This window comes from Cupressus sempervirens, chromosome 5 (assembly GCF_028749045.1).
Source record: "Cupressus sempervirens isolate cs-2001-9-10 chromosome 5, ASM2874904v1, whole genome shotgun sequence".
NCBI classification, from domain to species: Eukaryota; Viridiplantae; Streptophyta; class Pinopsida; order Cupressales; family Cupressaceae; genus Cupressus; species Cupressus sempervirens.
In genome coordinates this window covers 115,947,471-116,019,559 of record NC_143122.1, presented here as the reverse complement: position 1 = coordinate 116,019,559, position 72,089 = coordinate 115,947,471, and the positions used below count along the sequence as shown (strand labels likewise).

Below are 72,089 nucleotides of genomic sequence, written 5' to 3'. Positions count from 1 at the left end.
AACCATTCAAAATGAAGAGACGAGGGTCTCTTAAATAGACTTTCCTAGAATTCATCAACGGTTGAGATCAATTTTAATCAACGGTCAGGATTAAAGGTTAAGTTCAGTCATAAAGGGAGATTTCCAAATTAAAGGGAGTTAACAGATTTAATTTGAGTAAAATAAGGACTTAACTAATTCAGTTTGAGTAGAAAAAAGGAGTTAACTGATTTAACTGATTTTTTATCAATATTGAACTAGAAATTTCCCTTTTTGAACTGAAGAGAGATTTTGTTGAGATATTTAATTTAATAAAATGAGATATGCTCTCAGAATTACTTTTTCTATTTAATTAAGTAATCTTTAATTAATTATAGGCACTTTTCCTTATTTAATTAAATAACTTCATTTAATTAATTAGGAATGGCTTCTGATTTAAATAAATAACTTTGTTTAATTAATTAGAAGTAAGTACTCTATTTAATTAAATAATTTCATTTAATTATTTCAAAATTCTTCTCGAAACTAGTCAACTTAGGTCAACCGTGGTTAAATCTGGTCAACTCTTGGTCAAACTTGATTTTTGCATATGTGAATATGAAAAAATGTGAGTATGAATTCTAGCAACAATTCGATACAAATTCTCATTCAACCTTTCAAAATGAAGAGATGAGGGTCTCTTAAATAGACTTTCCTAGAATTCATCAACGGTTGAGATCGATTTCAATCAACGGTCAGGATTAAAGGTGAAGTTCAGTCATAAAGGGAGATTTCTAAATTAAAGGGAGTTTACAGATTTAATTTGAGTAAAATAAGGAGTTAACTGATTCAATTCGAGTAGAAAAAGGAGTTAACTGATTTAACTTATTTTTGATCAATTGTGAACTGAAAATTTCGCTTTTTGAACTGAAGAGAGATTTTGTTGAAAAATTTAATTTAATAAAATGAGATATGCTCTCATAATTACTTTTTCTATTTGATTAAATAATCTTTAATTAATTAGAGACACTTTTCTTATTTAATTAAATAACTTCATTTAATTAATTAGGAATGGCTTCTCATTTAAATAAATAACTTTGTTTAATTAATTAGAATTAAGTACTCCATTTAATTAAATAATTTCGTTTAATTATTTCAAAATTCTTTTCGAAACTAGTCAACTCAAGTCAACCGTGGTTAAATCTAGTCAACTTTTGGTCAAACTTGATCTTCGCGTATGTGAATATGAGCAAATTTGAGTATGAATTCGAGAAACAATTCAATGCAAATTTTCATTCAACCTTTCAAAATGAACAGATGAGGGTCTCTTAAATAGACATTCCTAGAATTTATCAATGGTTGAGATCAATTTCAATCAACGGTCAGGATTAAAGGTGAAGTTCAGTCATAAAGTGAGATTTCCAAATTAAAGGGAGTTAACAGATTTAATTTGAGTAAAATAAAGAGTTAACTGATTCAATTTGAGTAGAAAAAGGAGTTAACTCATTTAACTCATTTTTGATCAATAGTGAACTGGAAATTTACCTTTTTGAACTGAAGAGAGATTTTGTTGACATATTTAATTTAATAAAAAGAGATATGCTCTCATAATTACTTTTTCTATTTAATTAAACAATCTTTAATTAATTAGAGACACTTTTCTTACTTAATTAAATAACTTCATTTAATTAATTAGGAATGGCTTCTCATTTAATTAAATAACTTTTTTTAATTAGTTAGAAGTAAGTACTTCATTTAATTGAATAATTTCGTTTAATTATTTCAAAATTCTTTTCGAAGCTAGTCAAGTCAAGTCAACTGTGGTTAAATTTGGTCAACTATTGGTCAAACTTGATCTTTGCATATGTCAATATGAGAAAATATGAGTATGAATTCTAGCAACAATTCGATGCAAATTCTCATTCAACCATTCAAAATGAAGAGACGAGGGTCTCTTAAATAGACTTTGTTGGAATTCATCAACGGTTGAGATCAATTTCAATCAACGGTCAGGATTAAAGCTGAAGTTCAGTCATAAAGGTAGATTTCCAAATTAAAGGGAGTTAACAGATTTAATTTTAGTAAAATAAGTAGTTAACTGATTCAATTTGAGTAGAAAAGGAGTTAACTGATTTAAGTCATTTTTTATCAATAAAGAACTGGAAATGTTCTTTTTTGAACTGAAGAGAGATTTTGTTAAGATATTTAATTGAATAAAATGAGATATGCTCTTGTAATTAATTTTTCTATTTAATTAAATAATCTTTAATTAATTAGAGACACTTTTCTTATTTAATTAATTAACTTTATTTAATTAATTAGGAATGGCTTCTCATTTAATTAAATAACTTTCTTTATATAATTAAAAATAAGTACTCCATTTAATTAAATAATTTTATTTAATTATTTCAAAATTCTTTTAGAAACTAGTGAACTCAAGTCAACTGTGGTTAAATCTGGTCAACTTTTGGTCTAACTCTGAAATTTGCGTATGTGAATATGAGCAAATGTCAGTATGAATTCCAGCAACAATTTGATGCAAATTCTCATTCAACCTTTCAAAATGAAGAGATGAGGGTCTCTTAAATAGACTTTCCTGGAATTCATCAACGGTCGAGATCGATTTCAATCAACGGTCAGGATTAAAGGTGAAGTTCAGTTATAAAGGGAGATTTCCAAATTAAAGGGTGTTAACAGATTTAATTTGAGTAAAATAAAGAGATAACTAATTAAATTTGAGTAGAAAAAGGAGTTAACTGATTTAACTCATTTTTGATCAATAGTGAACTGGAAATTTCCCTTTTTGAACTGAAGAGGGATTTTGTTGAGATATTTAATTTAATAAAATGAGATATGCTCTAATAATTACTTTTTCTATTTAATTAAATAATCTTTAATTAATTAGAGACACCTTTCTTATTTAATTAAATAACATCATTTACTTAGTTAGGAATGCCTTCTCATTTAATTAAATAACTTTATTTAATTAATTAGAAGTAAGTACTCCGTTTAATTAAATAATTTCGTTTAATTATTTCAAAATTCTTTTCGAAACTAGTCAACTCAAGTCAACCGTGGTTAAATTTGGTCAACTTTTTGTCAAATTTGATCTTTGCGTATGTGAATATGAGTGAATGTGAGTATGAATTCTAGAAACAATTCGATGCAAATTCTCATTCAACCTTTCAAAATGAAGAGATGAAGGTCTCTTAAATAGACTTTCTTGAAATTCATCAATGGTTGAGATCGATTTCAATCAACGGTCAGGATTAAAGGTGAAGTTCAGTTATAAAGGGAGATTTTCAAATTAAAGGGTGTTAATAGATTTAATTTGAGTAAAATAAAGAGTTAACTTAATAAATTTGAGTAGAAAAAGGAGTTAACTGATTTAACTCATTTTTTATCAATAGTGAACTGAAAATTTCCCTTTTTGAACTGAAGAGGGATTTTGTTGAGATATTTAATTTAATAAAATGAGATATGCTCTAATAATTACTTTTTCTATTTAATTAAATAATCTTTAATTAATTAGAGACACCTTTCTTATTTAATTAAATAATTTCATTTAATTAGTTAGGAATGGCTTCTCATTTAATTAAATAACTTTGTTTAATTAATTAGAAGTAAGTACTCCATTTAATTAAATAATTTCTTCTAATTATTTGAAAATTCTCTTCGAACCTAGTCAACTCAAGTCAACCGTGGTTAAATCTGGTCAGCTTTTGGTCAAACTTGATCTTTGCATATGTGAATATAAGAAAATCTAAGTATGAATACCAGCAACAATTCGATGCAAATTCTCATTCAACCTTTCAAAATGAAGAGATGAGGGTCTCTTAAATAGACGTTCCTAGAATTCATCAACGGTCGAGATCGATTTCAATCAATGGTCAGGATTAAAGGTGAAGTTCAGTTATAAAGGGAGATTTCCAAATTAAAGGGAGTTAACAGATTTAATTTGAGTAAAATAAAGAGTTAACTGATTAAATTTGAGTAGAAAAAGGAGTTAACTGATTTAACTCATTTTTGATCAATAGTGAACTGAAAATTTTCCTTTTTGAACTGAAGAGAGATTTTGTTGAGATATTTAATTTAATAAAATGAGATATGCTCTCATAATTACTTTTTCTATTAAATTAAATAATCTTTAATTAATTAGAGACATTTTTCTTATTTAATTAAATAACTTCATTTAATTAGTTAGCAATTGCTTCTCATTTAACTAAATAAATTTGTTTAATTAATTAGAAGTAAGTTCTCCATTTAATTAAATAATTTTGTTTAATTATTTAAAAATTCTTTTCGAAACTAGTCATCTCAAGTCAACCGTGGTTAAATCTGATCAACTTTTGGTCAAACTTGATCTTTGCGTATGTGAATATGAGCAAATGCGAGTATGAATTCCAGCAACAATTCCATGCAAATTCTTATTCAATCTTTCAAAATGAAGAGATGAGGGTCTCTTGAATAGTCTTTCTTAGAATTCATCAACGGTTGAGATCGATTTCAATCAACGGTCAGGATTAAAGGTGAAGTTTAGTCATAAAAGGAGATTTCCAAATTAAAGGGAGTTAACAGATTTAATTTGAGTAAAATAAGGAGTTAACTGATTCTATTTGAGTAGAAAAAGGTGTTAACTGATTTAACTCATTTTTTATCAATAATGAACTAGAAATTTCCCTTTTTGAATTGAAGAATGATTTTGTTGAGATATTTAATATAATAAAATGAGATATGCTCTCATAATTACTTTTTCTATTTAATTAAATAATCCTTAATTAAATTAGAGACACTTTTCTTATTTAATTAAATAACTTCATTTAATTAGTTAGGAATGGCTTCTCGTTTAATTGAATAATTTTGTTTAATTAATTAGAAGTAAGTATTTCATTTAATTAAATAATTTTGTTTAATTATTTCAAACTTCTCTTCGAAATTAGTCAACTCAAGTCAACCGTGGTTAAATCTCGTCAACTTTTAGTCAAACTTGATCTTTGCGTATGTGAATATGAGCAAATGTGAGTATGAATTCCAGCAACAATTCGATGAAAATTCTCATTCAACCTTTCAAAATGAAGAGATGAGGGTCTCTTCAATAGACTTTCCTCGAATTCATCGACGGTTGAGATCGATTTCAAGTAACGGTCAGGATTAAAGGTGAAGTTCATTCATAACGGGAGATTTTCAAATTAAAGGGAGTTAATAGATTTAATTTGAGTAAAATAAGGAGTTAACTGATTCAATTTGAGTAGAAAAAGGAGTTAACTGATTTCATTCATTTTTTCATGAATAGAGAACTAAAAATTTCTCTTTTTGAACTGAAGAGAGATTTTGTTGAGATATTTCATTTAGTAAAATGAGATATGCTCTCATAATTACTTTTTCTATTTAATTAAATAATGTTTAATTAATTAGAGACACTTTTCTTATTTAATTAAATAACTTCATTTAATTAGTTAGGAATGGCTTCTCATTTAATTAAATAACTTTGATTAATTAATTAGAAGTAAATTCTTCAATTAATTAAATAATTTTGGCTAATTATTTCAAATTTTTTTTCGAAACTAGTCAACTCAAGTCAACCGTGGTTAAATCTCGTCAACTTTTGGTCAAACTTGATCTTTGTGTATGTGAATATCAGCAAATCTGAGAATGAATTCCAGCAACAATTCGATGCAAATTCTCATTCAACCTTTCAAAATGAAGAGATGAGGGTCTCTTGTATAGACTTTCCTAGAATTCATCAACGATTGAGATCGATTTAAATCAACGGTCAAGATTAAAGGTGAAGTTTAGTCATAAAAGGAGACTTCCAAATTAAAGGGAGTTAACAGAATTAATTTGAGTAAAATAAAGAGTTAACTGATTCAATTTGAGTAGAAAAAAGAGTTAACTGATTTAACTCATTTTTGATCAATAGTAAACTAGAAATTTCAATTTTTGAAGTAAAGAGAGATTTTGTTGAGATATTTAATTTAATAAAATTAGATATGCTCTCATAATTACTTTTTCTATTTAATTAAATAATCTTTAATTAATTAGAGACACTTTTTTTATTTGGTTAAATAACTTCATTTAATTAGTTAGGAATGGCTTCTTGTTTAATTAAATAACTTAGTTTAATTATTTAGAAGTAAGTACTGCATTTAATTAAATAATTTCATTTAATTATTTCAAAATTCTTTTAGAAACTAGTCAACTCAAGTAAATCGTGGTTAAATCTGTTCAAATTTTGATCAAACTTGATCTTTGCGTATGTAAATATGAGCTAATGTGAGTATGAAATCCAGCAACAATTTGATGCAAATTGTCATTCAAACTTTCAAAATGAATAGATGAGGGTCTCTTAAATAAATTTTTGCTAGTATTCATCAACGGTTGAGATTGATTTGAATCAACGGTCAGGATTAAAGGTGAAGTTCAGTCATAAAGGGAGATTTCTGAATTAAAGGGAGTTAACAGATTTAATTTGAGTAAAATAAGGAGTTAACTGATTCAATTCGAGTGGAAAAAGGAGTTAGCTGATTTAACTCATTTTTGATCAATAGTGAAATGGAAATTTCCCTTTTTGAACTGAAGAGAGATTTTGTGGAGATATTTAATTTAATAAAATGAGATATGCTCTCATAATTACTTTTTCTATTTAATTAAATAATCTTTAATTAATTAGAGACACTTTTCTTATTTAATTAAATAAATTCATTTAATAAATAAGGAATGGCTTCTCATTTAATTAAATAACATTGTTTAATTCATTAGAAGTAAGTATTTCATTTAATTAATTAATTTAGTTTAATTATTTCAAAATTCTTTTCAAAATTAGTGAATTCAAATCATCTATGGTTAAATTTGGTCAACTTTTGGTCAAATTTGATCTTTGCGTATGTGAATATGAGCAAATGTGAGCGTGAGATCCAGCAACAATTCGATGCGAATTCTCATTCAACCTTTCAAAATGAAGAGATGAGGGTCTCTTAAATAGACTTTCCTTTAATTTATCAACGGTTGAGATCAATTTCAATCAACGGTCAGGATTAAATGTGAAATTTAGTCATAAAGGGAGTTAACAGATTTAATTTGAGTAAAATAAGGAGTTAACTAATTCAATTCGAGTAGAAAAAGGAGTTAACTGATTTAACTCATTTTTTATCAATAGTGGACTAGAAATTTTCCTTTTTGAACTGCAGAGAGATTTTGTTGAGATATTTAATTTTATAAAATGAGATATGCTCTCATAATTACATTTTCTATTTAATTAAATAATCTTTAGTTAATTAGAGACATTTTTCTTATTTAATTAAATAACTTTTTTTAATTAGTTAGGAATGGCTTCTCATTTAATTAAATAATTTCATTTAATTATTTCAAAATTCTTTTTGAAACTAGTCAACTCAAGTGAACCGTGGTTAAATCTGGTCAACTTTTGGTCAAACTTGTTCTTTGCGTATGTGAATACAAGCAAATGTGAGTATGAATTCCAGCAACAATTCGACGCAAATTCTCACTCAACCTTTCAAAATGAAGACATGAGGGTCTCTTAAACAAAGTTTCCTGGAATTCATCAATGGTTGAGATCAATTTCAATCAACGAAGTTTAGTCATAAAGGGAGATTTCAAAATTAAAGGGAGTTAACAGATTTAATTTCAGTAAAATAAGGAGTTAACTTATTCAATTCGAGTAGAAAAAGGAGTTAACTGATTTAACTCAATTTCAATCAATAGTTAACTAGAAAATTTTTTCTTTTTGAAATGAAGAGAGATTTTGTTGAGATATTTAATTTAATAAAATGAGATATGCTCTCATAATTAATTTTTCTATTTAACTAAATAATCTTTAATTAATTAGAGACACTTTTCTTATTTAATTAATTAGGAATGGCTTCTCATTTAATTAAATAACTTTGTTTAATTAGTTAGAAGTAAGTACTCCTTTTTATTAAATAATTTTGTTTATTTTTTCAAAAAAAAATTTGAAACTAGTCAACTCAAGTCAACCGTGGTTAAATTTGGTCAAATTTAGGTCAAACTTGATCTTTGCGTATGTGAATATCAGCAAATGTGAGTATGAATTCCAGCAACAATTTGATGCAAATTCTCATTCAAACTTTCAAAATGAAGAGATGAGGGTCTCTTAAATAGACTTTCTTAGGATTCATCAACGGTTGAGATTGATTTCAATCAATGGTCAGGATTAAAGGTGAAGTTCAGTCATAAAAGGAGATTTTCAAATTAAAGCGAGTTAACAGATTTAATTTGAGTAAAATAAGGAGTTAACTGATTCAATTTGAGAAGAAAGAGGAGTTAACTGATTTAACTCATTTTTTTATCAATAGTGAACTGAAAATTTCTCTTTTTGAACTGAAGAGAGATTTTTTTGAGATATTTAATTTAATAAAATGATATATGCTCTCATAATTACTTTTTCTATTTAATTAATTAATTAGAGACAATTTTCTTATTTAAGTAAATAGCTTCATTTAATTAATTAGGAATGGCTTCTCATTTAACTAAATAACTTTGTTTAATTAATTAGAAGTACTCCATTTAATTAAATAATTTCATTTAATTATTTTAAAATTCTTTTTGAAACTAGTCAACTCGAGTCAACCGTGCTTAAATCTGGTTAACTTTTGGTCAAATTTGATTTTTGCGTACGTGAATATGGCCAAATGTGAGTATGAATTTCGAGAACGATTCGATGCAAATTCTCATTCAACCTTTCAAAATGAAGATATGAGGTTCTCTTAAATAGACTTTCTTGGAATTCATCAATGGTTGAGATCTATTTCAATCAACGGTCAGGATTAAAGGTGAAGTTAAGTTATAAAGGGAGATTTCCAAATTAAAGGAAGTTAACAGATTTAATTTGAGTAAAATAAGGAGTTAACTGATTCAATTTGAGAAGAAAGAGGAGTTAACTGATTTAACTCATTTTTGATCAATAGTGAACTGGAAATTTCCCTTTTTGAACTGAAGAGAGATTTTATTTAGATATTTAATTTAATAAAATGAGATATAGTCTCATAGTTACTTTTTCTATTTAATTAAATAATCTTTAATTAATTAGAAACACTTTTCTTATTTAATTAAATAACATCATTTAATTAATTAGGAATGGCTTCTCATTTAATTAAATAACTTTGTTTAATTAATTAGAAGTAAGTACTCCATTTAATTAAATAATTTCGTTTAATTATTTCAAATTCTTTTCCAAACTAGTCAACTCAAGTCAACCGTGGTTAAATTTGGTCAACTTTTGGTCAAACTTGATATTTGTGTATGTGAATATGAGCAAATGTGAGTATGAATTCTCGCAACAATTCGATGCAAATTCTCATTCAACCTTTCAAAATGAAGAGATGAGGGTCTCTTAAATGGACTTTCTTTGAATTCATCAACGGTTGAGATCAATTTCAATTAACGGTCATGATTAAAGGTGAAGTTCAGTCATAAAGGGAGGTTTCCAAATTAAGGGTCGTTAACAGATTTAATTTGAGTAAAATAAGAAGTTAACGGATTCAATTCGAGTAGAAAAAAGAGTTAGCTGATTTAACTCATTTTTGATCAATAGTGAACTGGAAATTTCCCTTTTTGAACTGAAGAGAGATTTTGTTGAGAAATTTAATTTAATAAAATGAGATATGCTTTCATAATTACTTTTTCTATTTAATTAAATAATCTTTAATTAATTAATGACACTTCTCTTATTTAATTAAATAACTTCATTTAATTAATTAGGAATATCTTCTCATTTAATTAAATAACTTGGTTTAATTAATTAGAAGTAAGTAATCCATTTAATTAAATAATTTCATTTAATTATTTCAAAATTCTTTTCGAAACAAGTAAACTCAAGTCAACCATGGTTAAATCTGGTCAACTTTTGGTCAAACTTGATCTTTGCGTATGTGAATACAAGCAAATGTGAGTATGAATTCCAGCAACAATTCGATGCAAATTGTCATTCAACCTTTCAAAATGAAGAGATGAGGGTCTCCTAAATAGACTTTCCTGGAATTCATCAACGGTTGACATCGATTTCAATCGAGGGTCATGATTAAAGGTGAAGTTCAGTCATAAAGGGAGGTTTCCAAATTAAGGGGAGTTAACATATTTAATTTGAGTAAAATAAGGAGTTAACAGATTCAATTCGAGTAGAAAAAGGAGTTAGCTGATTTAACTCATTTTTGATCAATTGTGAACTAGAAATTTCTCTTTTTGAACTGAAGAGAGATTTTGTTGAGATATTTAATTTAATAAAATGAGATATGTTCTCATAATTACTTTTTCTATTTAATTAAATAATTTTTAATTAATTAGAGACACTTTTCTTATTTAATTAAATAACTTCATTTAATTAATTAAGAATGGCTTCTCATTTAATTAAATAACTTTGTTTAATTAATTAGAAGTAAGTACTACATTTAATTAAATAATTTCGTTTAATTATTTCAAATTTTTTTTCAAAACTAGTCAACTCAAGTCAATCGTGGTTAAATCTGGACAACTTTTCATCAAACTTGATCTTTGCGTATGTGAATATGAGAAAATGTGAGTATGAAACCCAGCAACAATTCGAAGCAAATTCTTAGTCAACCTTTCAAAATGAAGAGATGAGAGTCTCTTAAATAGAGTTTCCTAGAATTCATCAATGGTTGAGATCGATTTCAATCAACGGTCAGGATTAAAGGTGAAGTTCAATCTTAAAGTTAGATTTCCAAATTAAAGGGAGTTAATAGATTTAATTTGGTTAAAATAAAGAGTTAACTGATTCAATTCGAGTAGAAAAAGGAGTTAGCTGATTTAACTCATTTTTGAAAAATAGTGAACTGAAAATTTTCCTTTTTGAACTAAAGAGAGATTCTGTTGAGATATTTAATTTAATAAAATAAGATATGCTCTCATAATTACTTTTTATATTTAATTAAATAATCTTTCATTAATTAGAGACACTTTTCTTATTTAACTAAATAACTTTATTTAATTAGTTAGGAATGACTTCTCATTTAATTAAATAACTTTCTTTAATTAATTAGAAGTAAGTACTCCATTTAATTAAATAATTTTGTTTAATTATTTCAAAACTCTTTTCCAAACTAGTCAACTCAAGTCAACTGTGGTTAAATCTGGTCAACTTTTTGTAAAACTTGATCTTTGCGTATGTGAATATGAGCAAATGTGAGTATGAATTCTAGCAACAATTCAATGCAAGTTCTCATTCAACCTTTCAAAATGAAGAGATGATGGTCTCTTAAATAGGCTTTTCTGGAATTCATCAACGTTTGAGAACGATTTCAATCAACGGTCAGGATTAAAGGTAAAGTTTAGTCATAAAGGGAGATTTATAAATTAAAGGGAGTTAACAGATTTAATTTGAGTAAAATAAGGAGTTAACTGATTTAATTCGAGTAGAAAAAAGAGTTAACTCATTTAACTCATTTTTTATCTATAGTGAACTAGAAATTTCCCTTTTTGAACTGAAGAGAGATTTTGTTGAGATATTTAATTTAATAAAATGAGATATTCTCTCATAATTACTTTTTCTATTTAATTAAATAATCTTTGATTAATTAGAGACATTTTTTTTATTTAATTAAATAACTTCATTTAATTAATTAGGAATGGCTTCTCATTTAATTAAAAAACTTTGTTTAATTAATTAAAAGTAAGTACTCCATTTAATTAAATAATTTCATTTAATTATTTCAAAATTCCTTTCGAAACTATTCAAATCAAGTCAACTGTGATTAAATTTAGTCAACTTCTAGTCAAACTTGATCTTTGTGTATGTGAATATGAGCAAATGTGAGTATGAATTCCAGCAACAATTCGATGCAAATTCTCATTCAACCTTTCAAAATGAAGAGATGAGGGTCTCTTAAATAGACTTTCCTGAAATTCATCAACGATTGAGATCGATTTCAATCAACGAAGTTCAATCATAAAGGGAAATTTCCAAATTAAAGGGAGTTAACAGATTTAATTTGAGTAAAATAATGAGTTAACTGATTCAATTCGAGTAGAAAAAGGAGTTAACTGATTTAACTCATTTTTGATCAATAGTGAACTAGAAATTTTTTTTTTTGAATAGAAGAGAGATTTTGTTGAGATATTTAATTTAATAAAATGTGATACGCTCTCATAATTACTTTTTCTATTTAATTAAATAATTTTTAATTAATCAGAGACACTTTTCTTATTTAATTAAATAAGTTCATTTAATTAATTAAGAATGACTTCTCATTTAATTAAATAACTTTGTTTAATTAATTAGAAGTAAGTACTCCATGTAATTAAATAATTTTGTTTAATTATTTCAAAATTCTTTTCGAAACTAGTCAACCGTGGTTAAATCTGGACAACTTTTGGTCAAACTTGATCTTTGCGTATGTGAATATCAACAAATGTTAGTATGAATTCCAGCTACAATTCGATGCAAATTCTCATTCAACATTTCAAAATGAAGAGATGAGGGTCTGTTAAATAGACTTTCCTTGAAATCATTAATAGTTGAGATCTATTTCAATCAACGGTCAGGATTAAAGGTGTAGTTCAGTCATAAAGGGAGATTTCCAAATGAAAGGGAGTTAACAGATTTAATTTGAGTAAAATAAGGAGTTAACTAATTCAATTGGAGTAGAACAAGGAGTTAACTGATTTAACTCATTTTTTATCAATAGTGAACTGAAAATTTCCCTTTTTGCATTGAAGAGAGATTTTGTTGAGATATTTAATTTAATAAAATGAGATATGCTCTCATAATTAGTTTTTCTATTTAATTAAATAATCTTTAATTAATTAGAGACACTTTTCTTATTTAATTAAATAACTTCATTTAATTAATTAGGAATGGCTTCTCATTTAATTAAATAACTTTGTTTAATTAATTAGAAGTCGGTACTCCATTTAATTAAATATTTTTGTTTAATTATTTAAAAATTATTTTCAAAACTAGTCAACTCAAGTCAACCATGCTTAAATCTGGTCAACTTTTGGTCAAACTTGATCTTTGCGTATGTGAATATGAGCAAATGTGGGTATGAATTTCAGCAACAATTCGATGCAATTTCTCATTCAACCTTTAAAAATGAAGAGATGAGGTTCTCTTAAATAGACTTTCCTAGAATTCATCAACGGTTGAGATCGATTTCAATCAACAGTCAGGATTAAAGGTGAAGTTCAGTCGTAAAGGGAGATTTCCTAATTAAAGGGAATTACCTGATTTAATTTGAGTAAAATAAGGAGTGAACTGATTCAATTTGAGTAGAAAAAAGAGTTAACTGATTTAACTCATTTTTTATCAATAGTGAATTAGAAATTTCCCTTATTGAACTGAAGAGAGATTTTGTTGAGATATTTAATTTAATAAAATAAGATATGCTCTCATAATTACTTTTTCTATTTAATTAATTAATTAGAGACAATTTTCTTATTTAAGTAAATAGCTTCATTTAATTAATTAGGAATGGCTTCTCATTTAATTAAATAACTTTGTTTAATTAATTAGAAGTACTCCATTTAATTAAATAATTTCGTTTAATTATTTCAAAATTCTTTTCGAAATTAGTCAACTCGAGTCAACCGTGCTTAAATCTGGTTAACTTTTGGTCAAATTCAATTTTTGCGTATGTGAATATGAGCAAATGTGAGTATGAATTCCGGGAATGATTCGATGCAAATTCTCATTCAACCTTTCAAAATGAAGAGATGAGGTTCTCTTAAATAGACTTTCCTGGAATTCATCAATGGTTGAGATCAATTTCAATCAACGGTCAGGATTAAAGGTGAAGTTAAGTTATAAAGGGAGATTTCCAAATTAAAGGGAGTTAACAGATTTAATTTGAGTAAAATAAGGAGTTAACTGATTCAATTTGAAAAGAAAGAGGAGTTAACTGATTTAACTCATTTTTGATCAATAGTGAACTAGAAATTTCTCTTTTTGAACTGAAGAGAGATTTTATTTAGATATTTAATTTGGAAATGTCCCTTTAATTTGGAAATGTCCCTTTACCACTGAACTCCACCTTTAATCCTGACCGTTGATTGAAATCGATCTCAACCGTTCATAAATTCTAGGAAAATCTATTTAAGAGACCCTCATCTCTTCATTTTGAAAGGTTGAATAAAAATTTGCATCGAATTGTTGCTGGAATTTATACTCACATTTTCTCATATTCACATACGCAAAGATCAAGTTTGACCAAAAGTTGACCAGATTTAACGACAGTTGACTTGAGTTGACTAGTTTCGAAAAGAGTTTTCAAATTATTAAACGAAATTACTTAATTAAATGAAGTACTTACTTCTAATTAATTAAACAAAGTTATTTAATTAAATGAGAAGCCATTCCTAACTAATTAAATAAAGTTATTTAATTAAATAAGAAAAGTATCTCTAATTAATTAAATATTATTTAATTAAATAGAAAAAGTAATTATTAGAGCATATCTCATTTTATTAAATTAAATATCTCAACAAAATCTCTCTTCAGTTCAAAAAGGGAAATTTCTAATTCACTATTGATAAAAAATGAGTTAAATCAGTTAACTCCTTTGTCTACTCAAATTGAATTAGTTAACTCCTTCTTTTACTCAAATTAAATTTTTTAACTCTCTTTAATTTGGAAATCTCTCTTTACGACTGAACATACCCTTTAATTCTGACCGTTGATTGAAATCGATCTCAACTGTTGATGAATTCTAGGAAAGTCTATTTAAGAGACCCTCATCTCTTCATTTTGAAAGGTTGAATGAGAATTTGCATTGAATTGTTGCTGGAGTACTTCTAATTAATTAAACAAAGTTATTTAATTAAATGAGAAGCTATTCTTAGCTAATTAAATGAAGTTATTTAATTAAATAAGAAAAGCGTCTCTAATTAGTTAAAGATTATTTAATTAAATAGAAAAAATAATTATGAGAGCATATCTCATTTTATTAAATTAAATATCTCAACAAAATCTCTCTTCAGTTCAAAAAGGGAAATTTCCAATTCACTATTGATAAAAAATGAGTTAAATTAGTTAACTCCTTTTTCTACTGAAATTTAATCAGTTAACTCTTTACTTTACTCAAATTAAATTTGTTAACTCCCTTTAATTTGGAAATCTCCCTTTATGATTGAACTTCACCTTTAATCCTGACCGTTGATTAAAATTAATCTCAACCGTTGATGAATTCCAAGAAAGTCTATTTAAAAGACCCTCATCTCTTCATTTTGAAAGGTTGAATGAAAATTTGCATTGAATTGTTGCTGAAATTCATACTCACATTTGTTCATATTCACATACGCAAAGATCAAGTTTGACAAAAAGTTGACTAGATTTAACCATAGTTGACTTGAGTTGACTAATTTCGAAAATTTTTTTGAAATTATTAAACGAAATTATTTAATTAAATGGAGTACTTACTTCTAATTAATTAAACAAAGTTATTTAATTAAATGAAAAGCCATTTCTAACTAATTAAATGAAGTTATTTAATTAAATAAGAAAAGTATCTCTAATTAATTAAAGATTATTTAATTAAATAGAAAAAGTAATTATGAGAGCATATCTCATTTTATTAAATTAAATATCTCAACAAAATCTCTCTTCAAATCAAAAAGGGAAATTTCAATGTTCACTATTGATCAAAAATGAGTTAAATAAGTTAACTCCTTTTTCTACTCAAATTGAATCAGTTAACTTCTTATTTTACTCAAATTAAATCTATTAACTCCCTTTAATTTGAAAATCTCTCTTTATGACTGAACTTCACCTTTAATCCTGACCGTTGATTGAAATCGATCTCAACCGTTGATGAATTCTAGGAAAGTCTATTTAAGAGACCCTCATCTCTTCATTTTGAAAGGTTGAATGAGAATTTGCATTGAATTGTTGCTAGAATTCATACTCACATTTGCTCATATTCACATATACAAGGATGAAGTTTGACCAAAAGTTGACCAAATTTAACCACGGTTGACTTGAGTTGACTAGTTTCTAAAAGAATTTTGAAATAATTAAACGAAATTATTTAATTAAATAGAGTACTTACTTCCAATTAATTAAACAAAGTTATTTAATTAAATGAGAAGCCATTCCTAACTAATTAAATGAAGTTATTTAATTAAATAAGAAAATTTTCTCTAATTAATTAAAGATTATTTAATTAAATAGAAAAAGTAATTATGAGAGCATATCTCATTTTATTATATTAAATATCTCGACAAAATCTCTCTTTAGTTCAAAAAGGGAATTTTCTAATTCACTATTGATAAAAAATGAGTTAAATGAGTTAACTCCTTTTTCTACTCAAATTGAATCAGTTAACTCCTTATTTTACTCAAATTAAATCTGTTAACTCCCTTTAATTTGGAAATCTCCCTTTATGACTGAACTTCACCTTTAATCCTGACCGTTGATTAAAATTGATCTCAACCATTGATGAATTCCAAGAAATTCTATTTAAGAGACCCTCATCTCTTCATTTTGAAAGGTTGAATGAGAATTTGCATCGAATTGTTGCTAGAATTCATACTCACATTTGCTCATATTCACCTACGCAAAGATCAACTTTGACAAAAAATTGACCAAATTTAACCACGGTTGACTTGAGTTGACCAGATTCAAAATAAAATTTGAAATAATTAAACAAAATTATTTAATTAAATGGAGTACTTCTAATTAATTAAACAAAGTTATTTAATTAAATGAGAAGCCATTCCTAACTAATTAAATGAAGTTATTTAATTAAATAAGAAAAGTGTCTCTAATTAATTAAAGATTATTTAATTAAATAGAAAAGGTAATTATGAGAGTATATCTCATTTTATTTAATTAAATATCTCAACAAAATCTCTCTTCAGTTCAAAAAGGGAAATTTCTAATTCACCATTGATCAAAAATGAGTTAAATCAATTAACTCCTTTTCTACTCAAATTTAATCAGTTAACTCCTTATTTTACTCAAATTAAATGTGTTAACTCTTTTTAATTTGAAAATCTCCCTTTATGACTGAACTTCACCTTTAATCCTGACCGTTGATTGAAATCGATCTGAACCATTAATGAATTCCAGGAAAGTCTATTTAAGAGACCCTCATCTCTTCATTTTGAAAGGTTGAATGAGAAGTTGCATCGAATTGTTGCTGGAATTCATACTCACATTTGCTCATATTCACATACACAAAGATCAAGTTTCACCAAAAGTTGACTAGATTTAACCACAGTTGACTTGAGTTGACTAGTTTCGAAAACAATTTTAAAATTATTAAACGAAATTATTTAATTAAATGGAGTACTTACTTCTAATTAGTTAAAAAAAGTTATTTAATTAAATGAGAAGCCATTCCTAACTAATTAAATGAAGTTATCTAATTAAATAAGAAAATTGTCTCTAATTAATTAAAGATTATTTAAATAAATAGAAAAAGTAATTATGAGAGCATATCTCATTTTATTAAATTAAATATCTCAACAAACTCTCTCTTCAGTTCAAAATTTGAATTTTCAGTTCTCTATTGATAAAAAATGTGTTAAATCAGTTAACTCCTTTTTCTACTTAAATTGAATCAGTTAACTCCTTATTTTACTAAAATTAAATCTTTTAAATCCGTTTAATTTGGAAATCTCCCTTTATGATTGAACTTGTAGTGCCTACCCTCATTCGCATCATTTCTAAACTTATTGTTGCTATTATTATTAGACTATGTACACTAGTTTTATGTTGATGGTTTAGTGGTGTTGTTTTGACTCTATTAGATATTATGATAGGGATTCAGTTGATATATGATGAGATCATTTAGACTTTACATTTCATGTATGTATGATGATCATTACATCATTTTCAGTTATTAATGATGATTAGTTAGATGATTTATTATCTCATGTGTTTTATTATGGTTACTTACGCCATACTTGCATTTTTATGGTGTGCTTGTTTTCTTATTGTATGGTGTTTCTGATGTGGTTAAGGAAGGGAGTCATAGTCACCTGCTTAGTCAGGTTCTACATGATGCACCGCTTCCTGCCATTGTCTGTTTAACTTAGCATTATATATTGTATGTACATGCATAGTTTTTCTGCAGGTTGCAGGTACCGAGTATCGACTTCCCTAAATTGCCAGGATGAGTGTACCCTATTATACTATCTCAATGATAAGAGAAGGGAGATAAATTCTCATGTCCAAATTCCAAACCTAAAAACCATTTGTCCTAGTGAGTTAGGACAAGTATCAAAGTTGAATACCCACCAAATGTGTCAGATGACATATTTCATGATTTTTAACCCTTTAGATTTATTTTGTATGATTTGTTCTATGATGCGTTTTCATATTTTATCTTGGAGGTCTATGGTGAATTTTTCATTAATTAAGTCTTAATAAATAGATTTAAATTATTTATTTGAGAAAATTAAAAAAATATCATGATCTTTGATATTTTGATTGTAATTAATTAAATGTGAATTATTGCGGAAAAAGAATTAAATAAAAGAAAACTAGAAATTAAAATTAATACTAATTATAAAATAATAATAAAGTAATAAATAAAATAATAATAAAAAAAGTTATAAAAATTAAAATGAAAGTTATAAAATTTAAATAGAAATTATTTAAAAAGTAAATTGGAGTTATAAGCTTGCATGGGAATTAACATGTGTCAACAACACGGGGTTTAGTGCATCAATTAAGCACAAGGTGTCTACAACTCTATGACTCATCAAAAAGGTCGAAAAAGACCCATGCTTAGTTGGTGATAGCTTTCAGCTGTTTCAAGAAGCATTCCAAAGGTTTCTTGAGAGCTCTTCATATTCAGACATTCATAGAAGCTTAAAAAAAAAAGGGGGTGGAGAGCAATTGGAGCATTGGAGGACTCAAGAACTTTGAAGAAGGGAGCTTGCTCTGCGTGTTTTCTGAGGAAGAGCGAATTAGCATCAGAATCCGGGTAGGTTTTTGTGATTTTTCTTATGCTATTTTCGCATCATGCATTCCTGTCTTCTTCATGTCTTCCATATGTCTTTTGAGGAATTTCATATTTTTATTGTATGCATTTTCAATTTGGGCAATTAAATTTATTTGAAAATTTTATATGCATGGATTTTTAAAAAAAAAGAAAACGAGGCTAGGGTTAATTCATAGCCAAACACATTAGATTATTTATTGGATAAATTTGAGATCAAAGTTTATAAGAAATTTTTGAAAAGTAGAATTTCTAAATAAACTGTGTATATACATGTTTATATATTTTTTAATCTGCATACACATATACATATACATACATACATACATACATATATATATATATATATATATATATATATATATATATGATTATGTGTTGTGATGTTTTTTTTAATATTGCAAGTATATATATATATACACATATATATATACATACATATGTATATATAATATATATATTTAATTAAAAAATATATATATATATATATCATTAATCGAAAACATTTTTTGAAAAACGTTGAACTCTATTTAAAAATCTAATCGCATACTCGCGAATGGAAATCGCATCAGTGATTCTTTTTTTTAAAAGAAATTTAATGCAAATTGAGGCGGGTGGGGAGGGCCGAGCCGATACCCCCAACCCACTATGTATATGTGGCAGAGGCCGGGGCACTGCTGTCGTAGGCTCTACGACACTGTCGCAGGCCTGCGACAGCAGGCCCACATGGTACCTCCTCTGTGCAGTGATATAGATATATATGAATTGACTTCCAAGGTTGTGACACAATTTTGCAATTTGTGATTTGCGGTTTGATTATTATATTTTGTTTTATAAAATGTTATTTTTTATATGTATAGATGTATATATATATATATATATATATATACAAGTATACAAGTATATATATATATATATATATATATATATATATATATATATATATATATATATATATATATATATATATATATATATATATATATATATATATATATATATATATATATATATATATATATATATATATATATATATATATATATATATATATATATATATATATATATAAGTATATATATATTATTAACTATAAATGATTATTATAAAGAATGGATCACTTTTTTTTATGAGTAAAATATTGCTATTAAGCTTGTCAATTATGAAGAGATATATTCAATTAATTTAATTAAACTTAGTTTTTAATTAAGATTAATTATTAGAATATATAATCAAAGTTTTTGATTCATTGAGAATGTCAATCTTCAAACAATGTCATATAAATCAATTAGAAAATTGAGTCTGATGGAGAAATTTTTATCTATCAAAGGAATACATGGGTTAAATAAAACGTGAAATTTTTCAACTTGATGTTAATTTGGGAATACGTAAACTGAGACTTTTGAAATCAAATTTGAAAACTTAGCATTTGAAACCAAAACATGTATTTACATTGTGTATTATTTATGCTATTGTTTTGGGTTTTAGGTTGACTAGTGTTGACCAATATAGGATGTCTACCAGAGGCTTAGGGGTTATGTGATTGTGATGCCATGATGATGATTTAATCTCGATATTTATAACCCAACCATGGTTATGTGATGGAATGCTCTGTGTATTAGTTGTGAATACTGATTGTTATAGTTGAGATTCTTATTTATGAGAATCTTGACTTAACCATTATTTTTGGTCATCGATCAGTTATCCTTGGTTATTTTCTAGTCACCATGATGGGACTAAAATGTGGATTTATTCTTGATGATGTCATGTTGTGACATGTTTGACTCAACCATTTTTGGAGTCTTTGATCAGTGTGTTTGAGATATATTTTGGTTATTGAGAACCATTGGATACTTTTGATTATCAGTGATGCTTCAGTTGCCAATAGAGAGTTGTTGTGGTCATGATTTTCTATGGATGTTTGCTCATGAAGATTTGATGCTTTTATGCATATTTGATGATTTTATTATGGATTATTTTTGTGATTTTGAGTTTTATGATTCCATGAGCATTAGGGTAGGATATCTGCATGTAGTGACGGGAAGTGGCTTGCAATGGGGGCCGGGGCCCTAAGAGGCTGCCGGGGTAACTCATTGTAAGTTGAATTAATAAGTGATAACATTCACACCTAATACTAACTGAATGAACCTAAAAAGATAAGAGTTTTGGTTCTTGCCCATGCTTTGAGTGCTTGTATAGGCTAGGATGGGAGTAGTGAGAATGCATAGTTGCGACCTTGCATTCCATAGTATGCCTTATCAGTATGAGAGGATACTAGTGGCCGCATGAGATCAGTATGGACCTGTGGAGTTTAGGTAACTACCAGGGTAACTTGTACATGATAAATGTGATGACACTTTTCCGCTTGCATAATAGGTTCTTACATGTCATTGTGTGCCCTTGGGAAGTAGATGTCAGTTTTGTGGTTGGAACCTTTGAGTTAGTATACTTTTAGGATTCCTGGATTATAGGGATTTATGCTATGTGATTTTAATAACCTGTTTGGGACTTGAGATTATCTCCTCAGCACGGTGGGAGTGGACCACTTAGGAGTGACATTCCTACTATGTTAATACCGATGATCTCTTCGATGATTTGGGATGTTACGCATGGTGGGATGGCTAGGGCCCACGATGGTCTAATGATGCTATTAATAGTTGGGAGGAACCGTGCACTTAATTAGTTATGTTTGATCTTATGATGAATGTATATGTAATCTATGAAGATGTATCATGTGTATCATGTGATTGTCTTTGATGTATCATGGATTAGAATAGGATGATGTACCTTATTTCACATATGTATATTCTTTAAAGCCTTCATACCCTGTGAAATGTACAGTGGATGATTGAGCATTTGGAAATGTAATGTTTAAACATTGGACTTATCATTATTATTTCATGTGGATGTTGTACTAGATGGATTCATGTATGTAATTCAACGTTAAGGGATCTTAAAGAATATAATCCGTTATGTATGTTATGTTTACTTTTCAGATGGACATTGCTATTGCTTCCGTTATTGTGAATAAGTTAGGTATGGTATTTACTTTCATGTAAAAAAAAAAATGTTACCAAACTTAGTGAAACTCTAGGATAATTCTTTGGATCCCTTGGCAGGGGCGTTACAGAACTTCACCTTTAATCCTGACCATTGATTGACAGTAATTATGAGAGCATATCTGATTTTATTAAATTAAATATCTCAACAAAATCTCTCTTCAGTTCAAAAAGCAAAATCTCCAGTTCACTATTGATAAAAAATGAGTTAAATCAGTTAACTCCTTTTTCTACTCAAATTGAATCAGTTAACTCCTTATTTTACTCAAATTAAATCTGTTAACTCCCTTTAATTTGAAAATCTCCCTTTATGACTGAACTTCACCTTTAATCTTGACCGTTGATTGAAATCGATCTCAACCATTGATGAATTCTAGGAAAGTCTATTCAAGAGACCCTCATCTCTTCCTTTTGAAAGGTTGAATGAGAATTTGCATCGAATTGTTGCTCGAATTCATACTCAGATTTGCTCATATTAACATATGCAAAGATCAATTTTGACCAAAAGTTGACTAGATTTAACCACAGTTGACCAGATTTAACCAGATTAAACAAAATTATTTAATTAAATGAGAAGTCATTCCTAACTAATTAAATGAAGTTATTTAATTAAATAAGAAAAGTGTCTCTAATTAATTAAAGATTATTTAATTAAATGGAAAAAGTAATTATGAGAGCATATCTCATTTTATTAAATTAAATATCTCAACAAAATCTCTCTTCAGTTCAAAAAGGGAAATTTCTAGTTCACTATTGCTAAAAAATGAGTTAAATCAGTTAACTACTTTTCCTACTCAAATTGAATCAGTTAACTCCTTATTTTACTCAAATTAAATCTATTAACTCCATTTAATTTGGAAATCTCCCTTTATGACTGAACTTCACCTTTAATCCTGATCGTTGATTAAAATCAATCTCAACCGTTGATGAATTCTAGAAAAGTCTATTTAAGAGACCCTCATCTCTTCATTTTGAAAGGTTGAATGAGAATTTGCATCGAATTGTTGCTGGAATTCATACTCACATTTGCTCATATTCACATACGCAAAGATCAAGTTTGACCAAAAGTTAACTTGAGTTGACTAGTTTCGAAAAGAATTTTGAAATAATTAAACGAAATTATTTAATTAAATGGAGTACTTACTTCTAATTAATTAAACAAAGTTATTTAATTAAATGAGAAGCCATTCCTAATTAATTAAATGAAGTTATTTAATTAAATAAGGAAAATGTCTCTAATTTATTAAATTAAATATCTCAACAAAATCTCTCTTCAGTTCAAAAAGGGAAATTTCGAGTTCACTATTGATCAAAAATGAGTTAAATGAGTTAACTCCTTTTTCTACTCAAATTGAATCAGTTAACTCCTTATTTTACTCAAATTAAATCTATTAGCTCCCTTTAATTTGGAAATCTCCCTTTACGACTGAACTTCACCTTTAATCCTGACCATTGATTGAAATCGATCTCAACCGTTGATGAATTCCAAGAAAGCCTATTTAAGAGACCCCAATCTCTTCATTTTGAAAGGTTGAATGAGAATTTGCATTGAATTGTTGTTGGAATTCATACTCACATTTGCTCATATTCACATACGCAAAGATCAAGTTTGACCAAAAGTTCATCATATTTAACCACGATTGACATGAGTTGACTAGTTTTAAAAAAAATTTGAAATAATTAAAAAAAATTATTTAATTAAATGGAGTACTTACTTCTAATTAATTAAACAAAGTTATTTAATTAAATGAGAAGCCATTCCTAACTAATTAAATGAAGTTATTTAATTAAATAAGAAAAAATGTCTCTAATTACTTATTAATTATTTAATTAAATAGAAAAAGTAATTGTGAGAGCATATCTTATTTTATTAAATTAAATATCTCAAAAAAATCTCTCTTCAGTTCAAAAAGGGAAATTTCCAATTCAATATTGATAAAAAATGAGTTAAATCAGTTGACTCGTTTTTCTACTCAAATTGAATCAGTTAACTCTTTATTTTACTCAAATCAAATATGTTAACTCCCTTTAATTTCAAAATTTCCCTTTATGACTGAACTTCACCTTTAGTCCTGACCGTTGATTGAAATCGATCTCAACCTTCGATGAATTCCAGGAAAGTTTATTTAAGAGACCCTCATCTCTTCATTTTGAAAGGTTAAATGAGAATTTGCATCGAATTGTTGTTGGAATTCATACTCACATTTTCTCATATTCACAGACGCAAAGATAAAGTTTGACCAAAAGTTGATCAGATTTAACCACGGTTGACTTGAGTTCACTAGTTTCGAAAAGAATTCTGAAATAATTAAACAAAATTATTTAATTAAATGGAGTACTTAATTCTTATTAATTAAACAAAATTATTTAATTAAATGAGAAGTCATTCCTAACTAATTAAATGAAGTTATTTAATTAAATAAGAAAAGTGTCTCTAATTAATTAAAGATTATTGATTAAATGGAAAAAGTAATTATGAGAGCATATCTCAATTTATTAAATTAAATATCTCAATAAAATCTCTCTTCAGTTTAAAAAGGGAAATTTTCATTTTACTATTGATCAAAAATGAGTTAAATCAGTTAACTCCTTTTTCTACTCAAATTGAATCAGTTAACTCCTTATTTTACTCAAATTAAATCTGTTAAGTCCCTTTAATTTGAAAACCTCGCTTTATGACTGAACTTCACATTTAATCATGAATATTGATTGAAATCGATCTCAACCGTTGATGAATTCCAGGAAAGTCTATTTAAGAGACCCTCAACTCTTCATTTTGAAAGATTCAATGAGAATTTACAACAAATTGTTGTTGGAATTCATACTCACATTTTCTCATATTCACATACGCAAAGATCAAGTTTGACCAAAAGTTGACCAGATTTAACCATGGTTGACTTGAGTTGACTAGTTTCGAAAAGAATTTTGAAATAATTAAACAAAATTATTTAATTAAATGGAGTACTTACTTCTAATAAATTAAACAAAGTTATTTAATTAAATGAGAAGCCATTCCTAATTAATTAAATGAAGTTATTTAATTAAATAAGAAAATTATCTCTCATTAATTAAAGATTATTTAATTAAATAGAAAAAGTAATTATGAGAGCATATCTCATTTTATTAAATTAGATATCTCAACAAAATCTCTCTTTAATTCAAAAAGAGAAATTTCCAGTTCACTATTGATCAAAAATGAGATAAATCAGTTAACTCCTTTTTCTACTCAAATTGAATTAGTTAACTCCTTATTTTACTCAAATTAAGTTTGTTAACTCTCTTAAATTTAGAAATCTCCTTTTATGACTGAACTTCACCTTTAATCCTAACCATTGATTGAAATCGATCTCAACCGTTGATGAATTCCAGGAAAGTCTATTTAAGAGACCGTCATCTCTTCATTTTCAAAGGTTGAATGAGAATTTGCATCGAATTGTTGATGGAATTCATACTCACATTTGCTCATATTCACATACGCAAAGATCAAGTTAGACCAAAAGTTGACCAGATTTAAGCATGGTTGACTTGAGTTGACTAGTTTCAAAAAAAAATTTGAAATAATTAAACGAAATTATTTAATTAAATGGAGTACTCCGAATTAATTAAAAAAAGTTATTTAATGAAATGAGAAGCCATTCCTAACTAATTAAATGAAGTTATTTAATTAAATAAGAAAATTGTCTCTAATTAACTAAAGATTATTTAATTAAATAGAAAAAGTAATTACAAGAGCATATCTCATTTTATTAAATTAAATATCTATACAAAATCTCTCTTTAGTTCAAAAAGAGAAATTTCCAATTCACTATTGATCAAAAATGAGTTAAATCAGTTAACTCCTTTTTCTACTCAAACTGAATCAGTTAACTCCTTATTTTACTCAAATTAAATCTATTAACTTCTTTTAATTTGGAAATCTCCCTTTTATGACTGAACTTCATCTTTAATACTGACTGTTGATTGAAATCGATCTCAACTGTTGATGAATTCCAAGAAAGTCTATTTAAGAGACCCTTATCTCTTCATTTTGAAAGGTTGAATGAGAATTTGCATCGAGTTGTTGCTGCAATTCATACTCACATTTGCTCATATTCACATACGCAAAAATCAAGTTTAACCAAAAATTGACAAGATTTAACTACGGTTGACTTGAGTTCTCTAGTTTCAAAAAAAAATTTGAAATAATTAAACAAAATTATTTAGTTAAATGGAGTAATTACTTCTAATTCATTAAACAAAGTTATTTAATTAAATGAGAAGCCATTCCTAACTAATTAAATGAAGTTATTTAATTAAATAAGAAAAGTGTCTCTAATTAATTAAAGATTATTTAATTAAATAGAAAAATTAATTATGAGAGCATATCTCATCTTATTAAATTAAATATCTCAACAAAATCTCTGCTCAGTTCAAAAGGGGAAATTTCCAGTTCACTATTGATCAAAAATGAGTTAAATCAGTTAACTTCTTTTTCTACTCAAATTGAATAAGTTAACTCCTTATTTTACTCAAATTAGATCTGTTAACTCCCTTTAATTTGGAAATCTCCCTTTACCACTGAACTTCACCTTTAATCTTGACCGTTGATTGAAATAGATCTCAACTGTTGATGAATTCCAGGAATGTCTATTGAAGAGACCCTCATCTCTTCACTTTGAAATGTTGAATTTGAATTTGCATCGAATTGTTACTGGAATTCATACTCACATTTGCTCATATTCACATACGGAAAGATCAAGTTTGACCAAAAGTTGACCAGATTTAACCACGGTTGACTTTAGTTGACTAGTTTCAATTTTTTTTTGAAATTATTTAATTAAATGGAGTACTTACTTCTAATTAATTAAACAAAGTTATTTAATTAAGTGAGAAGCCATTCCTAACTAATTAAATGAAGTTATTTAATTAAATAAGAAAAGTGTCGCTAATTAATTAAAGATTATTTAATTAAATAGAAAAAGTAATTATTAGAGCATATCTTATTTTATTAAATTAAATATCTCAAGAAAATCTCTCTTCAGTTCTAAAAGGGAAATTTCCCGTTCACTATTGTTAAAAAATGAGTTAAATCAGTTAACTCTTTTTTCTATTCAAATTGAATCAATTAACTTCTTATTTTACTCAAATTAAATCTGTTAAATCTCTTTAATTTGAAAATCTCCCTTTATGACTGAACTTCACCTTTAATCTTGACCGTTGATTGAAATCGATCTCAACCGTTGATGAATTTCAGGAAAGTCTATTGAAGAGACCCTCATCTTGTCATTTTGAAAGGTTGAATTTGAATTTGCATCGAATTGTTATTGGAATTCATACTCACGTTTGCTCATATTCACATACGCAAAGATCAAGTTTGACAAAAAGTTGACTAGATTTAACCACAGTTGACTAGAGTTGACTAGTTTCCAATTTTTTTTGAAATAATTAAACAAAATTATTTAATTAAATGGAGTACTTACTTCTAATTAATTAAACAAAGTTATTTAATTAAATGACAAGTCATTCCTAACTAATTAAATGAAGTTATTTAATTAAATAAGAAAAGTGTCTCTAATTAATTAAAGATTATTTAATTAAATAGAAAAAGTAATTATGAGAGCATATCTCATTTTATTAAATTAAATATCTCAACAAAATCTCTCTTCAGTTCAAAAAGGGAAATTTCCAGTTCACTATTGATCAAAAATGAGTTAAATCAGTTAACTCCTTTTTCTACTCAAATTGAAATAGTTAACTCCTTATTTTACTCAAATTAAATATGTTAACTCCCTTTAATTTGGAAATCTCCCTTTCTGACTGAACTTCACCTTTAACGCCTGACCATTGATTAAAATCGATCTCAACCGTTGATGAATTCGAGGAAAGTCTATTTAAGAAAGCCTCATCTCTTCATTTTGAAAGGTTGAATGAGAATTTGCATCGAGTTGTTGCTTCAATTCATACTCACATTTGCTCGTATTCACATATGCAAAAATCAAGTTTGACCAAAAGTTGACCAAATTTAACGACGGTTGACATGAGTTGTCTAGTTTCGAAAAGAATTTTGAAATAATTAAACAAAATTATTTAATTAAATGGAGTACTTCTAATTAATTAAACAAAGTTATTTAATTAAATAAGAAAAGTGTCTCTAATTAATTAAAGATTATTTAATTAAATAGAAAAAGTAATTATGAGAGCATATCTCATCTTATTAAATTAAATATCTCAAGAAAATCTCTCTTCAGTTCAAAATGGAAAATTTTCCGTTCACTATTGATCAAAAATGAGTTAAATTAGTTAACATCTTTTTCTACTCAAATTGAATCAGTTAACTCCTTATTTTACTCAAATTAAATCTGTTAACTCCCTTTAATTTGGAAATCTCCCTTTACGACTGAACTTCACCTTTAATCCTGACCGTTGATTGAAATCGATCTCAATTGTTAATGAATTTCAGGAAAGTCTATTGAAGAGACCGTCATCTCTTCATTTTGAAAGGTTGAATTTGAATTTGTATTGAATTGTTGCTTGAATTCATACTCACATTTGCTCATATTCACATATGCAAAGATGAAGTTTGACCAAAAGTTGACCAGATTTAATCACGGTTGACTTGAGTTGACTAATTTCGAAAAGAATTTTGAAATAATTAAACGAAATTATTTAATTAAATGGAGTACTTCTAATTAATTAAACAAAGTTATTTAATTAAATGAGAAGCCATTCCTAACTAATTAAATGAAGTTATTTAATTAAATAAGAAAATTGTCTCTAATTAATTATAGATTATTTAATTAAATAGAAAAAGTAATTATGAGAGCATATCTCATATTATTAAATTAAATATCTCAACAAAATCTCTCTTTAGTTCTAAAAGGGAAATTTCCTGTTCACTATTGATAAAAAATGAGTTAAATCAGTTAACTCCTTTTTCTACTGAAATTGAATCAGTTAACTCCTTATTTTACTCAAATTAAATCTGTTAACTCCCTTTAATTTGGAAATCTCCCTTTATGACTGAACTTCATGTTTAATCCTGACCGTTGATTGAAATCGATCTGGACCATTGATGAATTCTAGAAAAGTCTTTTTAAGAGACCCTCATCTCTTCATTTTGAAAGGTTGAATGAGAATTTGCATCGAATTGTTACTGGAATTCATACTCACATTTGCTCATATTCACATACTCAAAGATCAAGTTTGACCAAAAGTTGACTAGATTTAACCACGGTTGACTTGAGTTGTCTAGTTTCGAAAAGAATTTTGAAATAATTAAATAAAATTATTTAATTAAATGGAGTACTTACTTCTAATTAATTAAACAAATATTTTTAATTAAATGAAAAGCCATTCCTATTTAATTAAGAAAAATTATTTAAATAAATAAGAAAAGTGTCTCTAATTAATTAAAGATTATTTAATTAAATAGAAAAAGTAATTATGAGAGTGTAGTGCCTGCCCTTGGTTCACATTTTTTTATCATTGCTGAACTCTTTTAGAACTAGTTTTATGTTGTTAGTTAGCATCATTCTTTTGAGATTATCAGTTATTGTGCTATGGATTCAGTTTATTATGTGATGAGATTACTTAGACTTTACAATTCAAGTATGCATGATGATTATTTTCAGTGCTTTCAGTTATTAATGATGATTAATAAGATGATTTATTATCATATGTGTTTTCTTATGGATACTTACCCCATACTTGCTTGTGTATGGTGTACGTGTTTTCTTTGTGTATTTGCTTTTGTATGGTGTGTCTGATATGGTTAAGGAAGGGAGTCGTAGTCACTTGCTAGTCGGAATCTACATGATGCACCACTTCCTGCCATTGCCTATTTAGTTTAGTATATATTGTGCTTGTACATGCATGATTTTTATGCAAGTTGCAGGTATCGGGTATCGACTTCCCTGAATTGCTAGCATGAGGGTACCCTATCACATTATCTCAATGATAAGAGACGGGAGATAAATTCTCAAATCTAAATCCCAACTCTTTAAGCCATTTGTTCTAATTGAAAAATTAGGACAAGTATCTAAGTTGAGTACCCTCCGAATGCATGAGATGATGTAATTCGTGATATAAACCCCTTGGTTTGATTTGTATGTATTTTGACTATGATGAATTTTTCATATTTTTACCTTTGTGAGTCTTTGGAGTATTTTCTATTAATTAAGCCTAATTAAAAGATTTAATTAATGGTTTAATTTAATGAAAAAAATTAATATGGTATTTTAATATTTATTTTATTTATTTAATTGAAAAATTAATTAAATAAAATAATTAAATTTGAAAATAAAATAATTAAATTGGAAGATAAAAGTTATAATATTAAATTTGGAATGTGACAATATTTATAATATATTTGGAGCTCATTTTTAAATAAATGACTAAATAATATTATTATTAAAGCTAATAAATATTTTAGCAATAAAGTTTTCGAAAATAAAATTTAAAAATGGAAAATATATTTTAAATTATTAAAAGATTCTAAATCTTATATGGTTAAAATATAAATATATTAAGATTGAAAAGTGGAGATATTAAAGTTAATGCATGAGACTTAATAAATAAATAAATTAAATTTGGAAAGAGTAAAGTTAATTGGAGTTACAAGCTTGCATGAGAATTCATATGTGTCAACAACACGGGGGTTAGTGCATCAATTAAGCACAAGGTGTCTACAATTCTATGACTCATCAAAAAGAATTGGAAAAGACCCATGCTTAGTTGGTGACACCTTTCAGCAGTTTCAATAAGCATTCCAAAAGTTTCTTGAGAGCTCTTGATATTCAGGCATTCATAGAAGCTTAAATGAAAAACTTAATGGAAGCTACAAGCTTAAGGGAAGCCACGAGCTACAAGCTAAAAAAAAAAAGAAGCTTCAAAGCTTACATGCATGGGAGAAGATTCGTATGTTCATATATTTTCTACTTGCTTCTATGCTCCTTTTAGCACTTCTAATCACTTGGAGGATTCGATCGGCTTGGATTTTTGAAAGAATTACGAATGATGGAGAAGTAAGGGATTTTCTATGGACTTCTAAGGCATAAAAAATTAGCATTAGTGTCCAGGTGCACTCGTGATATTTTCATATTCCCTTTGCACTCTTTCTTTTCCTGTCTTCATCATATCTATTTTATATGTCTGAATACTCTCTGTATTTGAAATTGGAATCTAGATATTTTATTTGGATAAGAAGAAAATAATAGAAAAATGCTATATCCAATTAAGGAGAAATAATTAGATCTTAATCGGGTTTGGGTTCGAATTTATATTGTGAAATTAGATAGACAAAATTTGAAATTAAAATAGAAATTTTAAGTTGAAAATTTGAACGATTAGATGTAATCTTTCTATAAAATTATATCTTCAGATGTGAATGGACAAACCTATTAGATGGATGAATGGGTAAATTTAGAGAACAATTATTTTATGAGAAAATTCTTAATTCATCACAAATTGTCCTGTCGCTACCCCTTGGATAGACCTGAACTCAGACATTCATAACTTTTTATCGAGATCAAATTTATTCGATTGCTCCAGTCAGAATTGGCGCAACTTGGCCCTCTCCAGCATATTTAAATTTCAGCCCGATCCAACTGTTCATTAGGAAGATATGACCATCGTACTAGGACTATTTTATTCAAGAACAGATATTTCTTCATTTTTCATAACCAAGAATTCTTTATGCTTAAACTTCACAAAATAATATATCAAAGCATAGAATGAATTAAAGATATTATTGAAATATTTCTTTATTAGAATCTTATTAAAATGCATTAGTTTTATATGATTTATTATCTAATCTAATTAAATCAAATTTAATTAAGATTAGTTAATAGTAGAAGAAGTGTAATTAATTATTAGTCAATCTAAGTAAATAGATTTTTAAATGAGAGAAAATTAAAAGAAAAGAGATTTAATATAGTTTATATAGTGGACTTTTTTATAATGTATATTGAATACTATTTAATATATATTAAACAATTTTAGAGTTGTTTAATGAAGATGATAATGTTAAAAATTTGGAGATTATTTATGTTAAAATCTACAATGAGTCTTATTTGAAATAATTAAATGAAATAATTAAATTAAATGGAGTACTTACTTCTAATTAATTAAATAAAGTTATTTAATTAAATGAGAAGCCTTTCCTAACTAATTAAATGAAGTTATTTAATTAAATAAGAAAAGTGTCTCTAATTAATTAAAGATTATTTAATTAAATAAATAAAGTAATTATGAGATAATATCTAATTTTATTAAATTAAATATTTCAACAAAATCTCTCCTCAGTTCAAAAAGGGAAATTTTCAGTTCACCATTGATCAAAAATGAGTTAAATCAGTTAACTCCATTTTCTACTCAAATTGAATCTGTTCACTCTTTATTTTACTCAAATTAAATCTGTTAACTCTCTTTAATTTGAAAATCTCCCTTTATGACTGAACTTCACCTTTAATCCTGATCGTTGATTGAAATCGATCTCAACCGTTGATGAATTCTCGGAAAGTCTATTTAAGAGACCCTCATCTATTCATTTTGAAAGGTTGAATGAGAATTAGTATCGAATTGTTTCTGAAATTCATACTCACATTCGCTCATATTCACATACGCAAAGATCAAGTTTGACCAAAAGTTCACCAGATTTAACCATGGTTGACTTGAATTGACTAGTTTCGAAAAGAATTTTAAAATAATTAAACGAAAATATTGAATTAAATGGTGTACTTACTTCTAATTAATTAAATAAAGTTATTTAATTAAATGAGAAGCCATTCCTAACTAATTAAATGAAGTTATTTAATTAAATAAGAAAAGTGTTTCTAATTAATTAAAGATTATTTAATTAAATAGAAAAAGTAATTATGAGAGCATATCTCATTTTATTAAATTAAATATCTCAACAAAATCTCTCTTCAGTTCAAAAAGGGAAATGTCCAGTTCACTATTGATTAAAAATGAGTTAAATTAGTTAACTACTTTTTCTACTCAAATTGAATCAGTTAACTCCTTATTTTACTCAAATTAAATCTGTTAACTCCGTTTAATTTGGTAATCTCCCTTTACGACTGAACATCACCTTTAATCTTGACTGTTGATTCAAATCAATCTCAACCGTTGATGAATTTTAGGAAAGTCTATTTAAGAGACCCTCATATCTTCACATAGAATGGTTGAATGAGAATTTGCATCGAATTGTTGCTGGAATTCATACTCACATTTGCTCATATTCACATACACAAAGATCAAGTTTGACCAAAAGTTGACCAGATTTAACTACGGTTGACATGAGTTGACTAGTTTCAATTTTTTTTTGAAATAACTAAATAAAATTATTTAATTAAATGGAGTACTTCTAATTAATTAAACAAAGTTATTTAATTAAATGAGAAGCCATTCCTAATTAGTTAAATGAAGTTATTTAATTAAATAACAAAAGTGTCTCTAATTAATTAAAGAATATTTAATTAAATAGAAAAAGTAATTATGAGAGCATATCTCATTCTATTAAATTAAATATCTCAACAAAATCTCTCTTCGGTTCAAAAAGGGAAATTTCCAGTTCAATATTGATAAAAAATGAGTTAAATGAGTTAAATCCTTTTTCTACTCAAATTGAATCAGTTAACTCCTTATTTTACTCAAATTAAATCTATTAACTCCTTTTAATTTGGAAATCTTCCTTTATGACTAAACTTCACCTTTAATCCTGACCGTTGATTGAAATCGATCTCAACCGTTGATGAGTTCCAGGAAAGTCTATTTAAGAGGCCCTCATCTCTTCATTTTGAAAGGTTGAATGAGAATTTGCATCAAATTGTTGCTGGAATTCATACTCACATTTGCTCATATTCACATACGCAAAGATCAAGTTTGACCAAAAGTTGACCAGATTTAACCACGATTGACTTCAGTTGACTAGTTTCAAAAAAAAATTTGAAATAATTAAACGAAATTATTTAATTAAATGGAGTACTTACTGCTAATTAATTAAAAAAAGTTATTTAATTAAATGAGAAGCCATTCTTAACTAATTAAATGAAGTTATTTAATTAAATAAGAAAAGTGTCTCTAATTAATTAAAGATTATTTAATTAAATAGAAAAAGTAATTATGAGACCATATCTCATTCTATTAAATTTAATATCTCAACAAAATCTATCTTCAGTTCAAAAAGGGAAATTTCAAGTTCACTATAGATCAAAAATGAGTTAAACCATTTAACTCCTTTTTCTACTCAACCTGAGTCAGTTAACTCCTTATGTTACTCTAATTAAATCAGTTAACTCTCTTTAGTTTGGAAATCTTACTTTATGACTGAACTTCACCTTTCATTCTGACCGTTGATTGAAATCAATCTCAACCATTGATGAATTCCAGGAAGGTCTATTTAAGAGACCCTCATCTCTTCATTTTGAAAGGTTGAATGAGAATTTGCATCGAATTGTTGGTGAAATTTATACTCACATTTTCTCATATTCACATATGCAAAGATCAAGTTTGACCAAAAGTTGACCATATTTAACCATTGTTGACTTGAGTTGACTAGTTTCGAAAAGAATTTTGAAATAATTAAATGAAATTATTTAATTAAATGGATTACTTACTTGTAATTAATTAAACAAAGTTATTTAATTAAATGAGAAGCCATTCCTAACTAATTAAATGAAGTTATTTAATTAAATAAGAAAAGTGTCTCTAATTAATTAAAGATTATTTAATTAAATAGAAAAAGTAATTATGAGAGAAAATCTCATTTTATTAAATTAAATATCTCAACAAAATCTCTCTTCAGTTCAAAAAGGGAAATTTTCAGTTCACTATTGATAAAAAATGAGTTAACTCCTTTTTCTACTCAAATTGAATCAGTTAACTCCTTATTTTACTCAAATTATATCTGTTAACTCTCTTTAATTTGGAAATCTCCCTTTATAACAGAACTTCACCTTTAATCCTGACCGTTGATTGAAATCGATCTCAACCGTTGATGAATTCTAGGAAAGTCTATTTAAGAGACCCTCATCTCTTCATTTTGAAAGGTTGAATGAGAATTTGCATCGAATTGTTGCTAGAATTCATACTCACATTTGCTCATATTCACATACGCAAAGATCAAGTTTGACAAAAAGTTGACCTGATTTAACCACGGTTATGTTGAGTTGACTAGTTTCGAAATGAATTTTAAAATAATTAAACTAAATCATTTATTTAGATGGAGTACTTACTTCTAATTAACTAAACAAAGTTATTTAATTAAATGAGAAGCCATTCCTAATTAATTAAATGAAGTTATTTAATTAAATAAGAAAATTGTCTCTAATTAATTAAAGATTATTTAATTAAATAGAAAATGTAATTATAAGAGAAAATCTCATTTTATTAAATTAAATAAATCAACAAAATCTCTCTTCAGTTCAAAAAGGAAAATTTCCAGTTCACTATTGATCAAAAATGAATTAAATCAGTTAACTCCTTTTTCTACTCAAATTGAATCAGTTAACTCCTTATTTTACTCAAATTAAATCTGTTAACTCCTTTTAATTTGGAAATCTCCCTTTAAGACTTAACTTCACCTTTAATCCTGACCGTTGATTGAAATCGATCTCAACCGTTGATGAATTCCAGGAAAGTCTATTTAAGAGACCCTCATCTCTTTATTTTGAAAGGTAGAATGAAAATTTGCATCGAATTGTTGCAAGAATTCATACTCACATTTGCTCATATTGACATACAGTAAGATCAAGTTTGACCAAAAGTTGACCAGATTTAACCACAGTTGACTTGAGTTGACTAGTTTCGAAAAGAATTTTGAAATAATTAAACGAAATTATTTAATTAAATGGAGTACTTACTTCTAATTAATTAAACAAAGTTATTTAATTAAATGAGAAGCCATTCCTAATTAATTAAATGAAGTTATTTAATTAAATAAGAAAAGTGTCTCTAATTAATTAAAGATTATTTAATTAAATAGAAAAAGTAATTATAAGAGCAGATCTCATTTTATTAAATTAAATATCTCAACAAAATCTCTCTTCAATTCAAAAAGGGAAATTTTTAGTTCACTATTGATCAAAAATGAGTTAAATGAGTTAACTCTTTTTTCTACTCAAATTGAATCAATTAACTCCTTATTTTACTCAAATTAAATCTGTTAACTCCCTTCAATTTGGAAATCTCCCTTTATGACTGAACTTCACCTTTAATCCTGACCGTTGATTGAAATCGATCTCAACCATTGATGAATTCCAGGAAAGTCTATTTAAGAGACCCTCATCTCTTCATTTTGAAAGGTTGAATGAGAATTTGCATCGAATTTTTGCGAGAATTCATACTGACATTTTCTCATATTCACATACACAAAGATCAAGTTTGACAAAAAGTTGACCAGATTTAACCATGGTTGACTTGAGTTGACTAGTTTCAAAAAGAATTTTGAAATAATTAAACAAAATAATTTAATTAAATGGAGTACTTACTTCTAATTAGTTAAACAAAGTTATTTAATGAAATGAGATGCCATTCCTAACTAATTAAATGAAGTTATTTAATTAAATAAGAAACTCTCTTCAGTTCAAAAAAGAAAATTTTCAGTTCACTATTGATCAAAAATGAGTTAAATCAGTTAGCTCATTTTTCTACTCAAATTGAATCAGTTAACTCCTTATTTTACTCAAATTAAATCTGTTAACTCCCTTTAATTTAGAAATCTCCCTTTACGACTGAACTTCACCTTTAATCCTGACCGTTGATTGAAATTGATCTCAACTGTTGATGAATTTCAAGAAAGTCTATTTAAGAGACCCTCATCTCTTCATTTTGAAAGGTTGAATGAGAATTTGCATCGAATTGTTGCTAAAATTCATACTCACATTTGCTCATATTCACATACGCAAAGATCAAGTTTGACCAAAAGTTGACCAGATTTAACCACGGTTGACTTGAGTTGACTAGTTTGGAAAAGAATTTTGAAATAATTAAATGAAATTATTTAATTAAATGGAGTACTTACTTCTAATTAATTAAAAAAATTTATTTAATTAAATGAGAAGCCATTCCTAACTAATTAAATTAAATTATTTAATTAAATAAGAAAAGTGTCTCTAATTAATTAAAGATTATTTAATTAAATAGAAAAAGTAATTATGAGAGTATATCTCATTTTATTAAATTAAATATCTTGACAAAATCTCTCTTTAGTTTAAAAATGAAAATTTCCTGTTCACTATTAATCAAAAATGAGTTAAATCAGTTAACTCCTTTTTCTACTCAAATTGAATTAGTTAACTCCTTATTTTACTCAAATTAAATCAATTAACTCCCTTTAATTTGGAAATCTTCCTTTATGACTGAACATCACCTTTAATCTTTACCGTTGATTGAAATCGATCTCAACCATTGATGAATTCCAGGAAAGTCTATTTAAGAGACCCTCATCTCTTCATTTTGAAAAGTTGAATGAGAATTTGCATCGAAATGTTGCTGGAATTCATACTCACACTAGTACATTTGACCCCAATTTTCAACCAAAATTTTCAACCATCTATTAAAATGTTTTAGATTGTTCGAAATATGCAATGAAAAATATCTTTTTTTTAAAATCCATGCCCGTGTTGGTTGAATTTTTGACCAACACGGGCTTCATATGTTAAATTTTTTTAAAAGTGGGAAAAACTCATTATTGCTGAGGACGAAAATGGAGGAAGGGTTTCACAGGCTGGAGGAGGCAAAGGCGAAGATTTTTTAGAAAGGGGCATCTATGTATAGGGGGTGCGTGGAGACGTGTGTGGTAGCGGCGATGTTAATGAAATCCTTGCAATCAATGTTGTCGTCTGCTAATAAGGAGGCCAAGTTAGGGCTGAAGATGAGAGTGGCGGCGTTTGTTAATGAGGATGGGGTGTTTCGATAATGCAGGATCTGTTAATTGCTAGTTTCAACATCACTAGTGCAACAATAGAATGCACAATGCTAAAATTCATTCATAATCTAGATAAAATGGAAAATGTCCAAGGGGAGTTAGAGGAGGTTGTAGGTCATAGTAGAAGAGTGGAGGAATCTGATATTGATCATCTACCTTACCTTCATGCAATGGTGAAAGAAGTGCTTCGACTGTATCCTCCTGGTCCTCTTTTGATCCCCCATAAAGCATCAAGATCTTGTGAAATAGGGGGTTTGTGATCCCCAAAGACACACAAGTATGGGTTAATGTGTGGGCGATTGCGAGGGATCCTGTTGTGTTGGAAGGACGCTTCCAAATTTATGTGAGAGAGGTTTTTGGATGGAGAGGGAGCTACTATTGACTTTAAGGGACAAGATTTTGAGCTTATACCATTTGGAGTAGGGAGAAGAATATGCCTAGGGCTTCCTTTGGCTGATAAGATGCTTCATTTAATTTTGGCTTCCCTGGTTCACTCCTTCGACCGGAGTCTTCCTAATGGAATGAGCACAAAGGAACTAGACATGGACTATATATTTAGAGTGGAATTGTGGAAGAGTCAAAATTTGGAAGCAATCCCACTACACCTACAACATCACTTGTATTAATTCTTCAATATTAAGGTAATTTCTTCAATACGTTGGATCACAAAGTCTAATATGATAATGCGTTTAGAATGGAGGTGTCATAATAGATTTAGTAAGTTGATTGACTTTCTCTACAATAATTTTATTAGTGTCTAAGACTCTAAAGTATCAAGAAAAGTGACATCTGTGTACACAACATAGTGAACGAGGGCTACCATTTCTTTCTCAGGCGTCACACCTCTGTATCAAGAGAGACATACCCATACAACGTAGACCCTTCCCACACTCTACATGGCACTACTTCTGTGCATATCAATGAATTTGAATGCAATATTATAAATAATTTCTGCATGCAACTTCTTACCATTATATACTTATTTTTGTTTAAATTAATATGATCATAAACGAGTTTGAAATTTGTATTAGAAAGACTTTGAGATTTTTATATGGTTTTTGTAATGTAATATGGGTCTTATTCAATCTTATACCACTTCTCTGAGTGTGTTTCATATTGTTTCAAGGAAATTCAAGGAAATTTGGATTTATTTGTAGCTACGAGTTCTTGTGCTTTGTCTTGATAATAAAACATGTAATTGGCACCAGATGGACATTCTTGATTATCTACTTTGAAACGTGAATTTTTTGACATATGGGGTGAAAACCTCTAATGTATCCTTGGCATGCACTGATAATAAATGGCATATTGTTATCCTGATGTCCAAGCCCACAAGTTATGTGGAGTAACAATGGTTGAATATCGAAGTCTCTGAGAGAACCTTGGAGACATTACGACTCATTTATTGGATCTTTATTACTAACTCCTGCTTAAGATCTATGTGGAAGGGTTTGGGTTTATCACTAGTCCATAAATATTGTCATGCATAAATGTTAAAATGCCAGTATCATTACTATTAACGAAATATATTTCCACCAAGTTTATAAAACTCTTTATAGAGTCATTTACTAAAAGATCTCTATTAATAGGCTCTAAAAATACTCTATTAATAGACTTTAAAAATACTACATTTTCAATAATAAGCATTTATAACTGATATAGTACAAGGCTAAAAAATCCATTTATTTAGATTCTTTTTTTTTTAACACTGCTAACTCTTCAAAGCCCTTTATTCATCTAGCTCAATTGCAAATGTTCTGCTCTAGAACACAAACATTTACATGCTTTAATTCAATGGAGAGTGTTGTATGGGGGCATTTCTGAATTTATTCAGGTCAATTGCAAATCAACAGCTCTGTGTCGGTCTCCAGCTACAGCATCTAGAGGAAAGATGGCTTTGATTTCATTCATGTCATCTGCTATCAATTTTCCTGAGAGAGAAGATATTATCATCCAGGTTCTTCATCTTGGTGGTTCCAAGAATGGGCACAACATCATTTCCCTGGTCTTGAACCCATGCAAGAGCAACCTGGCTTGGGCTACACCCTTTTCTTAAACTGATCTTACTTAGCTTTAGTAATAGATCTTGGTTCCGCTCAAGATTCTCACCTTAAAACCTCGGATTCCCCTGTTTAACAGATCAATTATTATGATATGAAACAATCAACAATGACAAAATCCAATCAAATTAATTTTCACCTTTATTGTCAGTCTTGTCATGTAGATTTTTGTTTAGATTTTACTTTGCTGTTCAGTCTCAATGTTTGAACTCAACATCATATCATCTTTAAAATGGTACAATTATTAAATGGAAAAAAAAATCCTATCCTTTACCTTATGAAGTCATTATTTGTCACACTTTGAAGAAGTTTTCCTCCTGTGCTGAAGAAACCCATGCCTAAAGGACTGTACGGAACAATCCCAATCCCCAACTCCCTATGAATGGAATAAAATGAAATAAAATAAATATAAGTAAGCTTCTATTCCTTATCTAAGTTCAAATGGAACAAAGTTCAAAAAAAAATCTTATGAAAAGCTTCAACTTTTGGTATATACTGTGAACCCAATTCACAAATATTTATTCTCGGTTCTCTGCAATCTATAAAGTAAACATTGAATCACTGACTGTTGAGGTATTATATCATCACAACGTTTACCTAGAGGTGGGAATAATTTGGGCCTCAGAATCCCTACTCCAGAGAGACCATTCAAGCTGCACAACAGTGATTGGATGCACTACATGGGCCCTACGGATTGTTGAAGCAGAGGCTTCAAACAAACCTGCATATTTTATATTTCCCTCTTCTACCAACTTCTTCAGTTCACCCATCTATATAAAAGGAAAACTGATTTGCTTGTTATCAGATTTCTTATGTTTTGTTGGGCGTCGGTAAAGAGCCAAAGGGATACAATCTTGCCCTCCAAAGCCATACAACCTTAATTATTAGACACACATTTTCTAGTGAAATTAGAGGTTTGAAATTTTGATTTTGTTGTTTCTAAGAAAAATTCATTGACTCATGTTACATTAGCTTCATAAGAACTCATCTCTCATGACAATAAGTTGGAGTAGTATTGCACTTAGTGACCTTATGGAAAGGCTTAATGCTTCACCTTATGAGCATCATCTAAATGTAATGAGTACTACGTGTTCCATTCATTCTTATGAAAAATGAGTTCTTGTGAACCACTATTAAAATAACTTGTGTCAATGCGTTTCACTAGAAAACCACACAGTTGAATCCTTGTAGTAAAATCACAATTTGACTTGCTCTAGAAAATCTTTCATACTTACCAATCTCAAGAATTGATATGTAAAATATATTTCTCACATCAAATCAAATTCAAGATTCAACTATGTAGTTTTTGGAGAAAAAACATTGCCCAAAATTTTATAAATAAAATTAAAATAAAAAACCTATCACAGTAGTACAGATTTTGAATCTTAAAACTTACAGCGCCATGAAAAAATAGTATTTTGGTGCAAGGTTAAGGGTTTGGAATCCGAAGACTTATAGTAGCTTCTATGGGTACAATAATATCCACCTTGTGCTGGTAATAAAGATCAATATAGTCTATATCAAGCCTCTTGAGGCTTGCTTCACAGGCAGCCCTGACATATGTAGGATCTCCCTTCACACCAAATTCGCCATTACTCCAAGTCAATCCAAACTTAGTTACAATATGCACCTTCTCTCTGATACCTTTCAGAGTCTATTTAGGAAGGAACAATAAAAGCATTATGCACGGTGTTAGAACAATCAAGCTCAGAGAATTAATAGATTAAGAAATGGAAACAGTACGAGCTGGAAACAAGATGTGCATCTTTTGATCAATCAATGGTTTTAACAAATGCATCTTTTGAGTAATATTGATCACTTTTCAGTGATGGGTTATATAGTTTTCAGCTATGTAAGGATTTGGTACAGTTGATTCTTTCGTAGCTCATAATTATGTTATAATGTTGAATTACTTTTCAGAAGAGTCTTCTAGTGCAGGCTGGAAAAGAAACGTTAGAACTTAAGTATAAACACACAAGAGAGCTTGTTAGGTTTGTTTACATGAATGATCCAATGTTTTCCAAGATGACACAAAATAAGACAGCATGTATGGTAGAACCATTTTTTAAATTGTAAAGTGAAGCTTCTCGACACCTAACATATAGAAACTGTTATCCAAATTTGCTCATCTACATCACCACTTATCAGTTATAGCAGTAATCTTAAACTATATCATAGCAGTAACTGGGAGCCAGGCATGCTCAGATCAACATGTATGGTAGTCACAATCAAACATGGATTTCAAGAATTTTTGAGGAAATGCAAGCATTTCGTTTTATTCATGCTGCCTATCCAAGAACCTTGAATGACACAAAGAAATCTTACTCCTTTTGTCATATATTCTATCTTGGCTATATTTATAAGATGTGTCTGTATAATCTTTTGTCTAACATGAGAAGTCATACAAAATATTTGGAAATACCTTCATCTCTGAGTTACAAGGCATAAAATCATGCTAAATTGCTTTAATCCACCTTAGGTTCAGATTTCTTGATTATGCTTTGCAAATATTGATACACTGTTATCCTCTTTTGTAAACCCAATTTGACATTATTTGATTGGTAGTTGCTCTGTATTATGCATTAATGGTAGTCCATGTTCAGAGAATGTAATCCCATCTTTGTTATATGAATAGAGTTTGCATAAGAGATGTTGGTATGGTTTTTATAAAGCAGGTTAACAACTCTGTCTTCTAAATTCTTTCTTATAAATGGACATTTGGATATGGTGATAGTAATGAAGGGTCTATATTGGTCAATATGATTGTGTTGGAATAGACAAGCAAAGGAAGTAATCAAAGCAATTAAGAAACGCATTGCCAATAAGTATCCTAAGATCCAAATTCTTTCTCTGACGGTTAGTATTGAATAATATTATAAATTTCTATAAACATTTTGATTTATTTTAAGTTATCATTACTGAGATATTTGGTTGAATTCTGAATGCAAAAAATTTACTATAGTAAGAATTCATTTATGATTGACTTTGATGGATAACTTTGATTTAATATTTGCCTGGTTATTTTTGCAGCTATTAGAGACACAAAAAATTGTGGTGATACTGTTCACTTGCAAAGGATGAAGCAGCCTGCCTTTTGAGGGGCAAAGAGATTGCCAAGATGCTCCTCCTCAGGTTCAAGGATGCACGTGCTAGAAACAAGACTATCAACTCTAAGTCAAGTCCCAATTTTCTCTTTGATTCTGAGCCAAATTGTCTCAGGAATCATTTCATACAGTCAAAAGTCAAGCTGGGAACATAGTATCTCAGCTCTAATGCCCATGTCCAAAATGCTGAACTTACCTTCAGAGAAGTCCTCTTGCATTGGAAGTAGGATTTCCAGCCTAACAAACGTGCACATTACTCCAAGTAAGTCCATGGGTTAGGGGAATTTCGAAGGTAAAGACAATGACTCAACTGTGGAGATGATATGCAAAACCTTAGTTTGAATGTGAGAAGGACAAACAGATTCCCCTTTAGTCTGCCCTATGGAACTATTGTCAATTATCAACCATACAAATCTTTTTATCTCTTAGTTGCTACCTTTTAGAAGGAATTCAACTTAGGTAATGAAGGTCACTGAGTTTGAATGTGAGATGAGACACAGACTCATATACTATTAGGAATATCCATTCATATGGAGCTCACATGACTTTTCAACAATGTGCCAATTTATTTCTCATAGTTGCTTTACAATAAAATTGTAGTAGCTCTATGCTTTACAGTCTGCATTCTTAAAACAAACTTATGTAATGTGGTAAAAAACATTTGTGATGGTTTTCTATTAATTATTTAATGAAAATGCTAGGAATGGTTTTTTCCTTCTATAACGTTGATTGATCATGATGCATCTTAATTTATCTAACAAGACACAAATTAAATACTAAGGAAAAGCTAATGTTTAGTTTATTCATGTTCTTTGTAATTAGGATACAATGGCTAGGTGACCAGTTGATCCAGAGGAGGAGTTGAGGTTGATGTCTCAGGAAGTATGTGGTTATGTGGAAGTTGTTCTGAATAGTCTTGCTGCAAATGTACCCAACGTAAGAACCTTAGAACATCCTTGCATTAAAGCACTACAGAAATAGGCATTCTTCTATATGGTTCTCATGAGTATTAACTTGTCCTTCAATGATTGACAGGCTGTGGTGCTCTGCCAAGTTGAGAAAGCCAAAGAGGAAATGCTGACTCAACTTTATAGCTCTGTCAGGTGAAGGTTAATTACATGTGGCTAACATGGCCATGGTACTAGTTATATTTTTTTTCTGTGTTCCTCATATATTATTTTTCAATTCTACTTCAAACAGCTCTCAAAGTATAGCAAAGATTGAAGAACTTCTCCAAGAAGATCAGAATGCAAAAAGGAAACATGAGAGATTCAAAAAATAGGCATCTTTATTTTCAAGACTTACTCATCAATTAAGTATCCATGATGTTCGAGCAACAAGTGATAATTTTTCTTCAAATGGAGGTACTTGATATATTAGTTTTTGTTAAGTGAAATGTTTCTTTTCATAGTAATAAGTTAATACTTTTAATAGAGTATAATTTATCATAGGTTTCAGCCCCATCATCATCCCTTGTCCCCTCCTAACATGGTTTCCATGATATACTAGAATCTTTTTTGAATCACTAGAACATGATATTAGATCTTATTGGGCTCTCGTGTCAAATGATTTTCTTTTGGATGAGGCCACTACTAGTTTTGAGGCTATTGTGATATGTAATGATATAACCAAAGATAATAAGAAGACTTCTATCATTTTTAGTAACTCTCATCCTTAGACATTTGATGTGTGCCAGATAAGGGTAGGTTGGTTGGGGTTGAATGTCATGAAATCTGATCTAAAGTACTTTGATTATAGTTCCAAGGATGTTTGTGGGGTGCTTGTTCAGCACCCTAGGATAGAGAGGGAAGTTATTGATTACTCTTATTTTGTTAAGAATGTTCATGCTAATGGTGTGAAGGTTGTCATGGCCTCTGATTTTTCTACACTAACAATACTGAAGCCTCCTGAGGAATTTGGGGTGGATATCATCTTTGGGTCTTCTCAAAGATTTGGTGTCCCCCTGGACTATGGGGGCCCCTCATTTATATTGCTTGGTTACATCTTAAGAGTAAAAATGAATGATGCCTGGTAGGATTATTGGAGTTAATGTGGATTCCCATAGGAATCCTATGCTAAGGATGGAAATGTAGACAAGGGAGCAACACATCAGGCAAGATAATGCCACTAGAAATATCTACATGATATAGGCATTAATTACAATATATCTTCTATGTATGCAATCTATCATGGTCTGGCAGGATTGAAAAAACATGTAGAATGTGTACATGGTTTGGCGGGAGCATTTATTAGTGGATTAAAGAAATTAGGCACTATTAATGTTGAGGATGCTCCATTCCTTGATATTTTAAAGGTTATATTCTTATCATTAAGCAAGGGGAGATGGGCATCAAAACTTCTATCATTACTGTCTCAACTCATGGAATGAATCTTGCAAGTGCTACAATGTGTGGAATGAAAATTGTTGTTGTTTGAACTGTTGCTAAAGAAAATGAAGGATGTAGAGGAAAATAAGGAAACCTTGTAGCACTTATGATTACCTATCCTTCAATGCATGGTGTGTATGGGGAGGGTATTAAATAAGATATGTTAAATCATTCATGACAATGATAGTCAAGTGTACATGGATGGTGCAAACATGAATGTGCAGGTTGGACTAACTAGCTCAAGTTGAATTGGAGTGGATGTATGCCATCTCAATCTTTAGAAGATATTCTACATTCTACACTCTAGTATGGGGCCTATAGGAGTAAAGAAGCATTTGGCACCATTTTTACCATCACAACCTCTGGTACCAATAAATGGAATTACTACTCTTGAAGGGAATCCACAACCACTTGATATGATATCAATAGCACCATGGGGCTCAACCATGATTCTACCAATATCAATAAAAAGGGATATTACAGAAATTGAGAATGGGAAAATGGACATTAAACATACTAGTTTGATGGCAGATAATGTGTATAGAGAAAAAATTATAAATCCTTATGTTTTGGAATGACAAGCAGGGTAGATAGAGTTGAAAGAAGGCTCTGACAGGAATAAAAAGAAACACAAGGCAATCAATAGTTGTAGATAGTTCAAGAATTGACTTATTCCTAATATAGAAAATAGTGCAAAAATTAAAGAGAGATTAACATTTATCAAGCGGATTTGATCATCTCAGGGTCAAATAAACTTCTATTAGTCAAGAATAAAATAGAAGATACAACTCCATTGTAAAATAAACAATTTGTAAGACAATATTATCAGACCCCAATTCTTGAGTAAATTAGGAACCAAATGCTGACAGAATATCCTCACAACCCTATTCAAGAGAAAATTTTGACTAACAACCATTGATATGATCCCACAACTTAATTTTGGAGTTACCTACAGATATTTCAAATGCACTGTCAGGGGAGCTTCCACAAATTAGAGTGGACAGTCCATTTCATGTCTGTCTATTTCTTTTATTGGAAAATATCTAGAATCATAGAATGACTTATCTGTCTTGGGTTTAACTGTAGCACTAATTATATTTTTATTAAAAAAATAATTTTTTCTTTCAAATGATTTCATCCCTTTGACTTGAAGAAAATAATAGCCTAGTTCCAAACACTACATGGTTTTCTTAGCCTTTGATGAGTAGTTGCTGATGCACAATGAATTATGGAAAACAGATGTCTGACACCAACCACAATTTCATTCTGAAAAGTGAAAATTATTAGTTGGGCCTATATAATAAAGTTTCTTGTCTGTTCATTTACTCTTTTATTTTTGATTAATAACTTACTCATTAAAAATTATGCAGATCTTTCACCTCCACATTTTAGCCCTCTTGTGATCTGTGTCTTGCAAAAGTGCCTTCGAGTTGTCGAGTCAAGTTCCAAAAGTCAGAAGCTTGCCCACCGAACAATGATTTCATTCTATGTGGCTAGTGTGATGAACTTTCTTTTGCAGGCTCAAGTGTGGATCTGTTCTTCCTCATATAGTTCATTCTGAGTTTGAAGTCAGATCCTTATGTTGACAAGTGGATATTTCCTCTCACAGGCTAATTCAAGGTCATTATCTTTCACAATTGTGACTACTTTGCTTCCAAAAATCAATCAAGTATATCAATCCGATCATGGTTCAGAAGATTTTCTTTGTGAATGGAGTCCATTGAGAAGTTTGCTTCATTTTTCCCAAGGCATATTATCCAAAGAGCAAGTGAGATCCAGTTTGGAATCAATAGATACTCACTTTTTGGGAAAAGGCAATCCTACTATTCAACGATCTCTTTCCCAAGTGCTGTCACTTGTAGAGAATACAGATTGTGAGAGGAAATCTGGTGCAGCAACTACATTTGCATCCTCCATAGTATCTGCAATGCCAGAGGAAATAGTGGTAAACTTTCCTTCCCTTGTTACATTATGCCATAAAGTATTTGGAAAGAACTTTTCTGTCTTTTTGGCTTTGTTGTGTGTGCACAGAGATCTTTTTGGTAGAATTGCTAAGGCTTGGGATGATTATTTCTTATTGGGTCTGAAGCTTGCCCGATATTTTTATCAGACAAGTAGAGATAATGGTAATCTCCAAGTACATCATGTTGATAAGCAAGACTCTTCTTTGGATGATGGGTTCAAATTTTATCAAATTTTATCAAATTTTATTAAATTTAGAGAAATAGATCAAGACTTGCTCCAGATATTATTTAATCATTTGTGCTTGGTGAATGCATTTTATGCCCAGCCTGAAATTAAAATGGAGTTTATCCTTGGCTTAGACTGTGCGAGTTTTCCTTTTTCACATATATGCCAAAATGATTTTTTTTCGTTAATTGTAATTTTAATTCTATGAACCTCCTCTTCTTTTCCCTTCAAGATCTCGTGTCTTACTGTCTGATGTTTCTAAATAGTGGCCATATTCTTATGTATCTTTCCTATGTTTGTGGCAGCAGTAACACTATAAACAGAAAAATTTTCATTGATTTTGGAGCTTTAGTTTTATTTTAGACTTGCACAACCTCTTCATCTAGAAGTAGAACATGCCTGATCCAAACTTGGCAGAAAGTGTACGTTTCATTTTACACGTGTTCTGGAAGGTTACTTTTCAAACAATTTTATCTCAAGTTGCACTTTGCTTAATGGGTAGAATGCACTATGAACCTTTTAAATTGGTAGTTTCATGAATCTTGATTTTGTTTTAAAATAGAATAAAAATTCAGTGGATGTCTTGTTTGAGATTAAAATGGTGGGTATATGTTTAATCTAGTTCTGTACCGTATTGCCTACTAGCTTTCTTTAGCACACTGGAAAAGTTCTTTAAATGGCATTCTCTACTTTTTGTTTTCTACATGTTTTGAGTTTTTTGTTTTTGGTGAATTGCTGTGAAAGGAGATTCCTCCCATTATATTGAAAGAAAGTAATTTGATTACAATGACTTCCTATAATTTGGCTAAGATCATGATGTGAATGCCTTGAGTGATGTCTTGCAGTCTTTTGATTTGATCAGGAGAAAATAGATTTCATTGAAGTTTATAAAATAAGCATATGTTTGCATGTTATTCATTGCTAGTCTTTTCATCAGAGTGATGCATGCATCATGTCTTCGCTCTTGCTTGCTATTGAAATGCATCCTCAACCAAGCCTCCTTTTGAATCTCTTCTCAAACTAGCAAGTGCCATCAATGCCACAAACCTATAGACTCGATTCACTGTGTTGTTGATCACTCTTCTACCACATTCAAATTTGTTGAGTGATTTGTATTTTGTTTAGTAGATGTATTCATGTTTTAAGCTATAGACAACGAATCAGAAATAGACATGGTGAGCGTACTTCAATTGTCAGCTTGGAGAGCTAACTTGGGGAGCTGGCCTAGCGATCTAACATGGTGAGTGGGCTTAAAGTGGCAACTTGGTGGGGCAAGTTGGTGAGCCGACTTAGCAAGGCCACTTAGAGACGCGACATGGCGAGCTGACTTGGTGAGAAAGCTCGATGAGTAGACCTAAAGACTGACCTTGATGAGGCACTTTGGTGGGGTGACTTGATGATCAAACTCAAAGAGTCAACTTGGCGAGCATACTTGCACTAGTGCATTTGGGTTCATTTTTCGACCTTCATTGATCAAATTTTCGACCCAATTTTTGACCAAATTTGACCAACCCATTGGTCAAAATTTATCTAGTCAAAATTTTGACCAACTCACTGGTACATGATTTGTCTCAATCATATAACTAATTATATATTTTTCATATTAGTTACTGTCAGTGTTTTTCAGGCATTCCATAAAACAGTTCACATTCATTGCGTATGATATGACATTTTGCATGCATCCTGCACTCTCTCTCATCCAGCTAATGATGGATGACGTAGAGTGATCTGAAACCATGATGCTAAAAAACACACAATAAAATCCAAAATGAACTTGCACTACAAATGGATTGTGGAAATCTAATATTGGTAAAATTGCATGCATCTCTACCAGGACAATCACAACTTAAACATATATTTGTCCTAGTAGACATGTATGCAAAATTAACAATATCAGATTTCCACAATCCATTTGTAATGCAAGTTCATTTTGGATTTGATTGTGTGTGTTTTTTAGCATCATGGTTTTAGATCACTCTCCATAATCCATCATCAGTCGGATGAGAGAGTGCAGGATGCATGCAAAATGTCATATCATATGCAAGGCATGTGACTGTTTTATAGAATGCCTAAAAAAATTTTTACACCTACCTGTTGGTAGAAATTTCTACCTTCATTGGTCAAAATTTATACCTTCATTGGTCAAAATTTCTACCTTTATTGGTTGAAATTTTTGACCTTCATTGGTCGAAATTTCTACCTTTATTGGTCAAAATTTCTGACCTCCATTGGTCAAAATTTTGACCAATTCCTGGCAGAACTTGCACCATGGCTTTGGAGGTTATTCGACAAACGTATTGGTCGAAATTTTGACCAACTAGAAGGTTGGTTGAAATTTCAACCGGAAAAATTCCGACCAATGGGTTGGTCGAAGTTGATCGAAGTTTGGTCAAAAATTGGGTCGAATTTTCGACCAATAATGTTCAAAAAATGGTCTCAAATGTACTAGTGTCACATTTGTTCATATTCACATATGCAAAGATCAAGTTTCACCAAAAGTTGACCAGATTTAACCACGGTTGACTTGAGTTGACTAGTTTCGAAAAGAATTTTGAAATAATTAAATGAAATTATTTAATTAAATGGAGTACATACTTCTAATTAATTAAACAAAGTTATTTAATTAATTGAGAAGCCATTCCTAACTAATTAAATGAAGTTATTTAATTAAATAAGAAAAGTGTCTCTAATTAATTAAAGATTATTTAATTAAATAGAAAAAGTAATTATGAGAGCATATCTCATTTTACTAAATTAAATATCTAAGCAAAATCTCTCTTCAGTTCAAAAAGGGAAATTTCCAGTTCACTATTGATCAAAAATGAGTTAAATCAGTTAACTCCTTTTTCTACTCAAATTGAATCAGTTAACTCTTTATTTTACTCAAATTAAATCTGTTAACTCCCTTTAATTTGGAAATCTCCCTTTATGACTGAACTTCACCTTTAATCTTGACCGTTGATTGAAATCGATCTCAACCATTGATAAATTTCAAGAAAGTCTATTTAAGAGACCCTCATCTCTTCATTTTGAAAGGTTGAATAATAATTTGCATCGAATTGTTGCTGAAATTCATACTCACATTTGCCCATATTCACATATGCAAAGATCAAGTTTGACAAAAAATGGATAGATTTAACCATGGTTGACTTGAGTTGACTAGTTTTGAAAAGTATTTTTGAATAATTAAACGAAATTATTTAATTAAATGGAGTACTTACTTCGAATAAATTAAACAAAGTTATTTAATTAAATGAGAAGCCATTCCTAACTAATTAAATGAAGTTATTTAATTAAATAAGAAAAGTGTCTCTAATTAATTAAAGATTATTTAATTAAATACAAAAAGTAATTATGAGAGCATATCTCATTTTATTAAATTAAATATCTCAACAAAATCTTTCTTCAGTTCAAAAAGGGAAATTTCCAGTTCACTATTGATCAAAAATGAGTTAAATTAGTTAACTCCTCTTTCTACTCAAATTGAATCAGTTAACTCATTATTTTACTCAAATTAAATCTGTTAATTCCCTTTAATTTGAAAATCTCCCTTTATGACTGAACTTCACCTTTAATCGTTACCGTTGATTGAAATCAATCTCAACCGTTGATGAATTCTAGAAAAGTCTATTTAAGAGACCCTCATCTCTTCAGTTTGAAAGGTTGAATGAGAATTTGCATCGAATTGTTGCTAGAATTCATACTCACATTTGCTCATATTCACATACGCAAAGATCAAGTTTGACCAAAAGTTGACTAGATTTAACCACAGTTGACTAGTTTCGAAAAGAATTTTGAAATAATTAAACTAAATTATTTAGTTAAATGGAGTACTTACTTCTAATTATTTAAACAAAGTTATTTAATTAAATGAGAAGACATTCCTAACTAATTAAATGAAGTTATTTAATTAAATATGAAAAGTGTCTCTAATTAATTAAAGATTATTTAATTAAATAGAAAAAGTAATTATGAGAGCATATCTCATTTTATTAAATTAAATATCTTGACAAAATCTCTCTTCAGTTCAAAAAGGGAAATTTCCTGTTCAATATTGATAAAAAATAAGTTAAATCAGTTAACTCCTTTTTCTACTCAAATTGAATCAGTTAACTCCTTATTTTACTCAAATTAAATCGGTTAACTCCCTTTAATTTGGAAATCTCCCTTTATGACTGAACTTCAACTTTAATCCTGAAAGTTGATTGAAATCGATCTCAACTATTGATAAATTTTAGGAAAGTCTATTTAAGAGACCCTGATCTCTTCATTTTGAAAGGTTGAATGAGAATTTGCATTGAATTGTTGCTTGAATTCATACTCACATTTGTTCATATTCACATACGCAAAGATCAAGTTTGACCAAAAGTTGACCAAATTTAACCACGGTTGACATGAGCTGACTAGTTTTGAAAAGAATTTTCAAATAATTAAATGAAATTATTTAATTAAATGGAGTACTTACTTCTAATTAATTAAACAAAGTTATTTAATTAAACGACAAGCCATTCCTTACTAATTAAATGAAGTTATTTAATTAAATAAGAAAATTGTCTCTAATTAATTAAAGATTATTTAACTAAATAGAAAAAGTAATTATCAGAGCATATATAGTTTTATTAAATTAAATATCTCAACAAAATCTCTCTTCAGTTGAAAAAGAGAAATTTCAAGTTTGAACACTATTGATAAAAAATGAGTTACATCAGTTAACTCATTTTTCTACTCAAATTGAATCAGTTAACTCCTTATTTTATTAAAATTAAATCTATTAACTCCCTTTAATTTGGAAATCTCCCTTTATGACTCAACTTCACCTTTAATCCTGACCGTTGATTGAAATTGATCTCAACCGTTGATGAATTCTAGGAAAGTCTATTTAAGAGACCCTCATCTCTTCATTTTGAAAATTTGAATGAGAATTTGCATCAAATTGTTGATGGAATTCATACTCACATTTGCTCATATTCACATATGCAGAAATCAAGTTTGACCAAAAGTTGACTAGATTTAACCATGGTTGACTTGAATTGAGCAGTTTCGAAAAGAATTCTGAAATAATTAAACGAAATTATTTAATTAAATGGAGTACTTACTTCTAATTAATTAAACAAAATTGTTTAATTAAATGAGAAACCATTCCTAACTAATTAGATGAAGTTATTTAATTAAATAGGAAAAGTGTCTCTAATTAATTAAAGATTATTTAATTAAATAGAAAAAATAATTATGAGAGCATATTTCATTTTATTAAATTAAATATCTCAACAAAATCTCTCTTCAGTTCAAAAAGGGAAATTTTCAGTTCACTATTGATCGAAAATGAGTTAAATCAGTTAACTCTTTTTTCTACTCAAATTGAACCAGTTAACTCCTTATTTTACTCAAATTAAATTTGTTAACTCACTTTAATTTGGAAATCTCCCTTTATGACTAAACTTCACTTTTAATCCTGACCATTGATTGAAATTGATCTCAACCGTTGATGAATTCCAGGAAAGTCTATTTAAGACACCCTCATCTCTTCATTTTGAAAGGTTGAATGAGAATTTGCATCAAATTGTTGTTGAAATTCATACTCACATTTGCTCATATTTACATACGCAAAGATCAAGTTTAACCAAAAGTTGACCAGATTTAACCACAGTTGACTTGAGTTGACTAGTTTCGAAAAGAATTTTGAAATAATTAAATGAAATTATTTAATTAAATGGACTACTTACTTCTAATTAATTAAACAAAGTTATTTAATTAAATGAGAAGCCATTCCTAACTAATTAAATAAAATTATTTAATTAAATAAGAAAAGTGTCTCTATTTAATTAAAGATTATTTAATTAAATAGAAAAAGAAATTGTGAGAGCATATCTCATTTTATTAAATTAAATATCTCAACAAAATTTCTCTTCAGTTCAAAAAGGGAAATTTTGAGTTCACTATTGATAAAAAATGAGTTAAATCAATTAACTCATTTTTTAATTCAAATTGAATCAGTTAACTCTTTATTTTACTCAAATTAAATATGTTAACTCCTTTTAATTTGGAAATCTTCCTTTATGACTGAACTTGACTTTTAATCCTGACCGTTGATTGAAATCTATCTCAACTGTTGATGAATTCCACGAAAGCCTATTTAAGAGACCCTCGTCTCTTCATTTTGAAAGGTTGAATGAGAATTTGCATCGAATTACTGCTGGAATTCATACGCACATGTGCTCATATTCACATACACAAAGATCAAGTTTGACCAAAAGTTGACTAGATTTAACCACGGTTGGCTTCAGTAGACTAGTTTCGATAGAATTTTTGAAAAAATTAAACGAAATTAGTTAATTAAATGGAGTACTTACTTCTAATTAATTAAACAAAGTTATTTAATTAAATGAGAAGCAATTCCTAATTAATTAAATGAAGTTATTTAATTAAATAAGAAAAGTGTCTCTAATTAATTAAAGATTATTTAATTAAATAGAAAAAGTAAAAATGAGAGCATATCTCATTTTATTAAATTAAATATCTTAACAAAATCTCTCTTCAGTTCATAAAGAGAAATTTTCAGTTCAGTATTGATAAAAAATGAGTTAAATCAGTTAACTCCTTTTTCTACTCAAATTGAATCAGTTAACTCCTTATTTTAGACAAATTAAATCTTTTAACTCCCTTTAATTTGGAAATCTCCCTTTATGGTTGAACGTCACCTTTAATCCTGACCGTTGATTGAAATCGATCTCAATTGTTGATAAATTCCAAGAAACTCTATTTAAGAGACCGTCATCTCTTCATTTTGAAAGGTTGAATGAGAATTTGTATCGAATTGTTGCTGGAATTCAGACTCACATTTGCTCATATTCACATACGCAAAGATCAAGTTTGACCAAAAGTTGACCAAATTTAACCATGGTTGACTTGAGTTGACTAGGTTCAAAATTTTTTTTAAAATAATTAACCGAAATTATTTAATTAAATGGAGTACTTACTTCTAATTAATTAAAAAAAGTTATTTAATTAAATTAGAAGCCATTCTTAATTAATTAAATGAAGTTATTTAATTAAATAATAAAAGTGTCTCTAATTAATTAAAGATTATTTAATTCAATAGAAAAAGTAATTATGAGAGCATATCTCATTTTATTAAATTAAATATCTCAACAGAATCTCTCTTCAGTTCAAAAAGGGAAATTTCCAGTTCACTATTGATCAAAAATGAGTTAAATCAGTTGACTCCTTTTTCTACTCAAATTGAATCAGTTAACTCCTTATTTTACTCAAATTAAATCTGTTAACTCCCTTTAATTTGGAAATCTCCCTTTATGATTGAACTTCACCTTTAATCCTGACTGTTAATTGAAATCGATCTAATCCATTGATGAATTTCAGGAAAGTCTATTTAAGAGAGCATCATCTCTTCATTTTGAAAGGTTGAATGAGAATTTGCATTGAATTGTTGTTGGAATTCATACTCACATTTTCTCATATTGAGATACGGAAAGATCAAGTTTGACAAAAAGTTGACCAGATTTAATCACAGTTGACTTGAATTGACTAGTTTCAAAAAGAATTTTGAAATAATTAGACGAAATTATTTAATTAAATGGAGTACTTACTTTTAATTAATTAAACAAAGTTATTTAAATAAATGAGAAGCCATTCCTAATTAATTAAATAAAGTTATTTAATTAAATAAGAAAAGTGTCTGTAATTAATTAAAAATTATTTAATTAAATAGAAAAAGTAATTATGAGAGCATATCTCATTTTATTAAATTAAATATTTAAACAAAATCTCTCTTCAGTTCAAAAAGGGAAATTTCCAGTTCACTATTGATAAAAAATGAGTTAAATTAGTTGACTCATTTTTCTACTCAAATTGAATAAGTTAACTACTTATTTTACTCAAATTAAATCTATTAACTCCCTATCATTTGCATCGAATTGTTGTTAGAATTCATACTCACATTTGCTCATATTTACATACGCAAAGATCAAGTTTGACCAAAAGTTGGTCAGATTTAACCATGGTTGACTAGTTTCGAAAAGAATTTTGAAATAATTAAACAAAATTATTTAATTAAATGGAGCACTTACTTCTAATTAATTAAACAAAGTTATTTAATTAAATAAGAAGCCATTCCTAATTAATTAAATGAAGTTATTTAATTAAATAAGAAAAGTGTCTCTAATTAATTAAAGATTATTTAATTAAATAGGAAAAGTAATAATGAGAGCATATCTTATTTTGTTAAATTAAATATCTCAACAAAATCTCTCTTCAACTCAAAAAGGGAAATTTTCAGTTCAATATTTATAAAAAATGAGTTAAATCAGTTGACTCCTTTTTCTACTCAAATTGAATCAGTTAACTCCTTATTTTACTCAAATTAAATCTGTTGACTCCCTTTAGTTTAGAAATCTCCTTTTATGACTGAACTTCACCTTTAATCCTGACCGTTGATTGAAATTGATCTCAACCGTTGATGAATTCTAAGAAAGTCTATTTAAGAGACCCTCATCTCTTCATTTTGAAAGGTTGAACAAGAATTTGCATCGAATTGTTGCTGGAATTCATACTCACATTTGCTCATATTTACATACGCAAAGATCAAGTTTGACCAAAAGTTGACCAAATTTAACTACGGTTGACTTGAGTTGACTAGTTTCGAAAAGAATTTTAAAATAATTAACCGAAATTATTTAATTAAATGGAGTATTTACTTCTAATTAATTAAACAAAGTTATTTAATTAAATGAGAAGCCATTCCTAATTAATTAAATGAAGTTAATTAATTAAATAAGAAAAGTGTCTCTAATTAATTAAAGATTATTTAATTAAATAGAAAAAGTAATTATGAGAGCATATCTCATTTTATTAAATTAAATATCTCAACAAAATCTCTCTTCAGTTCAAAAAGGGAAATTTTCAGTTCACTATTAATTAAAAATGAGTTAAATCAGTTGACTCCTTTTTCTACTCAAATTGAATCAGTTGACTCCTTATTTTACTCAAATGAAATCTGTTAACTCCTTTTAATTTGGAAATCTCCCTTTATGACTGAACTACAACTTTAATCCTGACCGTTGATTGAAATTGATCTCAACCGTTGATGAATTTTGGAAAAGCCTATTTAAGAGACCCTGATCTCTTCATTTTGAAAGGTTGAATGAGAATTTGCATCGAATTGTTGCTGGAATTCATACTCACATTTGCTCATATTCACATACGCAAAGATCAAATTTGACCAAAAGTTGACCAGATTTACCAATGATTGACTTGAGTTGACTAGTTTCGAAAAGAATTTTGAAATAATAAAATGAAATTATTTAATTAAATGGAGTACTTACTTCTAATTAATTAAACAAAGTTATTTAATTAAATGAGAAGCCATTCCTAATTAATTAAATGAAGTTATTTAATTAAATAAGAAAAGTGTCTATAATTAATTAAAGATTATTTAATAAAATAGAAAAAGTAATTATGAGAGCATATCTCATTTTATTAAATTAAATATTTCAACAAAATCTCTCTTCAGTTCAAAAAGGGAAATTTCCAGTTCACTATTGATCAAAAATGAGTTAAATCAGTTGACTCATTTTTCTACTCAAATTGAATCAGTTAACTCCTTATTTTACTCGAATTAAATCTGTTAACTCCCTCTAATTTGGAAATCTCCCTTTATGATTGAACTTCACCTTTAATCCTGACCGTTAATTGAAATTGATCTCATCCATTGATGAATTTCAGGAAAGTCTATTTAAGAGAGCGTCATCTCTTTATTTTGAAAGTTTGAATGAGAATTTCCATTGAATTGTTGTTGAAATTCATACTCACATTTGCTCATATTGACATACGCAAAGATCAAGTTTGACAAAAAGTTGACCAGATTTAATCACAGTTGACTTGAGTTGACTAGTTTCAAAAAGAATTTTGGAATAATTAAACGAAATTATTTAATTAAATGGAGTATTTACTTTTAATTATTTAAATAAATGAGAAGCCATTCCTAATTAATTAAATGAAGTTATTTAATTAAATAAGAAAAGTGTCTCTAATTAATTAAAGATTATTCAATTAAATAGAAAAAATAATTATGAGAGCATATCTCATTTTATTAAATTAAATATTTAAACAAAATCTCTCTTCAGTTCAAAAAGGAAAATTTCCAGTTCACTATTGATCAAAAATGATTTAAATTAGTTGACTCCTTTTTCTACTCAAATATAAGTAGTTAACTCCTTCTTTTACTCAAATTAAATCCGTTAACTTACTTTAATTTGAAAATCTCCCTTTATGACTGAACTTCACCTTTAATCCTGACCGTTGATTGAAATCGATCTCAACTGTTGATGAATTCCAAGAGAGTCTATTTAAGAGACCCTCATCTCTTCATTTTGAAAGGTTGAACAAGAATTTGCATCGAATTGTTGCTGGAATTCATACTCACATTTGCTCATATTTACATATGCAAAGATCAAGTTTGACAAAAAGTTGACCAGATTTAACTACGGTTCACTTGAGTTGACTAGTTTCGAAAAGAATTTTAAAATAATTAAACAAAATTATTTAATTAAATGGAGTATTTACTTCTAATTAATTAAACAAAGTTATTTAATTAAATGAGAAGCCATTCCTAATTAATTAAGTGAAGTTATTTAATTAAATAAGAAAAGTGTCTCTAATTAATTAAAGATTATTTAATTAAATAGAAAAAGTAATTATGAGAGCATATCTCATTTTATTAAATTAAATATCTCAACAAAATCTGTCTTCAGTTTAAAAAGGGAAATTTTCAGTTCACTATTAATTAAAAATGAGTTAAATCAGTTGACTCCTTTTTCTACTCAAATTGAATCAGTTGACTCCTTATTTTACTCAAATGAAATTTGTTAACTCCTTTTAATTTGGAAATCTCTCTTTATGACTGAACTACAACTTTAATCCTGACCGTTGATTGAAATTGATCTCAACCGTTGATGAATTCTAGGAAAGCCTATTTAAGAGACCCTGATCTCTTCATTTTGAAAGGTTGAATGAGAATTTGCATCGAATTGTTGCTGGAATTCATACTCACATTTGCTCATATTCACATATGCAAAGATCAAATTTGACCAAAAGTTGACCAGATTTAACAATGATTGACTTGAGTTGACTAGTTTCGAAAAGAATTTTGAAATAATAAAACAAAATTATTTAATTAAATGGAGTACTTACTTCTAATTAATTAAACAAAGTTATTTAATTAAATGAGAAGCCATTCCTAATTAATTAAATGAAGTTATTTAATTAAATAAGGAAAGTGTCTATAATTAATTGAAGATTATTTAATAAAATAGAAAAAGTAATTATGAGAGCATATCTCATTTTATTAAATTAAATATCTCAACAAAATCTCTCTTCAGTTCAAAAAGGGAAATTTCTAGTTCACTATTGATAAAAAATGAGTTAAATCAGTTGACTCCTTTTTCTACTCAAATTGAATCAGTTAACTCCTTATTTTACTCAAATTAAATCTGTTAACTCCCTCTAATTTGGAAATCTCCCTTTATGATTGAACTTCACTTTTAATCCTGACCGTTAATTGAAATCGATCTCATCCATTGATCAATTTCAGGAAAGTCTATTTAAGAGAGGGTTATCTCTTCATTTTGAAAGGTTGAATGAGAATTTGCATTGAATTGTTGTTGGAATTCATACTCACATTTGCTCATATTGACATACGCAAAGATCAAGTTTGACAAAAAGTTGACCAGATTTAATCACAGTTGACTTGAGTTGACTAGTTTCAAAAAGAATTTTAAAATAATTAAACGAAATTATTTAATTAAATGGAGTATTTACTTTTAATTATTTAAATAAATGAGAAGCCATTCCTAATTAATTAAATGAAGTTATTTAATTAAATAAGAAAAGTGTCTCTAATTAATTAAAGATTATTTAATTAAATAGAAAAAATAATTATGAGAGCATATCTCATTTTATTAAATTAAATATTTAAAAAAAATCTCTCTTCAGTTCAAAAAGGAAAATTTCCAGTTCACTATTGATCAAAAATGATTTAAATCAGTTGACTCCTTTTTCTACTCAAATATAAGTAGTTAACTCCTTCTTTTACTCAAATTAAATCCGTTAACTCCTTTTAATTTGAAAATCTCCCTTTATGATTGAACTTCACCTTTAATCCCGACCGTTGATTGAAAACGATCTCAATTGTTGATGAATTCCAAGAAAGTCTATTTAAGAGACCCTCATCTCTTCATTTTGAAAGGTTGAATGAGAATTTGCATCGAATTGTTGCTGGAATTCATACTCACATTTGCTCATATTCATATACGCAAAGATCAAGTTTGACCAAAAGTTCACCAGATTTAACCATGATTGACTTGAGTTAACTAGTTTCGAAAAGAATTTTGAAATAATTAAACAAAATTTTTTAATTAAATGGAGTAATTACTTCTAATTAATTAAACAAAGTTATTTAATTAAATGAGAAGCCATTCCTAATTAATTAAATGAAGTTATTTAACTAAATAAGAAAAGTGTTTCTAATTAATTAAAGATTATTTAATTAAATAGAAAAAGTAATTATGAGAGCATATGCCATTTTATTAAATTAAATATCTCAACAAAATCTCTCTGTAGTTCAAAAAAGAAAATTTTCAATTCAGTATTGATTAAAAATGAGTTAAATCAGTTGACTCATTTTTCTACTCAAATTGAATCAGTTAACTCCTTATTTTACTCAAATTAAATCTGTTAACAACCTTTATTTTGAAAATCTCCCTTTATGATTGAACTTCACCTTTCATCCTGACCATTGATTGAAATCGATCTCAATCGTTGATGAATTCAAGGAAAGTCTATTTAAGAGACCCTGATCTCTTCATTTTGAAAGGTTGAATGAGAATTTGCATCGAATTGTTGCTAGAATTCATACTCACATTTGCTCATATTCACATACGCAAAGATCAAACTATTCAAATTGAATTAGTTAACTCCTTATTTCACTCAAATCAAATCTGTTAACTCCCTTTAATTTAGAAATGTCCCTTTATGACTGAACTTCACCTTTAATCCTGACAGTTGACTGAAATCGATCTCAACCGTTGATGAATCTCAGGACAGTCTATTTTGAAAGGTTGAATGAGAATTTGAATCTAATTGTTGCTAGAATTCATACTCACATTTGCTAATATTCACATACGCAAAGATCAAGTTTGACCAAAAGTTGACCAGATTTAACCACGGTTGACATGAGTTGACTAGTTTCGAAATTTTTTTTGAAATTATTTAATTAAATTGAGTACTTACTTTTAATTAATTAAATAAAGTTATTTAATTAAATGAGAAGCCATTCAAAATTAATTAAATGAAGTTATTTAATTAAATAAGAAAAGTGTCTCTAATTAATTAAAGATTATTTAATTAAATAGAAAAAGTAATTATGAGAGCATATCTCATTTTTTTAAATTAAATATCTCTACAAAATTTCTCTTCGGTTCAAAAAGATAAATTTCCAGTTCACTATTGATAAAAAATGAGTTAAATCATTTAACTCCTTTTTCTACTTAAATTGAATCAGTTAACTCCTTATTTTAATCAAATTAAATCTATTAACTCCCTTTAATTTGGAAATCTCCCTTTATGACTGAACTTCACCTTTAATCTTGACCGTTGATTGAAATCGATCTCAACCGATGATAGACCGTCATCTCTTCATTTTGAAACGTTGAATGAGAATTTGAATCGAATTGTTGCTAAAATTCATACTCACATTTGCTCATATTCACATACGCAAAGATCAAGTTTGACCAAAAGCTTACCAGATTTAACCACGCTTTACTTGAGTTGACTAGTTTCGAAAAGAATTTTGAAATAATTAAACAAAATTATTTAATTAAATGGAGTACTTACTTCTAATTAATTAAACAAAGTTATTTAATTAAATGAGAAGTCATTCCTAATTAATTAAATGAAATTATTTAATTTAATAGAAAAAGTAATTATGAGAGCATATCTCATTTTATTAAATTAAATATCTCAACAAAATCTCTCTTCAGTTCAAAAAGGAAAATTTCCAGTTCACTATTGATAAAAAATGAGTTAAATCATTTCGCTCCTTTTTCTACTCAAATTGGATCAGTTAACTTCTTATTTTACTCAAATTAAATCTGTTAACTCCCTTTAATTTGGAAATCTCCCTTTATGATTGAACTTCACCTTTAATCCTAACTGTTGATTGAAATCGATCTCAATCGTTGATGAATTTCAGAAAAGTCTATTTAAGAGACCCTCATCTGTTCATTTTGAAATGTTGAATGAGAATTATCATCAAATTGTTGCTAGAATTCATCCTCACATTTGCTCATATTCACATACACAAAGATCAAGTTTGACCAAAAATTGACCAGATTTAACCACGGTTGACTTGAGTTGACTAGTTTCAAAAAGAATTTGAAATAATTAAACGAAATTATTTAATTAAATGGACTACTTACTTCTAATAATTAAACAAAGTTATTTAATTAAATGAGAAGCCATTCCTAATTAATTAAATGATGTTATTTAATTAAATAAGAAAAGTGTCTCTAATTAATTAAAAATTATTTAATTAAATAGAAAAAGTAATTATGAGAGCATATCTCATTTTATTAAATTAAATATCTCAACAAAATCTCTCTTCAGTTCAAAAAAGGAAATTTTCAGTTCACTATTGATAAAAAATGAGTTAAATTAATTCACTCCTTTTTCTACTCAAATTGAATCAGTTAACTCATTATTTTACTCAAATTAAATTTATTAATTCTCTTTAATTTGGAAATCTCCCTTTATGACTGAACTTCACCTTTAATCCTGACCGTTGATTGAAATCGATCTCAATCATTAATGAATTCCAAGAAAGTCTCTTTAAGAGACCCTCATGTCTTCATTTTGAAATGTTGAATAAGAATTTGCATCGAATTGTTGCTAGAATTCATACTCACATTTTCTCATATTCACATAAACAGAGATCAAGTTTGACCAAAAGTTGACCAGATTTAACCACAGTTGACTTGAGGTGACTAGTTTCGAAAAGAATTTTGAAATAATGAAACAAAATTATTTAATTAAATGGAGTACTTACTTCTAATTAATTAAACAAAGCTATTTAATTAAATGAGAAGCCATTCCTAATTAATTAAATGAAGTTATTTAATTAAATAAGAAAAGTGTCTATAATTTATTAAAGATTATTTAATTAAATAGAAAAAGTAATTATGAGAGCATATCTCATTTTATTAAATTAAATATCTCAACAAAATCTCTCTTCAGTTCAAAAAGTGAAATTTTCAGTTCACTATTGATCAAAAATGAGTTAAATCAGTTAACTCCTTTTTCTACTCAAATTGAATCAGTTAACTCCTTTTTTTGCTCAAATTAAATATGTTAACTTCCTTTAATTTGGAAATCTCCCTTTATGACTGAACTTCACCTTTAATCCTGACCGTTGATTGAAATCGATCTCAACCGTTGATGAATTCTAGGAAAGTCTATTTAAGAGACCCTCATCTCTTCATTTTGAAAGGTTGAATGAAAATTTGCATCGAATTGTTGCTAGAATTCATACTCACATTTGCTCATATTCACATACACAAAGATCAAGTTTGACCAAAAGTTGACCAGATTTAACCACGGTTGACTTGAGTTGACTAGTTTCAAAGAAAAATTTGTAATAATTCAATGAAATTATTTAATTAAATGGAGTACTTACTTCTAATTAATTAAACAAAGTTATTTAATTAAATGAGAAGCCATTCCTAATTAATTAAATGAAGTTATTTAATTAAATAAGAAAAGTGTCTCTAATTAATTAAAGATTATTTAATTAAATAGACAAATTAATTATGAGAGCATATCTCATTTTATTAAATTAAATGTCTCAACAAAATCTCTCTTCAGTTCAAAAAGGGAAATTTTCAGTTCACTATTGATCAAGAATAAGTTAAATAAGTTAACTCCTTTTTCTTCTCAAATTGAATCAGTTAACTCCTTATTTTACTCAAATTAAATCTGTTAACTCCCTTTAATTTGGAAATCTCCTTTTATGACTGAACTTCACCTTTAATCCTGACCGTTGATTGAAATCGATCTCAACCATTGATGAATTATAGGAAAGTCTATTTAGGAGACCCTCATCTCTTCATTTTGAAAGGTTGAATGATAATTTGCATCAAATTGTTGCTGGAATTCATACTCACATTTGCTCATATTCACATACGCAAAGATCAAGTTTGACCAAAAGTTGACCATATTTAACCACGGTTGACTTGAGTTGACTAGTTTCAAAAAGAATTTTGAAATAATTAAACGAAATTATTTAATTAAATGGAGTGCTTACTTATAATTAATTAAACAAAGTTATTTAATTAAATGAGAAGCCATTCCTAATTAATTAAATGAAGTTATTTAATTTGTGAGGCCTCACCCAATTCGTCATAGTACCAATGAGATAATTGCATTACGATGATTTTAATCCTATGTTTAATACACTTTTAAAACTGTAGGGTTATGTCATTTTAATATTTGCATTTTGATGATCTGCAATTACCTCTGCATATTATGACCTAATTGATGCATTTAATGATTCTATTTCATGTTGTAAGATATTGGCATAGCTTTAATAGAAATTGAATGGTAGAAATGCTTGTAATATAAGAAGATAATGTTGAACTGGAAATTAGAATTAAAGGATAAATTTTGTTATGCATTGAGACCTAACCCGCATACCTAGGGATTCAATAGTTATGGATTCAACATCTTGTCATAGAATATGAAGTTATTCAGAATATTAAATTGACCATGTTATGTTGATAAGTAAAGTTTAGTTTTATAGTATTTTGAACATTTTACATGAAAATTGTTAGAAGAAGTAATGTAATTATAAGGAATCAACTATGGAACTCAAATGTCGAATGTGAGATGTAAGTTTTGATATTTTAATATTTTTAAGGTTATATTTGAAATGATTAAGAAAGGGAAAGTTAATTTGAGATGATGAAATATATTCAAGTCTAATGTTGAATGAGATAATGATTTATTTTACATATGCTTATATAATTTTCTTGGACTACTGACGCTCGAGTTTAGTGTGCAGGAATTTGACCATGGGTTAAAGGGGAATTAAGGCTCAAACTACTACAAACATGACATAACCAAGATTGAATCAGTGGAAAAGATTCAAACCTAATTGTAATGTGTTTTATTTATATATGTGAATTGTATGTGTGCGTAGTAACCTAGTTCATGTATTATTGTAAAACAAGTCATTTTTTTTAATATAATGTGATATTTTGTGTGTGTCACTTGACACTTGTGCTTGTTTTGTGGTATGACATGTTATTCATCAATGGATCATGTGGCCACCTTATTCCGTGATAAATGCCTCAATTGAGGAATTTGATTATTGCCTTAGTAAGTAAAAGGACAAGGTCATCACCTTGGGGAATTTGAAATTTGAATCACCTAGCTTTGGGAGGGTCATAAAGTAAATTTAAGGTAAGTTGGGATTAAAATTAACCCCACCCATGTTAGTACTATAGGCTAAGGAGCTATTAATGACCTCTAGGGTGTCTAGTGGACCTAGGAGACCCCATGAAAATGACATTCTTTATGTAATCCTAAAATGAGAAGGATATATATATGGAGGTATGGCTAAATGAGAAACCACTTGGCCACTCTTTAATTTTAGAGACAGTTAGGTTTTGGAGGGAGAGGAGGGGAGCTCTACTGCAACTATCCTTACCCTAGCTTGGACCAAGGTTGGTATCTCAAGCTTGCTTCCTTTCCTTTTTCTTTCTTTTAGCATGGTTAAGCCAATCTGCAAGTGTGGAGTTTATCAATGGAGTATGCATTGCATTGCATTGTGGAGTAGCATTCATGTGAGTGTTTGAATGGTGTTCATTCCATGTAGATTAGTGTGACACCATTGTGCATCTTGTTGTATTCTGTGGAGTATTATGAGTATGAGGTTTGGATTTCCTCTACTTCCTTGTTGCATTATGGGTGTTGATATTGTGTTGTGATAATGTGATGTGCTCTTGAAAATCTATTGTTTTATTGCTACTTGGTTTTGTTTTCTTGTTGTGCTTGAGTGTTCTTATGGGTGTGGGACTTACACTCACCCTTGTGGGAAGGGAAGAGAAGTCCAGGGTGAACAAGCAGCAGTTAGATTACATAGTTGAGGGTCTTGGAGTATGGGCTCCATTGTATGCCATTGTCATATTCATATTTTGCATTGGGGGAGGATAAGAAAAAAAAAAAATTGGTGAGGAAGGAAGTAACTAAAGTATGGGTTTGTAGGAAGCTAAAGCTGTTGGTTGTCTGTGGTGGAGGATGTTGTGTTGGTAGTGTGTGTGGTGGAAGATGTTTATGAAGCCCCGAAAGGGCATGATATTATGAAGCCCTGAAAGGGCCTTGTATTTTTTTGATTTAGCCCTGAAAGGGCATGAGTTTTATGGAAAATATGATATGAAATGGTAAACCTCCTTGTGTTTCCACCTTCACCCTATGTTCAAGGTTCCAATGGTGAGCCTTTGTGAAATATCCTTGGGATGGGATTTGTTGTAGTTTTGTTATGTGGTGTATATGTTTCTTACAAGTGTGTATGTGGATTTTGTTTGAGCCTTGTTCCCCTAGCGCAGGGGTGGTCTCTTTGAGGCCTATGGTTGAGTGGAAAGAACCCATGGTCCTTGTTGTTTTGTTGTGATGCATTTGCAAGTTCTTAGAGAAAAATCTTGAAAGCTTGGAGTCCCTGTTATCTTCCATGTGCATAGGAGGAGAAGACAATATTGCATTGAGATGAGATAGAGAGAAAAATTCCATTTTGTAATGTGAGCCTAAATGTATTGTAAGAGAAAGCTACTGTCTTGGTTTGATTGTCAATGGAAAGGTTGTGAGTGCTCATGTGTAGTAAAAGTATTTTCCATTGTGTATATTATGATATGTTGACTTCACCACCTTTTTGTGTATCATGAGGGTATCACTGAAGATAATTCATTGTAATAATATTGTTGTTTTATTGGATGCTAACACCAATCAGAGATCCAAATTACTTGATGCTCTTGAGTGGAACGCAAAAGAAATTTGATATCATAGAATGGATAATATTCATAAGAAGGATTATCCTAGTGGATTTCTATTATCATTTTAGTTCCATTGTTTACCAATTGTGAATGTACATTCAAATCTAGATCTACATAAGAAGATAGTGTTGAGAAAATGGTTTCTAAATTTCATAATTCATAGATAGGGATAATCCAGATAACTTCATATAAAGTCTTGTCATGAAATGTTGAGTTATTGGATTAAGTTAATGTTTTGAATGCTAAATGAATCAAAATTTTAAAACTATACTTAGTTTATAATTATCTCCTAATTATCCTTGCAATAACTTACCTTGAATATCCTAGATTACAAAAGAAGAAAATCAAGTGATGATATAAAATATACAAGACTTAAGACATAAGCTTGCTGTAGGTGCACATTTTATCCTCTGGAAAATGTATGAGAAAGTAAAATAAATCTCTTCTCTTAATACAGACATTAAAATATTGAAGAGTATTCCTTAGACTCCTAGGACCCTATAACCTATAAAGCATATTTTAACATAATAAACTAACCATCATATTAATTGCATTAGAAGGGACCTCACATAACTCAAGTCAACACCCTATCAAATCAAAAGAAACTTTTAAAAATATATATATACAATGCTCATGTTAAACAAACCTAAACTAGCACCAAGTAATATTTTAAACAAGACATAGTGTGCCAAACAACCTACTATATTATCTATCCTAGGCTAGCATGGGTTGGTGAATGAGAAAACAATTTAATATGCTATGGAGACCAAGGTATTTAATTTCTTTGACATGACCAAGACTTATTTCATCCACCTATTCCCTAGGCGCTTTGTGCCTTCAAATATTATATTGGAATACCGTGCAATTTTATGACATAATTCTGACAAGAGGGAATGGCTTCCATTTTGTCCTTGACGCCTTGATTTTCCTTGGAAGAAGTTATGGAATTTTATATGTCTTTCTTCACCCACCTAATTAAGACTAGGATAAACTCCACGCTGCCAATAATATGGGACCAAGTAGCAAGTCGATTTAACATGGGAATTCAAAATATTAATAGGATTTGACTCATGGAAAAGGTGCCTATGCTTGTCTTGGCCAAAAATTTGGTAAGTGAGCCCACCATGGAGAGAAAGCCAAGGAATTCGCTTGGTCTATGGGTAAGTGAAGAAGATTATGGGGTAGTAGCACGTGGGTAGTAGGGTGATTTGGAACTTTGCTAGAGAAAAAGTATTTCATCTTCTTAAAAGAAATGTGAGTGGGGTCAAGTTAATGGACTATGATTAATAGGGTATTTTAGATAGATGGATAGTTAATATGTTCATATGCATTCATTTTGTTACCTTAGTATTAATAAGGATAGATTATCTTTTAAAATCATTCTTTTATGATATATGTTTATATAAATGAATTGATCATTCTTTTCACTACAGTTTCAATTGTAGTAGGTATTGACCCTAATATTAAAATGTGATGTCACTTACATTAGAGATATAATATGAGTAATAAATAGATAATTCAATCTTAATAACTATGTCAATGAAAGATGTAAGTTGGGATATGAAAAAAATAAAAATATACACCCATTGATTTTGGGAACATTTTAAATACTCTAGAAAAGTGTTAGTTATGTATATATTGTTATTTGAATTGATTTCCTAGAGTAGCATAGTTGGCATCAAAGTTGACGATAGTTCTAATGGATGGTTAATTGAGGGTTACATGCATTGAAGAAATGTTAACTCATATGACAAATTAGTAAATATGACATGGAAATGTGGAGTACAGATTGAAGTAGTAGGTATGAGTATTCTCTTTCCAAACCGAGGGTCAATAGATGTCAGAGGGATGTCCAACTCAGTGATGATATAGTTGTAACACACATATGTCTTTTCAAGGTTATTTAGGCTTATGAAATTAATTAATAATAATAATAATAATTTAAAAATAAAATAAAATTGTGCTTAATGTACATTTAGGGTAAATTTAGGGCGTGACATAATTAAATAAGAAAAGTGTCTCTAATTAATTAAAGATTATTTAATTAAATAGAAAAAGTAATTATGAGAGCATATCTCATTTTATTAAATTAAATATCTCAACAAAATCTCTCTTCAATTCAAAAAGGGAAATTTTCAGTTCACTATTGATCAAAAATGAGTTAAATCAGTTAAGTACTTTTTCTACTCAAATTGAATTAGTTAACTCCTTATTTTCCTCAAACTAAATCTGTTAACTCCCTTTAATTTGGAAATCTCCCTTTATGACTGAACTTCACCTTTAATCCTGAACGTTGATTGCAATCGATCTCAACCGTTGATGAATTCCAAGAAAGTCTATTTAAGAGACCCTCATCTCTTCATTTTGAAAGGTTGAATGAGAATTTGCATCGAATTGTTGGTAGAATTCATACTCACGTTTTCTCATATTCACATACGCAAAGATCAAGTTTGACCAAAAGTTGACCAGATTTAACCACAGTTGACTTGAGTTGACTAGTTTCGAAAAGAATTTTGAAATAATTAAACAAAATTATTTAATTAAATGGAGTACTTACTTCTAATTAATTAAACAAAGTTATTTAATTAAATGAGAAGCCATTCCTAATTAATTAAATGAAGTTATATAATTAAATAAGAAAAGTGTCTCTAATTAATTAAAGATTATTTAATTAAATAGAAAAAGTAATTATGAGAGCATATCTCATTTTATTAAATTAAATATATCAACAAAATCTCTCTTCAGTTCGAAAAGGGAAATTTTTGGTTCACTGTTGATCAAAAATGAGTTAAATGAGTTAACTCCTTTTTCTACTCAAATTGAATCAGTTAACTCCTTATTTTATGTCATGCCCAAACTACGAGGGCAAAAACACACAATTTTTTTTTTGTGTAAAAATAATTAGAATAACATGTTCTACTAGGATTACGATGAATAAACCATGATGAGACTTGTTGTTTGAGTAGCTCGAAAATAATTAACCCAAAGGTTCAAGGAATTAGTTCGAGTTAACTAATTAATCCATTTAATGAAGTCATAATCCATCAATTGTTTTAATGATATAATTTAATCATGAGAGTTAAACCACTAACCCTACAGATGAACTAAAAGGCTAGAGCCTCCTATTAACTTATTATCATAAACGACATTACAATATAAATTCATTAATTATTCATTTACAATAAAAGAACAAAAGACTTGAGTCACTACAATAAATCTACAAGTAAATCTAATCCTCATTCAAAACTATTATAGTTTAAAGCCCAATATTTATATGATAATATTACAATAAATCTAACTAATTTTGATACCATTAATTGTTTTATAAAAAAAAACATTAAATCTCCTTTATATTAGAATATTCAGATTTGAAATTTATCCTCTTGAATTAGAACCATTTTAACATCCTAAAAACCAAAATTGTCATTCCGTGCTAGCATGAACATAACTTATAATGTTATACCACTTTTAATGCCTAGAGCAAAAATTAACTACTAATGCTAATTATACAATTAAAAGCCAATTGAATTAAAATTAAACATAATAAAATCTAACTAATATATATCAATAGCATACTATACAAAAAAAAAAGACAAATAACATTTAATAATTAAAAAAGTAAACTTAACCACTACTAACAAAGTAACATTTAAAATAATGTCTAACACCTCCTAAAAATACAATCTAATCCATATTAATTAAAGACAAAATAATCTACACTCTAACTATACAATTCCTATAATTCTATTAAATTCTTATCATGATAATAGCAATTTTATTACTACTTCCTAGGAGACTACCTACCTAGGGCTAAATTAATTTGCATGGCTTACTTCATGACATGTTATTGTCATTGATCCATCGATTTTTCCATATGTTTTACTTTAAACTTTATTTTCACCCTTTTTAACATTACGTGATTCAAGACTAATCTGTATGCATGCGATTCCTAGCTCCTTACATGGTTAAGGAGGTCTTTTTAACTTTTAGTTTAAACTTGCAAACCCACGTATCCTTCATAAGTCAAACATGGTACTTATTGAAAGGTACTTAATGCTCATGTCCTTAATTGCTCCCATTCCCAGAAGGAGTCAACTTCCTCTTGCCATAATGGTTTTGCAGACCAATACTTGGTAGGCGTGCTGAAAGGTAAGAGAGGATGAATTAAATGCAATTTCTTTGCAAGAAGATCCCAAGCGCTAGTTAAGGAATGGGGAAGAAAAATTTGACACATGTCAGATCCAAAGACCTATCAAATACTAGCAAAATCCCATGGAAGGTAACGCCTGTGGATTTGCCTATGATTTAAGCTTGCTAAAATTATGATGATTGGATGCAAGTTGAGGGAAGTCGATAGGCTAAGCTTATTCTATTGTCATTTATTATTTAATGTCTTATCGACTTCCAAATGAGACTTGCCTTAATGGTCAATTTCGTGACTACCCAATTGAAAGATGGTGATACGTACCTAGTGGTAAATTAATGAGATATTTTATTGTACTATGCCATTCTATGCTAGTATCTTATTATTAGTATTATTTATTTAGCTAGAGATACTTGTGCATATTCTTTTATTATTATATTTTTCTAGTAATAGGAAGAATATTAAATTCTTGATCTCATATAATTTCCAGAGAACAAAATGTGCACCTACAACCATAATATTTACACCTTATACCCCCAATATCATCTATTCAGTTCTCTTCCTCTATAGGCTAGGATTCTCATAATAGATTATTACCATGATACTTTAGAGATTACTAAATATGTTGAGATAGCCTATACCAATAAATTTATTGTTTCATTTGGGCAATATATCCATACAAAAGCACGTATAGAAAGCATGACATGATTCTTATAAGGACAAAAGATTATTCATATCTTGCAAATAATGAAATTTAGTAACCCTTTACATGCAAGAATCCATTTCATTGACGCATATACTTTTATTGTTCTAGAGATTTGAATTGATGATAATATTCCATAAAACCAATTCTCTTAACATGGCTATTCCTCCATAGTAATTGAATTCTAACTTATAATCTGCATAGGAATAAACAGACTCAATATCTTTAAGAATCAAGACAACTTAATTTCCAACACAATACATGCGTCTACAATAATTCTTACTATACTCACAAGGCGGTGGAATTTTCGTAGTATGACAACACTTTTCATATCTTACAACTAAAATGTTTTAGCACTAAACACCAAGCAACTCTTCCTTTCTCATATGATTGAGGAGATACAAATATGAAGGGATAATATTCAATCTTTTCTTCCAAGGTAACATTATACAAATTTCCCTCTTCAGCTCATTCCAAAATTTAAACAATAATAAGACAACAACATCACATGGGAGCAATACAAGGAA

The 72,089-nt window shown here is 28.6% G+C and overlaps 3 pseudogenes; 2 read left to right on the top strand and 1 right to left on the bottom strand.

The window, feature by feature from the left end:
- Positions 1–39,692: 39,692 nt before the first annotated feature.
- Positions 39,693–43,280, bottom strand: LOC149554788 (putative aldo-keto reductase 2; annotated as a pseudogene).
- Positions 43,281–44,558: 1,278 nt separating this feature from the next.
- On the top strand, positions 44,559–45,340 carry LOC149554787 (glycine dehydrogenase (decarboxylating), mitochondrial pseudogene; annotated as a pseudogene).
- A 13-nt stretch (positions 45,341–45,353) lies between these two features.
- LOC149554786 (glycine dehydrogenase (decarboxylating), mitochondrial pseudogene) lies at positions 45,354–45,991 on the top strand (annotated as a pseudogene).
- The last annotated feature ends 26,098 nt before the right edge of the window (positions 45,992–72,089 follow it).